The following is a 72,089-nucleotide window of genomic DNA, read 5'->3' as shown; positions in this document are numbered from 1 at the left end:
CTTTTTTTTCTTCTGATGCATTTGTTCGTGTTTTGATACAGGGATATACACATATGTGTATGGGCAAAAACACATTCTTGATTTTCTTTTGTGGTTGTAGTGGGCTTTGAAATTGGGTCTTCATCCTTTGTAGTCAAGTACCCTAACATCATCAATTTTTTTTTTTTTGGTACTGAGGTTTGAACTCAATACCTACACCTTCAGTCTTTCCAGCAGACCTTTTTCTATGGTGGGTTTTTTTGAGATAGACTATTGAAAACTATTTTCTCAGGCTTGCTTCCAGCAGTGACCCTCCTAATCTGTACCTCCTGAGTAGGATTACAGATGTGAGTCACCATACCACAACTTACATCTTCAAAATTTAAGTAGAGAAAAAATGATTCTATATGAGACTGAAGAAAGATTTTGAATTTAATGGCAAATATTGGTAGAATATCACAAATGGCAGCACTTAACTCATACTTTGTGGGATTCAGTCCACAAATGAAAACATGAGTCTCTGTGTTATGAAACCATAAAAAATGTCAAAACCATGAAAACAGATCATTAAACCAAATTCATGTCATGAGTCTGCCTAGAGGTGTCTTCCTTTTCACTTGCTCCCACTCCCAAACATCTAAAACAAATGAACCCAAACAGTAGAGAAAACTTCAAGTAAATGCGATTCAGTGTCATGCATGAACCATGGTACAAATTAAATGTCTCAAAGAAGGAGGTTTCCACAAAGTGTCTTTCCTTGCATTCTTCCAGAAGTCTTCATTCCAAAGGCTTTGGTCATACCAATAACCCGTGATTTTCCATCTGACTATTCTTAATTAGCTCAAAAATCATTCATGAAAATAAAAGCATCATGTTTTCACTCACATAGTCAGAAGCTATAGGTAGATAAGGGATGCCACACTGAATGACACTTTTAAGATCAAATCCTAAGAGCTTAGTACACATGGAAGCTCCTCTTATTTTATCATTGGGTATCTCAGAAGTTAAATTACTCAAGTACCTCTCTAAGAACTGGCTTAAAACATGGGCCCACTTTTCAGGGATATAAGCTCTGCTAAAACTCCAATAGTCAAGAATCCAGCAAATTTCAAATTTGGAAAGTAGCTTGCAAGATTTTAGGACAAATGATTTTAAAATAATGTACACAAATATTTACACCATGCAGAAATGTCTTAAATCCTCTGTTAGTAATATTTGAGGACAGCACACTATCTTGTTCTGTACCCTCTTGCCATGTACATGTGAAACTTAATATACTCATTAAAAACCAAAGACTCATCATTAAACTCAACACAAGTGTATAGCATGATTAACAGGTCTACAAGTGTTGACAATTTCAAACTGTAAAATGTGTTAAGAGACATTAAAGAAATAATACTCATTCTGAAAGCACATATAATAGTTCTAAGTGTAAAATAAGGCAGGTTGATTGTCCCAACAAGAAAATCAAGGTAGCAATCTAACCTGGCATTAGTCACAAATTTTACAGAATACTAATATAAATATTAAAATAAACCTGGCTTTTAGACAAACTTGGATCTTTCAGGTTAATTTGAAGTGTCATTTACCTCTGAATCATTTCCGTTCTGAAGGTGAATCCCTTGCTCCTTTTTCTACAGCAAACACAAAACCACAACTTTCATTTTCTAAGGTTTACAAGCCTTCAGACCCACTTTCTTAAGGCCACCTGACCTTGACATTCCTATAAAAAAAAAGAGAAACAATCTGATAACAGTAATAGCTGTGTGTCGGGGGGGGATATAACTCTCCATTCCACTGCAAGAGGAATTATGTATGCATGTGGATGTCTATTTCTAATGGTTCTGGTATGTGGGAGATACTTGGAAATTGAGAGATTTAGTGGCAGCACTAAGAATCAGAGGCCTCAGAAGACACATTGTTAATTTCATTCCTGATTGCTCTCATCTTATAGGAAAACCAGAACTCACCTGAGAGAAATGGGAGAGTGGGTGCACTGTGCTGGAATGCTCCTTCCATACACAAATTTCATAAATAAGCCTATAAGATCCAATGAATACCGTGCACCACCACACAGATGAGGAGTATCAGGTTTGGGTGTGGATCATTCCAGAGAGGACTGTGGGCCAGGATGAAGTCACTTCTCACAGGGACAAGACAGGATAGGACAGTGTTCCTGACTCCCTGCCTGGCCCCCTCCCCTGCAGGATTACCAAAGAGTGAGTGGCATCAAAAGTGCAACAAATTCACACATTGACAAGATGATTGTGGCCCTCTTTGCCCAACTGCAAATGCTGTCACCATTTCCTACTGGTAATGCAACCAATTGTCCTATAAGGTTCTGCACTCAGTGTAAATCACTCAGCTGCCTAACCGATGTGCCTGAGAAGACTCATCAGTGGAAAGTAGGCAATGTGGCAGATAGCTTCCTGGCCCATTGTGCATCACAGAACATTTACAGTGGCACTCACTATTAGTACATAAAGGCTTGAAACAGCCTCTCTGACAGGCTAATCACTCAGGAAAAGAACCTCAAGGCATTTGTGACAGGAAAAGGATGATTTTCCTGGCCATGAGGATCTATAGGACAGTACCCAGCAGCAGCCAATGCTCAGGCTTCTCATTTCTCAAAACTTGTCCTGGCTGCTCACCCCATCCCTCCCTATTCATGAAGTATGAATCTAGGATAGCTATGCCTATCAAAATCAAAACACGGTATAAAAATAGTCCTATTATAACCTACAGTTCTACTTCTGTAGGTGTAGAGTTACATCTACAGAAAAGAGGGAACACCCACCAGCCTTTACCTGTGAATCACTTGACTTCAAGTACTACAGATGGTCACACTGGCAACTCCCCTACTCAGTGAATACAAGACATTCTTGAGTTCTATAAATTGACATTATTTAAAGTGCATGTTCTAACTTAGAATGTGACAAATCTGTGGGAATATTCACTACATTCATAAACATTTTTCTTTCCCTCTGTTGACTAATGAATTCTTTAACAATTGCATCCAGTTGGCTGATGACCATGTTGAGTTATGTATCATTGTATTTGCACATTTTTTTCTTTTTGTGGGACTAGGCTTTGAATTTCAGGCTTCATGTTTGTAAATGAGGTTCTTTCCTGCATGAACCACATTTCCATCCCATTTTGCTGTGATTATTTTTGGAGACGGGGTCTCATGAACTATGTGTACTTAACCAAAAACACTGAAATATGATAAGAGGTGAATCCTTGAGAAAAGAAATGAACATTCAGTGGTAGGTCTGTTGCCTAACTTTGTGGTTCATCATTTGACCAAAATTTAATATCCAGAATCCAAGAATTATGATGAATGGACAATGCATTGTGTCTGAACTTAAGGCAAAAGGGGCACTCCAGAGAAGAATTAACTTCCGTTACCAGAAATCCATGAAAACAAAGGTGAGATAACTAATGAGTCAGTGAAGGCTTTAGCAGAATCTACAAATTTGTTATTTTCACCTACAAAAACCCTACCAGGATGTCCCAATGACATTCAGAGAAAAATCCTTCCAAAGTTTGATACTGGATGTTTGAAATATTAAATTTTTACACAAGTTCTGTCTTGAAGAAAAATCTACTTCCCAATGTCTTCACTGTGGAAATTTTACAACCAAAACTTCAAGGTGAAGTGGCAAATGTCCTCAATATCACTACCTCAACACTAGATAAAGAGAACCACTTGTGATATGTCTCAACATAGTGATAGGCGTTGTCCTGGGATAGGCAGGGAGGGGACTGACGAAGCACAGAAAAAAGGCTAGCTAGAATCGGGCATCACAACTACTGAGTCCTGCTCAATAGCCACTTTAATGAAGCATACTACTGTTTTTATAAACTCCTTTTGCACAGACAGCATTTGGTCAGACAAAGCATGTCAACTATTACGTGTCAAGGTTACATTAGTACAGGGAAGCACAGTCAAATTTAACTCTTTTAAGTTTTTTTTAAAAATGGGAACAGAGAAGCTGGAGAAGCACATGATCAGCATTACCTTCTTATTTACATCTGAAGTACACGAAGCCATCTGAGGATCCTGGAGCACTGTTGTTTTTCTGGTTGTTTTGTTCTGAGACCTTTGCCTCAGTTCCTTAGAGCTTCCTCACAAGGCCAGATGCCAAATCACACAGGCACAGTCCCACTGCTGGCTCCGATAATTCCCCCTTGTTTTATTTTTTAAATGTGGCACTCCCAGCATGACCATGGCTTCAGAAGTTTTGTAAGATTTTAATTGTCATTGGAGACAGGAGTATCCTATACAAAAAAATGACAAGACAAACAATGAAATTAATGCTGGCTCCTAATAAACTATGATCCATACTTTATAAAGCATCTGTAATGCCTTTTGCTAAGCCTTCATAAGAAATACCAGGCAATTTATTTTTGAATGTGTTAAAAATGTCCCTTTTTAATTCTTCTACATCTAAGCTGTTATTACCTCTAAGAACTTGTAAGTGATATTTTATTTGTTCCCAACTATATCAGGAAACATTATATTTTGCTGGACTAACACAATGCATAGTAACATTCCAATCACAAGAAAGCATTAGTTGGTGTTGTATGCTAATTTTCTGATCCCCCACCCATGATACAGCTTGTTGTAGGTCTCCTATTTTGCTTTCTATCTCTTCATTGATTTTTACATTGGGTAGTCCATAACATATGTGATTGATTTTGCCATTAGCAACAAACTCATGTGTTTGAACTGAAGTCTGTAACGCTACTCCTGCCACAGCAGCCATAGCGGCAATGGCAATCAGACCAACTATAGCAAGAATAACCCATTCGATAAATTTTTTTATCGTGTCAATAATTCAGACACTACTTTAGTCTTTAAACATTCTAAGGGAGAGTGTTGACATTCTCTTGTTAAGTTTACAGGCAACCAAACATCCTTTCTTGTCCTTAATATAAACAATGCTTTAGAGGACCAATTAATAGACAAAGAATTGTTAACAGAGGTATAATTTGCAATCAAAGCAGCCAAAACTTTTTAGAGTAAAATTAAAATTAAAAGTTCCAAGAGCTAAGACATATGGTAAACTGACACATGCTTGCACATAAAAGGATGAGTAGAATCAAAGACATAGACCAGGAGTATTTGCTTCTGGAAAAGTTTCCTTTCCAATAGGTCATTGGTGCAGAGGCAGCAACCAATTTCCAGATCTCAGGTTGCTCTGGAAAAGTAATATTTTCTATTAGCACGCGGGGTCTTGGGGGAGACATTCCCATCATGCCATGCCATTAGTCCTTTCTTATGATGTTCTCTATGTAATGAACTATTTTGCCAAACAATTTTATTAATATAATCAAAAACTGCCCTATTCCAATCTTCAGGACAATTGTGTACAAAGCATCCACGTGGGCCTCAATGAATAAAAGAGAAATTATGAATGGATACAAGTAACTCTCCAGCGCTGGCACGGCAATCGCTCCAATGAGGGGGAGAATTTCCAATGTTTGTGAGATATAGTTTTGCATATTGGGAGATTGGGTTTTCCCATGTTAGTATTATTAATTTCTGTAAAATTTAAAGAAAATGTCTCAAGTAGTCCAATTCCTGTATGGCTTTCCTGAGTAGGAGGCAGTATGTTAAACCATGTTTGAATGCTTACAGGAAGACAAGGAGTTGGATGGCCAATACACAAAGGTAGAATTTCATATCCTAAGGATATATTCAAGGCAGTCCCTTCCTCTGAAGGGTGATTTGGTCCAGTACTTTTCCAAGGAGGAGGGACAACATTTGTAAAAACAATAGGTCCCCTTTCAGACCATTCCACTAATCTCAATAGAGGAGGATGTGGTATAAAGGCCCAATACACTTGTGCACTTACCGCAGATGCACAGGTAAGGATAGGAACCATAGCCAAGAAAAGATTCTCTGGAGTAATGGGGCTCTGAGTGGATCATAAGATGTTTTCACGTTTTGCTGATAATGCTTTAATTTGTCACCAAGTAGGGATGGAACTTTTCACATGATAGGGACAAAAACATTTCTTTTTAAAAGCAAGGGCAGACACTTTGTGCATGGTCTGTTCCATTTTTCATCCTCAAAATCCTCCCTCTGGGAGGTGGTCATCACTCTGTTGGACACATTCATTGGTTTTCCTGGGCCTGATGCTCTGAAGAGGAACCCATAAAGTTTCAGGGGATCCATAGACATCTGTAGAAACACAAGCATAACATTTGCCCTTTTTAAGTAAGAGCCTAGGCAGCCAAGAATTAAAAGATTTGTACCCAATTGGGATTTGTATGTCTGGCAAAGAAGGAGGTTCACCAAAATGTTTATCTGCTGCAGTCAAAATACCACCCTGAGGTAAATTTTAAAAACTTAAAGTAAAACGTTAAAGCTAAGGTATCTCGGGGAGGTCCCCCTTTTTTATTTTTTAACAATTGTGTTTTTAAAGTTCTATGTGCCCTTTCAATGATAGCTTGTCTTTGTGGATTATAAGGGAGGCCAGTGACATGAACAATGTTCCATTCCTTACAAAATTGTTTAAATCGACGACCTGTATATGCAGGTCCATTGTCTGTTTTAAGCTTAGAGGACACTCCATAACTGCAAAGCCCTGTAAAAGAGAGGCAATTATGGCACAAACAGTTTCATTGTGTTGAGGAACAGCCCAAAAGAATTTAGAGTAGGTATCAATAACAACATGTAAATATGGCTGCTGTGGAAAAAATGTTATGTGAGTCACATCCATTTGCCATAATTCATTAGTACGTAGACCTCGAGGATTAGCATCAGACGGGTGAGATCTGCAATGTAAAGGAGCACATACAGGACAAGATTTGATGACATCATGAGCAGTATGAAGAGGAATTTTATAATGCACATGTAATCTGTTGGCATTAGTATGTAAATGCTGATGTTCTTTTTCAGGGGATGAAAATATTGCACATGTAAGTTTATCTGCAACATCATCTCCTTGCACTAGAGGGCCAGGCAGATTAGAATGAGACCTAATGTGAGTAACATATAAGGGATAAGTGCGGGTTTGTATTAGATGTTGTAATGTGGATAATAATGTTTTTATAACTTCATCAGTAGTAGAAATAAGGGAAGTTTCAATAGCAGGAAACAGTCCTATTACATAAGCTGAATCTGAGACAATATCTAATGTTTTATCTGTAATATTTTGCAATAAATAAATCAGAACTGCTAATTCTACCTGTTGTGCAGAAGAACAATTAGTTTGAATAGTTTCATGTAAATCAGGTCCATGTATGCCTCCTTTACCAGATAATGATCCATCTATATAATAAACTGAAGCATGAGATATAGGATTTAATTTTACTATAGTGTTAATAAATGGAGTTCACTTTTTTTGTAGATTTGGAAAGTTTATTTTTGTCTTTAGTTAATTAATTAATTAATTTTTATTTGTTTATTTATTCTTTTGTTCATTTATTCTCATATGCATACATTGTTTGGGTCATTTCTCCACCCTACCCACCTACCCCACCCTTCCCTTCCTCCCTCCTCAGTTTCAGGCAGGTCCCGTTCTGCCCTTATCACCAATTTTGTTGAAGAAAAGACATAGCCATAATAAGAAAGACAAAGCATTTTTGCTAGTTGAGTTAAGGATAGCTATACAGAAAGATTCCTACAATTGCTTTCATGTACCCATGTGTTACAACCTATGTTGATTCAACTCTAACTTATCTTTACATTTGTTCCTGATCCCCTGCTCAGGATAACTTGTCATTTTAAGGTTTCTGTATTAGTTCCTTTGGAGTGGGGACATCAAATGCTTTCATGTTTTGGGTTTTCTATCTATTCCTGTATCTCCTGTATGTGCTCTCCCCTTGTCATGTGATCCAATACCAACCACACTGCTGCATTTGCCGTAGACCTAATGTCCGCATATGAGGGAGAACATACGATTTTTGGTCTTCTGAGCCTGGCTCACCTTGCTCAGAATGATGTTCCAGTTCCATCCATTTACCTGCAAATGATAAGATTTCATTTTTCTTCATGGCTGAGTAAAATTCCACTGTGTGCAGGTACCACATTTTCTTGATCCATTCATCAGTAGTGGGGCATCTTGGTTACTTCCATAACTTGGCTGTTGTGAATAGTGCTGCAATAAACATGGGTGTGCAGGTGCCTCTGGAGTAACCTGTGTTGCAATCCTTTGGGTATATCCCCAGGAGTGGGATTGCTGGATCATATGGCAGGTCTATGTTTAGATTTTTAAAAAGTCTCCAAATTTTTATCCAGAGTGGTTGCAACAGCTTGCATTCCCACCAGCAGTGTAAGAGGGTTCCTTCTTCCCCACATCCTTGCCAACACTTGTTGGTGGTGGTGTTTTTGATGATGGCATTTTGATGACAGGGTTGAGGTGGAATCTTAGTGTGCTTTTGATTTCCATTTCCTTTATGGCCAGAGATGGTGAGCATTTTTTCATGTGTTTTTTGGTCATTTGAATTTCTTCTTTAGAAAAATTTCTGTTTAGTTCAGTTGCCCATTTCTTAATTGTTTCATTGATTTTAGGAGAGTTTAGTTTCTCAAGTTCCTGGTATATTCTGGTTATCAGTCCCTTGTCTGATGTGTAGCTGGCAAATACTTTCTCCCGCTCTATGGATGGTCTTTTCAGTTTACAGACCATTTCTTTTGTTGTGCAGAAGCTTTTTAATTTTATGAAGTCCCGTTTAATCATCGTTTCTCTTAGTTGCTGGGCTGCTGGGGTTCTAGGGAGGTAGTCTTTGCCTATACCTATTTGTTCCAGAGTGTTTCCTGCTCCTTCCTGTAGTAACTTCAGAGTTTCAGGTCTGATATTTAGGTCCTTGATCCATTTTGAGTTGTTACTAGTACAGGGGGATAGACATGGATCTAGTTTCAATTTCTTGCAGATGGGTAACCACTTTTCCCAGCAACATTTGTTGAAGAGGCTGTCTTTTCTCCATCATATATTTTTGGTAACTTTGTCAAAAATGAGGTAGGTATAGTTGTGTAGATTCATATCTGGCTTGTGTATTCTGTTCCACTGGTCTTCATGTCTGTTTTTGTGCCAGTACCATGCTGTTTTTATTGCTATTGCTTTGTAATATAGTTTGAAATCAGGTATTGTGATACCTCCAGCATTGCTCTTTTTGCTGAGTATTGCCTTGGCTATTTGCGGTCTCTTGTGTTTCCAAATGAACTCTTGGGTAGATTTTTCATCTCTGTGATGAAACTCCTTGGGATTTTGATGGGAATTGCATTAAACATGTAGATTGCTTATGGTAGTATAGCCATTTTTACTATGTTGATTCTACCAATCCATAAGCATGGGAGATCTTTCCATCTTCTGTAGTCTTCTTCAATCTCTTTCTTCAGGAGTTTGTAGCTCTCCTTTTTGAGGTCATTCACATCCTTAGTTAAATTTACTCCTAGGTATTTGATTTTTTTGAGGCTATTGTAAATGGAATTGTTTCCATGTATTCTTTCTCAGTTTGTTCATTGTTGGTGTATAGAAAAGCTAATGATTTTTGTAGGTTGATTTTGTATCCTGCCACCTTACTGTAGCTGTTTATGGTGTCTAAGAGTTTTGGGGTAGAATTTTTTGGGGTCTTTAATGTATAGGATCATATTATCTGCAAATAAGTATGTTTTGACAGTTTCTTTACCTATTTGTATTCCTTTTATTCCTTCTTCTTGCCTAATTGCTCTGGCTAGGAATTCCAGTACCATGTTGAATAGGAGTGGAGATAGTGGGCATCCTTGTCTGGTTCCTGATTTTAGAGGGAATGGTTTTAATTTTTCTCCGTTAAGTATAATGCTGGCTGTAGGTTTGTCATATATAGCTTTTATAATGTTGAGGAACTTTCCTTCTATTCCTAGTTTTCTTAGAGCTTTTAACATGAAGTGGTGTTGGATATTGTCGAAGGCTTTTTATTCATCTATTGAGATGATCAAGTGGTTTCTGTCTTTGCTTCTATTGATATGTTGTATTACATTTATAGATTTTTGTATATTGAACCACCCCTGCATCCCTGGGATGAAGCCTACTTGGTCATGGTGAATGATCTTTCTGATGTGTTGTTGGATTTGGTTTGCCATTATTTTATTGAAGATTTTTGCATTGATGTTCATGAGGGAAATTGCACTGTAGTTCTTTTTGGAGGTGTCTTTGGTTTGGAGATGAGAGTAATATTGGCTTCATAAAATGAGTTAGGCAGTGTTCCTTCCCGTTCTATGTCATGGAACACTTTAAGGAGAGTTGGTATGAGTTCTTCTTTAAATGTCTGATAGAATTCAGCAGAGAATCCATCAGGTCCTGGACTTTTCTTTTGGGGGAGGCTGATGGCAGCTTCAATTTCTTTTTGTGTTATAGATCTATTCAAGTGATTAATTTCCTCTTGGTTCAATTTTGGGTGGTTGTTAAGTTTCAAAAAATCTGTCCATTTCTTTGAGATTTTCAAATTTATTAGAGTATAGGCTCTCAAAGTAATCTCTGATGATTTCCTGGATTTCTGTGGTGTTTGTTGTTATCTCTCCTTTTGAATACCTGATTTTACTGATCTGGGTTTGTTTTCTTCCTCTCCTCATTTTGTCAAGTCTGTCAATCTTATTTACTTTTTCAAAGAACCAGCTTTTTATTTCATTCATTCTTTGTATGGCTTTTTTGTTTCTATTTCATTGATTTCAGCCCTTATCTTAATTATTTGTTTCCTTCTGCTTCTCTTGGGATTTATTTGTTCTTGTTATTCTAGAAGTTTCAGTTGCAGTGTTAGGTCATTGATTTGAGATCTTTCTGTCCTTTTGATATATATACTCAGGGCTGTAAAATTTCCTCTTAGGATTGCATTTGCTGTGTCCCATAGGTTCTGGTAGGCCGTGTTTTCATTTTCATTAACTTCCAGGAACCTTTTAAAATTTTTTTTTATTTTATTCATATGTGCATACATTGTTTGGGTCGTTTCTCTCCCCTTCCCCCCTCCCTTCGTTACCCACCCAGTCCTTCCCTTAACCCCCCATTACCCCTTGCTACCAGGCAGAAACTAATCTCTAATTTTGTTGAAGAGAGAATGTAAGCAATAATAGGAAGGACCAAGGGTTTATGCTAGTTGAGATAAGAATAGCTATACAGGGAGTTGACATGCATTGATTTCCTATACATGTATGTTACCTTCTAAATTAATACTTCTCGAACTAACCTTTCCTCTAGTTCCTGGTCCCCTTCTCCTACTGGCCTCAGTTGCTTTAAAGTATCTTCTTTAGTTTCTCTGTGTTGAAGGCAACAAATGCTATGTAGTTTTTTGGGTGTCTTACCTACATTCACACCTTCCTTGTATGTTCTCCCTTTACCATGTAATAAAAGTCCAATCCCCTTGTTATGTTTGCCCTTGATCTAATGTCCACATATGAGGGAGAACATTCAATTTTTGGTCTTTTGGGCCAGGCTAACCTCACTCAGAATTATGTTCTCCAATTCCATCCATTTACCAGCAAATGATAACATTTCATTCTTCTTCATGGCTGCATAAAATTCCATTGTGTATAAATACCACATTTTCTTAATCCACTGTCAGTAGTGGGGCATCTTGGCTGTTTCCATAACTTGGCTATTGTGAATAGTGCTGCAATAAACATGGGAGTGCAGGTGCCTCTGGAGTAACCTGTGTCACAGTCTTTTGGGTATATCCCCAAGAGTGGTATTTCTGGATCATATGGGATCAATGTTTAGATTTTTAAGTAGCCTCCAAATGTTTTTCCAGAGTGGTTGTACTAGTTTACATTCCCACCAGCAGTGTAAGAGGGTTCATTTTTCCGTGCATCCTTGCCAACACCTGTTGCTAGTGGTGTTGCTAATGATGGCTATTCTAACAGGGGTGAGGTGGAATCTTAGTGTGGTTTTAATTTGCATTTCCTTTATTGCTAGGGATGGTGAGCATTTTTCATGTGTTTTTTGGCCATTTGAATTTCTTCTTTTGAGAAAGTTCTGTTTAGTTCACTTGCCCATTTCTTTATTGGTTCATTAATTTTGAGGAAGTTTAGTTTTTTAAGTTCCCTATATATTCTGGTTATCAGTCCTTTGTCTGACGTGTAGCTGGCAAATATTTTCTCCCACTCTGTGAGTGGTCTCTTCAGTTTAGAGACCATTTCTATTGTTGAGCAGAAGCTTTTTAGTTTTATGAAGTCCTATTTATCTATACTATCTGCTAGTTGGTGAGCTGCTGGGGATCCAATGAGAAAGTTCTTGCCTATACCTATTAATTCCAGAGTATTTCCTACTGTTTTCTGTACAACTTCAGAGTTTGGGGTCTGATATTAGGTCCTTGATGCATTTTGAGTTAATACTGGTATAGCATGATATACATGGATCTAGTTTCAGTTTTTGCAGACTGCTAACCAGTTTTCCCAGAAGTTTTTGTTGAAGAGTCTGTCTTTTCTCCATCATATATTTTTAGCGCCTTTGTCAAAGACAAGTTGGTTATAGTTGTTTGGCTTCGTATCCAGGTCCTCTATTCTGTTCCACTGGACTTCATGTCTGTTTTTGTGCCAGTACTATGCTGTTTTTATTGTTATTGCTTTGTAATATAGTTTGAATTTGGGTATCATGATACCTCCAGCATTGTTCTTTTCACTGAGTATTGCATTGGCTATTCGTGGCCTCTTGCGTTTCCATATAAATTGAACAGTAGATTTTTCAATCTCTTTGATGAATGTCATTGGGATTTTGATGAGAATGGCATTAAACATGTAGATTACTTTTGGGAATATAGACATTTTTACTATGTTGATTCTACCAATCCATGAGCATGGGAGATCTCTCCACTTTCTATAGTCTTCCTCAATCTCTTTCTTCAGAAGTTCATAGTTTTCCTTGTAGAAGTCATTCACATCCTTTGTTAAGTTTACACCTAGGTATTCGATTTTTTTGAGGCTATTGTAAGTGGACTTGTTTTCATATATTCTTTCTCATATTCTTTCTCAGTTTGTTCATTATTAGTGTATAGAAATGGTGTAATTAAGTATTTTCTAGCTTGTAATAATAACAATGGTAATATTGAGAATGGAAGAGTGAGCTGAGATGGAAAGCAAGAAGTTAAAGAAAAGGGGAAAACAAATATACAGACAAGAGGGAGAAAGCAGAACAAGGTATCAGACAAGAGAGTTTCAAAGGTATAAACAGGGAGTGTTAGTGTACTAATCGACAGTAAGCTGGTCCGTGTCTTCCCAAGCCGTATGGGCGCCGGCCACTGGCGGCCCGGGGGCCTCCTCGGTTCTCCGTTTAACGTGAAGTGGAGATGCTCTGCGCCGGCTGGAGATGTGGAGGAGTCAAAGTTATGCCTTTTCTCGGTGATTATGCCTGCAAAGTGTCTCCAGCGTCTCTCCAAGATTTCACTATAGGAGGGTCGCTTTCTGCTTCCTACCTCTAGCCGCCATCTTGGAATTCCCTCCTAGTGTATAGAAATGGTAATGATTTTTCTGTGTTGACTTTATATCCTGATACCTTGCTATAGCTGTTGATGGTGTCTAGGAGATTTTGAGTTCATTTTTTGGGTCTTTAAGGTATAGGATCATATCATCTGCAAATCGGGATATTTTGACTGTTTCTTTACCTATTTGTATTCCTTTTATTCCTTCTTCTTGCCTAATTGCTCTGGCTAGGAATTCCAGTACTATGTTGAATAGGAGTGGAGATAGTGGGCATCCTTGTCTGGTTCCTGATTTTAGAGGGAATGGTTTCAGTTTTTCACCATTAAGTATAATGCTGGCTGTAGGTTTGTCATATATAGCTTTTATAATGTTGAGGAACTTTCCTTCTATTCCTAGTTTTCTTAGAGCTTTTATCATGAAGTGGTGTTGGATCTTATCAAAGACTTTTCTACATCTATTGAGATGATCAAGTGGTTTTTGTCTTTGCTTCTGTTAATGTGGTTTATTACATTTATTGATTTTTGTATGTTGAAACACCCGTGCATCCCTGGGATGAAGCCTACTTGGTGGTTGTGAATGATCTTTTTGATGTGTTGTTGAATTTGGTTTGCCATAATTTTATCGAGGATTTTTGCATCAATGATCATTAAGGAGATTGGCCTATAGTTCTCCTTTTTGGAGGTGTCTTTGCCTGGTTTTGTGATAAGTGTAATACTGGCTTCATAAAATGTGTTAGGTGGTTTTCCTTCCCTTTTTATTTCATGGAACAGTTGAAGGAGGGTTGGTATTAATTCTTTAAAAGTCTGATAGAATTCAGCAGAGAATCCATCAGGCCCTGGACTTTCTTTTTCTGGAGACTCTTGATTGCTGCTTCAGTTTCATTTCGTGTTATAGATCTATTCAGGTGATTAATATCCTCTTGGTTCATTTTGGATGATCATATATATCTAGAAATCTATCCGCTTCTTTGTGATTTTCAAATTTATTTTAATATAGGTTCTCCAAGTACTCTCTGATGATTTCCTGAACTTCCATGGTGTTTGTTGTTATCTCTCCTTTTGCATTCCTGATTCTACTATTTTGGGTTTTTTCTCTCCTCATTTTAGTCAGGTTGGCCAGGGGTCTGTCAATCTTGTTTATTTTTTCAAAGAGCCAACTTTTTTTTTCATTAATTCTTTGTATTTTTTTTTTTTTGGTTTCTATTGTAGATTTCAGCTCTTATTTTTATTATTTCTCTCCTTGTATTTGTTTTGGGATTTGCTTGTTCTTGTTTTTCTAGGAGTTTGAGATATATAATTAGGTCATTGATTTGAGATCTTTCAGTCTTTTTAATATATGCACTCATGGCTATAAACTTTCCCCTCAAGACTGCCTTTGCTGTGTCCTATAGGTTCCAGTAGGTTGTGTTTTCATTTTCATTGACTTCCAGGAACTTTTTAATTTCCTCTTTTATTTCATCAATGACCCATTGCTCATTAAGCAATGAGTTATTCTGTTTCCAGCTGTTTGCATGTATTTTGTCTTTACTTTTGTTGTTGAGTTCTAATTTTAATTGCATTGTGATCAGATAGAATGCATGGTATAATTTCTATTTTCTTTTATTTGCTGAGGCTTGCCTAGGATATGATCTATTTTGGAGAAGATTCCATGGGCTGCTGAGAAGAATGTATATTGTGTAGAAATTGGATGAAATATTCTGTAGACATCACCTAGGTCCCTATGATCTATGGTATATTTTAGATCTAGGATTTCTTTATTGATTCTTTGTTTGATGACCAATCTATTGATGATAATGGGGTGTTAAAGTCTCCCATGACCACTGTTTTGGAGTTAATATATGCTTTTAGGTCCTTCAGGGTATGTTTGATGAAATTGGATGTGTTGACATTGGATGCATACAGGTTGATAATTGTTATTTCCTTTTGGTCTATTTCCCCTTTTATTAGTATGGAATGTCCTTCTTTATCTCATTTGATCAATGTAGATTTGAAGTCTACTTTGTCAGAGATAAGTATTGCTACTCCTGCCTGTTTTCAGGGGCCATTGGCTTGGTAAATCTTCTTCCACCCTTTCATCCTAAGCCTATGCTTATTTTTGTCAGTGAGATGGGTCTTGTGTAAGCAACAAATTGTTGGATCTTCCTTTTTTATCCAATTCACCAAATGGTGCCTTTTGATGGGGGAATTAAATCCATTAACATTAAGTGTTAGTACTTAATGTGGTGATTCCTGTCATTTAGTTGTCTTAGTTGTTTAAGGTTTGATTGTGTGAACCTAAATTGAGGTTACTCTCTACTTTCTTGCTTTTTCTTTTCCTGTAGTTTGGTACTGCCTGCCCTTTCATGGTTATGTTGGGTTTCACTTGCTGTGTGCAGGATCTTTTGAAGAATCTTTTGTAGTGGTGGCTTTGTGGTCACATATTCTTTTAGTTTCTGCTTATCATGGAAGTCTTTTATTGCTCCATCTATTTTGAATGATAGTTTTGCTCGGTAGAGTATCCTGGGGTTGAAGTTATTTTCATTCAGTTCTTGGAAGACCTCACTCCATGCTCTTCTTGCTTTTAATGTTTCTGTTGAGAAGTCTGCTGTGATGTTGATGGGTTTACCTTTGTATGTTATTTGTTTTTTCTCTCTTACAGCCTTCTTTCTCTAGTGTCTGTACTTGCTGTTTTAATGATAATACGTTGTAGGGTAGTTCTATTTTGGTCAGGTCTGTTCAGTGTTCTGGAGGCTTCCTGTACATGAATGGGCATAGTTTTCTCTAGATCTGGAAAGGTTTCTGTTATTATTTTGTTGAGTATATTACACATTCCCTTTGCTTGCACCTCTTCTCCTTCTTCAATGCCCATGAGTCTCGGGTTTGGTCTTTTGATGGAGTCAGTGAGTTCTTGCATTTTCTTTTAACAGGTCTTGGGTTTTTTAACTAATAATTCTTCAGGTTTTCCTTTAATTGCCATTTCATCTTCAAGTTCTGAGATTCTGTCTTCTGTTTTTTCTATTCTTCTGGAATGACCTTCCATTTTGTTTTGTATTTCTGTTTCATTCTTTTTTCTGAGGTTTTCTATATCATGGGTTACTTCTTCTTTAATATTATCAATTTTTGACCTTAATTCTTTTATCTCTCTGTTTATGGTGGTCTCAGTTTCAGTTTGGCATTTATTTGTGACTTCTATGATTTCTTTTACTTGTTTTTGTGTTTTCACATATTCTTTATTTTGTTCTTAGAATTTTTTGAGTGCTTCCTGTACATTTTGGTTGACCATGTTAGGAACATGTCTATGAAATTCTTATTGGTTACTTGTAGGATTTCTTCTTTCAGTGTGTTCTTGTGGGCTTCATTAGGTTCCTTGGTATAGTTTATCTTTGTTTTGTTGGGGTCTGAATCTGGGTATACGTTTCCTTTATTTTGCTGTCAATCCTGTAATACTTTATTTTGGGGGGGGGGAGTGATTTGTTCCCTTTTTCTTCTTCCCATATTTCCACTAGGTAATGTGTCTATCACTGAACTATTTGTAATTTAGTATTAGCTGGGTAACAATATTAGTACTCAATCAAGCATGTCTCCTGCTTCTTATCAAAGTCCCTGAATCACAGAGGTCAGAAGATCTGTGGCTGTGTTCCGGTCACCATCTTGGATCTCTGGAGTTCGTTTTTAAAAATCCCACATCTTACCTGCTGGGTAATGATTACCTATATATCCATAATACTTGCTTATACTATTACTTAAATTATCATTAAGGGGTAACAGATTTTCAAACTGTTTGTTAGTAAGGGGTAAAATAATGAGTTGTGGACCAAATCCCAGAATCTGTAGGCATCTTGTTCCTCCCTGTATAAGTATAGAGGTTATTAGATCAATATATGAAGTTAACATGCTAGTTTCTTTTTGTTTTAAATATAACCATTCTAAAGGAGAGTTCTCTTGGGCTAAAATTCTTGTAGGAGAATGTGGAGAAGAAAATATTAGCATAGAAATAGGTTTTAAAGGATCAAATCTTGTTAGAAAGGTGGTCTGTAAGCATGACTCAAAAAATTGTAATGCGTTTTCAGCAGCAGGTGTTAAAGTCTGAGGGCTGTCCAGGGCAGTATCACCTTGTAAGATAGAAAGCAAATTAGTAAGTTTATAATTTGGTATACCTAAAGAAGGACAAAGCTAATTAATGTCTCCTAGTAACTTTTGAAAGTCATTTAGAGTTCTTAATGAGTCTCTTCATAGGCAGATTTTTGGGAGACGAACAGTGAGTCACTCGACTGCATGACCTAAATATTAAAAAGGAGTAGTAGTTTGTATTTTTTCAGGAGCTATTACCAGTCCCCCTACTTGTAAAGGTTTTTGTGTGGTTTCAAAAAGTTTATGTAATTGTTCAGAAATTACATAAGAAATTAAAATGTCATCCATATAGTGGATGATATAAGCATCAGGAAATGTTACTCTAATAAGTTGTAATATTTTTCCTACAAAATACTGACACATAGAGGGGAATTAGTCATACCGTGTGTCAGCACTGTACATTGATATCTCTGTAAAGTTTCTTGTTGATTTAACCTAGGGACAGAAAAATGCAAACCTTTCCCTGTCTTTGGGGGTCTATAGATATAGTATAAAAACAATCTTGTAAATCTAAAACAGTCAAAGGCCATTGTTGAGGAATACATTCAGGATAGGTAATCCAAGTTGTAAAGCTCCCATAGCTACCATAGATGCATTTACATTTCTTAAATGTATAAGAAGTCTCCATTTTCCTGATTTTCTTCTTAATAACAATCATGGGAATTCCAGGGAGAAAAGGAAGGTTCTATATGTTTGTGCTCTCATTGTTTTTGAACCAATTGTTTTAAAACCTTTAATTTTTTTTATTTATTTTTTCTTTTATTATTCATATGGGCATACAAGGCTTGGGTCATTTCTCCCCCCTGCCCCCACCCCCTCCCTTACCACGCACTCCACCCCCTCCCTCTCCCCCTAACCCCCTCAATACCCAGCAGAAACTATTTCACCCTTATTTCTAATTTTGTTGTAGAGAGAGTATAAGCAATAATAGGAAAGAACAAGGGTTTTTGTTGGTTGAGACAAGGATAGCTATACAGGGCATTGACTCACATGGATTTACTGTGCATGGGTATTACCTTCTAGGTTAATTCTTTTTGATCTCACCTTTTCTCTAGTTCCTGCTCCCCTTTTCCTATTGGCCTCAGTTGCTTTTAAGGTATCTGCTTTAGTTGCTCTGCGTTAAGGGCAACAAATGCTAGCTAGTTTTTTAGGTGTCTTACCTATCCTCACCCCTCCCTTGTGTGCTCTCGCTTTTATCATGTGCTCAAAGTCCAATCCCATTGTTGTGTTTGCCCTTGATCTAATGTCCACATATGAGGGAAAACATACGATTTTTGGTCTTTTGGGCCAGGCTAACCTCACTCAGAATGATGTTCTCCAATTCCATCCATTTATCAGTGAATGATAACATTTCGTTCTACTTCATGGCTGCATAAAATTCCATTGTGTATAGATACCACATTTTCTTAATCCATTCGTCAGTGGTGGGGCATCTTGGCTGTTTCCATAACTTGGCTATTGTGAATAGTGCTGCAATAAACATGGGTGTGCAGGTGCCTCTGGAGTAACCTGTGTCACAGTCTTTTGGGTATATCCCCAAGAGTGGTATTGCTGGATCAAATGGTAGATCGATGTCTAACTTTTTAAGTAGCCTCCAAATTTTTTCCAGAGTGGTTGTACTAGTTTACATTCCCACCAACAGTGTAAGAGGGTTCCTTTTTCCCCGAATCCTCACCAACACCTGTTGTTGGTGGTGTTGCTGATGATGGCTATTCTAACAGGGGTGAGGTGGAATCTTAGTGTGGTTTTAATTTGCATTTCCTTTATTGCTAGAGATGGTGAGCATTTTGTCATGTGTTTTTTGGCCATTTGAATTTCTTCTTTTGAGAAAGTTCTGTTTAGTTCACTTGCCCATTTCTTTATTGGTTCATTAGTTTTGGGAGAATTTAGTTTTTTAAGTTCCCTATATATTCTGGTTATCAGTCCTTTGTCTGATGTGTAGCTGGCAAATATTTTCTCCCACTCTGTGGGTGTTCTCTTCAGTTTAGAGGCCATTTCTTTTTTTTTTCTTTTATTTTTCATATGTGCATACAAGTCTTGGTTCATTTCTCCCCCATGCCCCCACCCCCTCCCTTACCACCCACTCTGCCCCCTCCCCTCCCCCCTTCAATACCCAGCTGAAACTATTTTGCCCTTATTTCTAATTTTGTTGTAGAGAGAGTATAAGCAATAACAGGAAGGGACAAGGGTTTTTGCTGGTTGAGATAAGGATAGCTATACAGGGCATTGACTCACATTGATTTCCTGTGTGTGGGTGTTACCTTCTAGATTAATTCGTTTTGATCTAACCTTTTCTCTAGTACCTGTTCCCCTTTTCCTATTGGCCTCAGTTGCTCTTAAGGTATCTGCTTTAGTTTCTCTGCATTAAGGGCAACAAATGCTAGCTAGTTTTTAGGTGTCTTACCTATCCTCACCCCTTTCTGTGTGCTCTCGCTAGAGACCATTTCTTTTGATGAACAGAAGCTTTTTAGCTTTATGAGGTCCCATTTATCTATGCTATCTCTTAGTTGCTGTGCTTCTGGGGTTTCATTGAGAAAGTTCTTACCTATACCTACTAACTCCAGAAAAACCTGTAATTTTTCATTATTCAGGGGCCACTGAGGAGTCCAAATGGGAGAATCTGTTTTCCATTGAATGGGAATAGGGTCAGCCTTTATAAACTCAATGATCCCTAATAAAAACACAGTTCTGTAGATCGTGTTTAATACTTGGTGTAATGATATCAGATTGTCCTTGTAAATTTTTTCCTAAAGCTTTCCCAGGAACTTATCCCATTCTATTCATAAGTTGTAAAGATTTTTGAGAATATGTAGTGGGAATATAAATTTTAGCATTCCATTGTTGTAAGAGATCTTGGCCCCATAAATTAGTAGGAACTGGGGCAATATATGGTTGAAGAATGGTCTGTAATCCTTCAGGAGCTTTACATTTAAGTTTTTCTGCACTTTGTTGTAATTGTGATGATGTCATAGTGCCTACTCCTTGTATAGAAAAATCATCATCTTTAGTGGGCTGGGTATGAGGCCACTGGTCTGAAGAAATAATAGAAATATCAGCTCCAGAATCTAAGAAACCAGTAAAGGTTTTTCCATTACTTTTTAAAGTACACAAAGGTCGATTTTGTTCTTGTAATAAGGTTGAATAATTAATTTGTTTATTAGTACTGCCAAATCCCCCGTGCCTCACATTAGATTTAGAAATACCAATGTAAGGCAACACCAATTGAGCAATGTTCTCCCTTTTTAAAAGACCAAGGAGTAGAGACAGAAACCATAAGTTTATATTCCTCTTTATAATCAGAGCCAATAACTCCAGTATGTATAGTCACCCCTTTCATAGTTAAACTACTTTGGCCCAAAAAAATCCAACTGTCCCTTCAGGAATAGGGCCATATATATTAGTTGAAAGTGTAAATGGACACTGGTTGGGATAAATGTCAATATCATTTGGACAAGGAATATCAAGGGCGGCACTCCTGGCAGTAGCAGGCTTCAGATTTGAAATTGTTAATTGAGATCCATCTTAACTGGGAGCAAAGTAGCCCTCATACTTGTTGGGGGCTGAGGGTGAACCCGTCGCTTGTCTCCCAACTGAACATATTTTATTGGTAACAGATTGCCTTCTCTATCTGTTTTTGAGCAACATTCTTTGACACAATGCCATCCCTTTTTACATCTTGGACATATCCCAGGAAAAGAAGAGTTACAAGGTTTGTTATAATTATTAGTTTATGCCGGTAATTTGCATTGTTTTTTCATATGTCCTGATTTACTACAATTAAAACACTTGGCTGCTTTTTGTTTTTGTATTGCTATTGTTTATAAAGCAACAACTCTGGCTTTATATTTAAAAGTACCTATATTATGACAAGCCTTTAAATAGTACATAATATCACCAGTCTCCTTAATTGATTGAATAAGTCTTTGGCAGTTCTCATTAGCATTATGAAAAGCCAATTGATGCAGTAAAATTTTTTACATTTGATCTCCTCTCACCTGTTTTTCTATGGACTCCTCCAATCTTCCTATAAAATGAGAATAAGGTTCTGTTGGTCCCTGTTGTATTTTTGTATAGCTGCCTTGATATTCTGCCCCTCTATTAATTTTGTCTCTGGCAGCCAAGGCAACCTTAGGCACATGAGGAAAGGCAACAGGGGGTATATTTTTAACCTGATGAGCCTGTGACAGCCAAGAATCTGTACCAGTGAACATCTCATATGAAACAGTCCCAACATTGCCTTGCTACCCTAAAGCTCTAACTCTTTCATGGGCTTCATCAGATTACCACATTTTCCATCGCAAAAACTCTGCAGATGATAATGTCATTTTTGCCACAATATGAAAATCATAAGGAATCCACCCAACATTATTGCTCCATCCTGCCAAATATTCTCTACAAAAAGGAGAAGCAGGACCATAAGTTGCACAAGCCTTCTTAAAGTCTTTTATAATATTCACATCCAATCCATTATAAGTGTTATTGCTATTCATATTAAACATACCAGGAAACAGCAGTCTCTATTCAAGTGGCCATGGGGGGATGGGAATGCAAGCTGCTAATGGAGGGTCATTCTTTCTTCCCAAGCCCTTGTTGGGGTGAATATGTAAATAATGCATTTCCTCTTCAATGTTTCCCCTTTCAGAGTGTTCATTCCAATTCTTGCCCTCTGGAGGAGGAGGATAAAGATCATCAGTTTCTCTCCAAGGAGCTGTTGCAATTGCCAGTGCTGCAATCAGCAGTGGTTTACTTTCCATTTCCTCTGGCATAGTAAAGCCATGAATAAAACACCTACTTTCCTTAGTGATTTTTTCCACATCTCCTGTTTACAATTCATATGCATGAAGGGAGCCTACAGTATCTTTTTCTAAATTTTCTTCCATTCCCTCTCCCTCAAATATAAGAATTACAGATGAAAATAGAGCCCATGTTATCCAAAAATGAACAGGTATCTTTTCTCCCTGTCTGTATGCCTTTTCAACATTTTTACGTGCTCACTCCCAAACTTCTTCATCTAAAGTACTTTCCTCAGGAAACCAAGGATTATACTCACAAATTACTTCTAAGCAGTCTGTTAACTGCTGTTTGGAGACTCCAGCTCCTCCTCATAATAAAAAATGATGTTCAAGTGAAAGAAAAGGCTGGACTCTGCACTGATTTTGCCCCACCTTATCTCAATTACCTTCTTCTGTGAGGGTCTCCATGTCACTTTCAAAATTATCCTTCAGGTCCCTGTTTCAATGTAGCAAATGTTACCATTTACCAGTGGGTCCAGGGTGACTGAAACCATAAAAGAACAGGGGGACTATTGAGTCCTTCTCAATAGCCACTTTAATGAAGCATACTACTGTTTTTATAAACTCCTTTTACACGAAGACCATTTGGTCAGAAAAAGCATGCCAAGTATTATGAGTCAAGGTTACATTAGTACAGGGAAGCAAGGTCAAATTTAACTCTTTGTAATGTCTTTTTAAAAATGTGAACAGAGAAGTAAGAGAAGCACACGGTCAGTATAACCTTCATATTTACATCTGAAGGACATGAAGCCATCTGGGGAACCTTGAACACTGTTGTTTTTCTGGATGACTGCTTCTGAGACCTTTGTCTCAATTCCTTAGAGCTTTCTCACAACTTGTCTTTGACAAAGGTGCTAAAAATATACGATGGAGAAATAGCAGCCTCTTCAACAAAAACTGCTGGGAAAACTGGTTAGCAGTCTGCAAAAAACTGAAACTAGATCCATGTATATCACCCTATACCAAGATTAACTCAAAATGGATCAAGGATCTTAATATCAGACCCCAAACTCTAAAGTTGATACAGGAAAGAGTAGGAAATACTCTGGAATTAGTAGGTATAGGTAAGAACTTTCTCAACAAAACCCCAGCAGCACAGCAACTAAGAGATAGCATAGATAAATGGGCCTCATAAAACTAAAAAGCTTCTGTTCATCAAAAGAAATGGTCTCTAAACTGAAGAGAACACCCACAGAGTGGGAGAAAATATTTGCCAGCTACACATCAGATAAAGGACTGATAACCAGAATATATAGGGAACTTAAAAAACTAAATTCTCCCAAAACTAATGAACCAATAAAGAAATGGGCAAGTGAACTAAACAGAACTTTCTCAAAAGAAATTCAAATGGCCAAAAAACACATGACAAAATGCTCACCATCTCTAGCAATAAAGGAAATGCAAATTAAAACCACACTAAGATTCCACCTCACCCCTGTTAGAATAGCCATCATCAGCAACACCACCAACAACAGGTGTTGGTGAGGATGTGGGGAAAAAGGAACCTTCTAACACTGTTAGTGGGAATGTAAACTAGTACAACCACTCTGAAAAAAAATTTGGAGGCTGCTTAAAAAGCTAAACATTGATCTACCATTTGATCCAGCAATACCACTCTTGGGGATATACCCAAAAGACTGTGACACAGCTTACTGCAGAGGCATCTGCACACCCATGTTTATTGCAGTGATTATAGTGATTCACAATAGCCAAGTTATGGAAACAGCCAAGATGCCCCACCACTGACAAATGGATTAAGAAAATGTGGTATCTATACAGAATGGAATTTTAGGCAGCCATGAAGAAGAACGAAATGTTATCATTTGCTGATAAATGGATGGAATTGGAGAACATCATTCTGAGTGAGGTTAGCCTGGCCCAAAAGACCAAAAATCATATGTTATCCCTCATATAAGGACATTAGATCAAGGGCAAACACAACAATGGGATTGGACTTTGAGCACATGATAAAAGCTTTATCACACAAGGGAGGGGTGAGGATAGGTAAGACACCTAAAAAGTTAGCTAGCATTCATTGCCCTTAACGCAGAGAAACTAAAGCAGTTACCTTAAAAGCAACTGAGGCCAATAGGAAAAGAGGACCAGGAACTAGAGAAAAGGTTAGATCAAGAAGAATTAACCTAGAAGGTAACACACACTCACAGGAAATTAATGTTAGTCAACTCCCCATATAGCTATCCTTATCTCAATCAACAAAAACACTTGTTCCTTCCTATTATTGCTTATACTCTCTCTTCAACAAAATTAGAGATAAGGGCAAAATAGTTTCCGCTGGGTATTGAGGGGGTTGGGGGGAGAGGGAGGGGGCAGGGTGGGTGGTAAGGGAGGATTTGGGGGCAGGGGGGAGGAATGACCCAAGCCTTGTATGCACATATGTATAATAAAACAAAACAAAAAAAAAGGCACTTATGGTAAAAAAAAAGAAAAAGAAAAGAAAATGTGGTATCTATACACAATGGAATTTTATGCAGCCATGAAGAAGAACGAAATGTTACCATTCACTGGTAAATGTATGGAATTGGAGAACATCATTCTGAGTGAGATTAGCCTGGCCCAAAAGACCAAAAATCATATGTTATCCCTCATATAAGGACATTAGATCAAGGGCAAACACAACAAGGGGATTGGACCTTGAGCACATGATAAAAGCAAGAGCACACAAGGGAGGGGTGAGGATAGGTAAGACATCTAAAAAATTAGCTAGCATTTGTTGCCCTTAACAGAGAGAAACTAAAGCAGATACCTTAAAAGCAACTGAGGCAAATAGGAGAAGGGGACCAGGAAGTAGAGAAAAGTTTAGATCAAAAAGAATTAACCTAGAAGATAACACACATGCACAGGAAATTAATGTGAGTCAACTCCCTGTATAGCTATCCTTATCTCAACCAGCAAAAAGCCTTGTTCCTTCCTATTATTGCTTATACTCTCTCTACAACAAAACTAGAAATAAGGGCAAAATAGTTTCTGCTGGGTATTGAGGGGGTTAGGGGGAGCGGGAGGGGGTGGAGTGGGTGGTAAGGGAGGGGGTGGGAGCAGGGGGGAGAAATGATCCAAACCTTGTATGCACATATGAATAATAAAACAATTAAAAAATAAATAAATAAATAAAGGAAAAATTTAAAAAATAGGAACAGAGAAGCAGGAGAAGCACATGGTCAGTATAACCTTCATATTTATATCTGAAGGACATGAAGCCATCTGGGAAACCTTGAACACTGTTGTTTTTCTGGATGACTGGTTCTGAGACCTTTGTCTCAATTCCTTAGAGCTTTCTCACAAGGTCAGATGCCAAATCACACAGGCACGGTCCCACTGCTGTCTCTGACAGTATCAATAAGTTAATCAGACAACAGACATTCACAAAATTCACCCAACAATACATAAAACAATTACATTAATTCTGAGTGCACTCAAAGATATTGAAGGCTTTACATTTACCACTTGAGAGTGTTTTTAATAATCTCTAATTAGTTTATCTCGGCTACAGTAGCTTTGTTATTAGGCAAACCTTTAAAGTAAATTTAGGGAGCCCAGTCTTGTGTGTAGAGTTGGCATCCCATATACTTGCATTCACAAAGGATAGAGGATGCACAAATCCACCTTCTTATTTCATAGTAATTTTTTTAAGTTAGAATTTGTATGTCAGGCTGAACAAAGGGGAGACTGTTGTGGTAATGAGGATTGCATCTCCATTGAAAGTGGTAGTAGAAAGCATGGAAAAGGTAGAATGAATTAACTCCTGAAGAGTTAATTTTAGGTAAGGGGCCTGGTGAAAACAAAAATCCCAATGCCTTATTTAGCAGAACTCAGGAAGGCTGTCCTTTTGCCTTTTAGCTAACACCATAACCTAGAAAACTGAGATTTTAAATTTAAATACATGAAGCATTATTAGATAGAATTAAAATTCTGTCTTTGGTCACTCCAGCCTGCATGAAAGATAGTCTGAGGGTTGGGTCCATAATCCCTACAGTATGGTGCCTTGACCACGAGAATGAATGGGCCAGCCCAAGGTCACCACCTGCAGCAACCTGGGTATGGTCTGTTGCTTCTGATCTTGACATATCTGCAATGGGAAAACAGCCTTTCTCAAAGCAAGACTTAAAGAAGAAAAACTGCTAAAGTATTTAGGCACATTTAGAGGTTTATTTTTAGGTAGAAGAACAAGAGATCAGGACAGAAAAGAAGCTCCAATCATCAGCCACATGTCATTTAGATTTGCAATTGATTTCATGTTTGCAGTCCTGGGACCATGTCAGTTGCTAAGGAGGTTGAGAGCACTGACAGTGTGACTTGAGCAGGACTTTTCTTTCCATTTCTCCTTGGCCATTTCTCTCTCTGTTGTCCTCACTCAGATGGCCAGTCTGGGAGAGGAAATGCAAGAAGGCTGAAGAGTAGGAAGGTAAAAGTAACCTCCATCATGGCTGAGACAGATTGAGACAGGAGAGTTTCAAAGTTAGACATTATTTATTTCTTGTGAGATGAGGAAAGTGGAAAGGATGAGGTAAAAATGAGTTGAAGTCAGAGAAGGTGGTCTTCCATGAAAGACAGAAAAACCTGGGGAGGGCAGAGTGCATTTGCTTAGGAGGAAAACAGAGAGAGAGACACTGGAGCATTGATAAACACAGGCCAGGCCATAGGGAAACCTCTGCCCATGCCCTATAGCATTTGAAGTTTTTGAGATTATGATGAATTTGAAAATAGAAAGTGGCCTGTTTGGCCACTTGGGTTTAATGGTCTTTGGGAACTCCAGAATCTTAAGGTTTTGAGGAGACATGCCAATGGACTGCCCCACAGGGCCTTGGATGATTTTGAACCATTTTTGTGGATTAGAAGTACAGGGACAGAAATTGAGATAGTTTCAGTGGGTCCAAAGATCTGAAATTGAGACAATTCTCATAGGACGTAATGTCCAAGTCTGGGACAAATCCTGTGGGAACTAGACTAAATTGAGAGGTGGTGAATAATCCTTGCAGCGGCCCTACTTGGTAGGATAGATGTACCAGAGATCAGGAGCATCCCCACTGCCAACAGCTAGCCTATCTGGGCATGCACTTGGATATTTTCTAGGTGTCCCCAGAAAACAGCAGGTTAATCCACCCAGTTGGTGGATGGAGGGAGTCTCTCCTCCACTAGAGCTTTGTCATGGTCCACATGTTGGAATTAGTAACCCTCCTGTGCCAAAAACAGACACACAAGAGACAGAAAATCAAGGCAATTTTTCTTGACAAAGAGGGTGCAAGCATGTGCTCACTCCAGATAAGCAAGCATGCAAATACAAAATGGCTGACAGTGACTACTCATTATATCCCTGACACAGTTGTACCTGCCCCAAACTAGGATTTGCCCAGGTCAAAGGTTCACAATTTCCCTTGATTGGCTAAAGGCTTGGGGGATGGGTTAGGGCATACAGTTTGCCAGGCAATGGAATTGTACAGGATTCCAGAAGAAGAAGCAAGGACCCTATATATAAGCAAGTCACCTAAGATGGAGAACTAAGAAATTTTTAAGTAATCTAAGAGGGTAACAAGTACTTTGATGGAAAAGATCATTTTTCTTACATTTGCAGAAGGATTTTGATGTGCTCAGGAAATAACCATATATTTGAAAAACACTTGATATCATGTGTAGAGAGAAAACGTGTCAATGTAATTAATTTGTGTAATAAAGGACTGCAGCTGGTAGAGTTTGTCAAATGGTATAAAGCTTGCCTGGTAATTACAAGGCTTTTAGTTCACCCCCACTATACCAAAATAAGTAAATGGATAAATAAATAAATAAAGGATTTCAGCATGACTGTAGAAACACAGCTTAACACACAATACTTCATTTTCTAAACTTATTATTGTTGGAATTACAGCCCCACCAGTGTTGAAAACAGACAGACGAGAGACAGAATATCTTGACAAGGCAATTTCTCTTGATCAAAACTGTGCAATCACATATTCACTGTAGCTGAGGGGACATGTGAATACAAAATAGCTGACAGTGGCTTCTCAATACATTCCTGATGCAGTTGTACCTGCCCCTTACCAGGGATTTATCCAGGTCAAATATTCACAATCTTTCTTGATTGGCTAAAAGGCTTGATTGGGGGATGGGTTAGGGTACACAGTTTGCCAAGAAATTTTCATGGGCAATAGAGCTGTACAAGAATATGGAAGAAACAGGAACCCTTGAAACAATGCAAGTCTCCTAAAATGGCAACCTAAGCAATTTTAAGCAATCTAAGGTGGTGGCATATGCTTTGATAGAAAAGATCATTTTTCTTACAATTCCCCCCTCTTTGAATTTAAATTCATTTCTTCAAATTCATTTGGGAGCCAATGGCTCTCACATTCCTGTGTTTCTAATAGAAACAAATAACTTGGGTAGGGTAGGGGTGACTGTTTGGTGAGGATTATCTCAATGAACCACTTTAATAGTCCTCAGACATGAGGAATTATGCAACATCCTGCTGAAATTAAAACTCCTGACACTATGACCAAAGAGGTTAAGACTGAGCTCATCCAGCCCTCCCATCACCCAAACCATTTTTCCATTAAGTCAGTGAAGGGATCATTTATACGGAAATTTCAGCTAGTTCCTTGGATAGGGTAGTTAATCCCTGTAGGGCCTTAGTAATAGTTCCATTGGGGGCTGTATTATTTGGGATATATGTGCAACACAAAACTCCAATCGTTATGCAAACTCCTCCCTTTTGTGCCAACATCATGTCTAATGCTAGCCTGTTCTTGAAAACCATCTTGCCAGTTGGCCCAATACTTCTGCTATTCTTTTGATAGTGTCCCTGGTATAGTTAACAAACCTTTGTTGGTTATAATAAATATAATTAATCCAACCAACATTTTTATTTATGATGGAGCTCAAAAGAGTACTGATTCAAATCCTGCAGCAATTTGATTTCTGGCTTTAAATTATCAATGTTAGTGTGGGGATCAAAGGAGCCTCTGACGCTGGCTGCAGCATCTATGTCTATGCCTCTCCATTTCCTAGGCATTGTGGCATGGACTACAGATTTGAATGCTAGGGTGAAAGGGCTTTACAATTGCACCAAAGCACAGGCGCCTGTCTACTTACTTGGGAGAGTCTTAAGTAAATGTCCTCCATTGTACCACCAGAGATCAACCTTGCCCACCCAGGGTGTGGACTGGTTTGTGAGACTGTTGAAGGTATAAATTTGATTGTAGTCTGATAAATGACTGTCAATTGTTGTGGATGGTGGAAATTTTATTTTTACCAGTGTCCCAGGGCCAGTCCAACCCTTAAAATTCTCACAAAAAGGGGAAGGATATCCTTTATACTTACTGTTCCACCCACATCTGTCCACTGTGGACAGATAGCAAACTTTCTTGTGGGTCCTGGGAGGGGCTAAATTTAAAAGGATTATCCTTGAAGCTGGAGTTGGGATGTAAGATCTCAACAAGGAAAGATCTGGCATACATCAAATTCAACAGTTAAGGGAAAAGTACTCTGAGTTACACTGATGATAAATACATTTCCCAAATGAAAGAGAAAGAATCTTTTCATTTTAATCTTTTTATGGTCATTCTGGTGCAGCCTGGATGTGTGTTCATGGTCCATTGCTCCTTCTGATCGGGTAGGGGCACCTTCTCTACCCTCATGTGATAAGTTCATTCATTCTTTGTGGTTCAGACAACTGTGTCCATGGCCAGCAGTACCAGGAAAGGTCTTCCCAAGCTGGCTCAAGCTTATTTTCTTTCCAGGTCCTGATCAGCACATAATCACCAGGCTGGTCAGGTGTACAGGAAAGTCAAGTGGAAGAGCCTGTATTAACAATCCCTTTTTCCTAAGAGAAAGCAAGATAGTTGACAATCCAAGTATATAATTTTTGAGGAAATAGTCTTTAGTTTCAAAGTTAGGCACATCAGTAGCAGAGATGAGGTAAGGATGTCCATAAAACATTTCATAAGGGGAGAGGTCAACGTCCTTCTGAGGGACTGTCCTAATCCTGAGTAGTGCCAGGGGAAGGCATTTAATCCAAGGTAATCTGGTCTCTAAGTCTAATTTAGTGAGCTGATATTTAAGTCTGATTCATTCTTTCAACTGTCCCTGAGGAAGCTGGATGCCAGGGAGCATGATATTCCAATTTGACTTCGATAGCCTTCAGAACTCCCTTGAAGAAGTTGGGAGTGAAGTAACTCCCATTGTCTGAGTATATATTTTCTTCAACTTCAAACCTTGGGATGATGTGTTGTAGTAATACCCTAATTACATTCATAGCAGTTGCCGCCAGGTGAGGGATGGGCTTGACCCACTGAGTGAGATGGTGTACAATAACAAGGAGGTATTTAAGATGACCTATTTTGGGCATCTCAGTGTAATCCACCTGAATGCTTTGGAAGGGTCACAACCTGGGGTTTCTATCTCAAGCTGGTCTCTGTCGCAGGACTTGCTTGCTCATTTTTCAACCAGTAAGACACCTTTCCAATACTTGTTTGGGTAGTGTGTAGGATCATATATACCCATAAGCTTGCAAAACTGTATCACTCATGGGCTGGGTTCACCAATGGCTACCCTGATGGAGAGAGGCAAGGAGTTCTCTCACTGGGACTTTGAGATCATTTCCCTTTCATTGGAACAAACCAATTTTCTCTGTTCTGTCCTGATTGACCCAATATTTTTTGTTGTTCATCCTTAGGAGAGGTGAATTTAGTGTTAACAGGAGAAGCAGGAAGGTGTGGAAGACCAAAACCTTGGAGGTGAAAGCAGCCTGTTTTGCTGTCTCATTTGTGAGAGAATTTCTCTGAGCTTCAAAGTTTACCCCTTTTGGTGATCTCACACATGGACTATGCCTATTTCTTCAGGTAGTTTTAGGCTCTCCAGTATTTGTTGAAATAATTCCCCATGGACCAAGTCTTGGCCCTTCTTGTTGATTTAACCCCATTCTATCCAGATTTTCCTGAAGGTGTGGACCACACCCAATGCTTATTTTGAATCAGTGTATATGGTACCTTCTTTGTCCTTTAAGTGTTTAAAGACCTGATTAAGAACAAATAATTTGCAAGTCTGTACTGAAAAATTGTTAGGGAGTCGGACTGATTTTATTATAGTCGTGGCTTCCCCAGCTACAATGGCATATCCGTTATGTCTTTTTCCCTCAATTGCCCAAGAGGATACATCCACAAAGAAATGGAGCCTGGTCTGGAAAGGAGTTTTCCCAAGGTCTGGCCTTTCCTTTGGTATTCTCTAAACATTTGTTTGGGAACTCCTCCCTCCTGCTTTTCAACCAAGAAAGTGGCTGGATTTAGGGCCTCATTAGTAGTTAAAGTCAGGTCATCCTTTTCTAGCAATAGAGATTCATACTTTAGGATTCTGGTATCTATCAGCCATCTAACCACCTTTGCTTTAAGATCATTCTATAACTTGATGGAGACTGCTAATAGTTAGACTTCCCCCAAAGGAGATTTTCCTATTTTCTTTGCCTAGAATGGCTGTAGCGTCTACTGCTTGAATGCACTCAGGTGACAAGATCTATTAATTTATTTATTTATTTTTCATAACATTAATATTTATTGCTTTATATGAATACTGTATTGAAGGCCCAAGCATTCAGTTACAACACAGAAATTATACAATTATATATCACTTCACAAAGGAAGTAAACACATTACATTCTACAAAATCTACTTTACAGAAATTTAAAATTTCTTTTTTTTTTAAAAGTGATGTATTTATTTATTTATTTCATTTTTCTTTTATTATTCATATGTGCATACAAGGCTTGGTTCATTTCTCCCCCCTGCCCCCACCCCCTCCCTTACCACCCACTCCGCCCCCTCCCTCTCCCCCCCAATACCCAGCAGAAACCACCTTGACCCTATTTCTAATTTTGCTGTAGAGAGAGCACAAGCAATAATAGGAAGGAACAAGGGTTTTTGCTGGCCGAGACAAGGACAGCTATACAGGGCATTGACTCACATTGATTTCCTGTGTGTGTGTGTTACCTTCTAGGTTAATTCTTTTTGATCCAACCTTTTCTCTAGTACCTGTTCCCCTTTTCCTATTGGCCTCAGTTGCTTTAAGGTATCTGCTTTAGTTTCTCTGCATTAAGGGCAACAAATGCTAGCTAGTTTTTTAGGTGTCTTACCTATCCTCACCCCTCCCTTGTGTGCTCTCGCTTTTACCATGTGCTCATAGTCCAATCCCCTTGTTGTGTTTGCCCTTGATCTAATGTCCACATATGAGGGAGAACATACGATTTTTGGTTTTTTGAGCCAGGCTAACCTCACTCAGAATGATGTTCTCCAATTCCATCCATTTACCAGCGAATGATAACATTTCGTTCTTCTTCATGGCTGCATAAAATTCCATTGTGTATAGATACCACATTTTCTTGATCCATTCGTCAGTGGTGGGGCATCTTGGCTGTTTCCATAACTTGGCTATTGTGAATAGTGCCACAATAAACATGGGTGTGCAGGTGCCTCTGGAGTAACAGTCTTTTGGGTATATCCCCAAGAGTGGTATTGCTGGATCAAATGGTAGATCGATGTCCAGCTTTTTAAGTAGCCTCCAAATTTTTTCCAGAGTGGTTGTACTAGTCTACATTCCCACCAACAGTGTAAGAGGGTTCCTTTTTCCCCGCATCCTCGCCAACACCTGTTGGTGGTGGTGTTGCTGATGATGGCTATTCTAACAGGGGTGAGGTGGAATCTTAGTGTGGTTTGAATTTGCATTTCCTTTATTGCTAGAGATGGTGAGCATTTTTTCATGTGTTTTCTGGCCATTTGAATTTCTTCTTTTGAGAAAGTTCTGTTTAGTTCACTTGCCCATTTCTTTATTGGTTCATTAGTTTTGGGAGAATTTAGTTTTTTAAGTTCCCTATATATTCTGGTTATCAGTCCTTTGTCTGATGTATAGTTGGCAAATATTTTCTCCCACTCTGTGGGTGTTCTCTTCAGTTTAGAGACCATTTCTTTTGATGAACAAGAGCTTTTTAGTTTTATGAGGTCCCATTTATCTATGCTATCTCTTAGTTGCTGTGCTGCTGGGGTTTTGTTGAGAAAGTTCTTACCTATACCTACTAACTCCAGAGCATTTCCTACTCTTTCTTGTATCAACTTAAGAGTTTGGGGTCTGATATTAAGATCCTTGATCCATTTTGAGTTAATCTTGGTATAGGGTGATATACATGGATCTAGTTTCAGTTTTTTGCAGACTGCTAACCAGTTTTCCCAGCAGTTTTTGTTGAAGAGGCTGCTATTTCTCCATCGTATATTTTTAGCTCCTTTGTCAAAGATAAGTTGCTTATAGTTGTGTGGCTTCATATCTGGGTCCTCTATTCTGTTCCACTGGTCTTCCTGTCTGTTTTTGTGCCTGTACCATGCTGTTTTTATTGTTGTTGCTTTGTAATATAGTTTGAAGTCAGGTATTGTGATACCTCCAGCATTGTTCTTTTGACTGAGTATTGCCTTGGCTATTCGTGGCCTCTTGTGTTTCCATATAAATTTCACAGTAGATTTTTCAATCTCTTTAATGAATGTCATTGGAATTTTGATGGGAATTGCATTAAACATGTAGATTACTTTGGGGAGTATCGACATTTTTACTATGTTGATTCTACCAATCCATGAGCATGGGAGATCTCTCCACTTTCTATAGTCTTCCTCAATCTCTTTCTTCAGAAGTGTAGTTTTCCTTGTAGAGGTCTTTCACATCTTTTGTTAGGTTTACACCTAGGTATTTGATTTTGTTTGAGGCTATTGTAAATGGAATTGTTTTCATACATTCTTTTTCCGTTTGCTCATTGTTAGTGTATAGAAATGCTAATGATTTTTCTATGTTGATTTTATATCCTGCTACCTTGCTATAGCTATTGATGATGTCTAGAAGCTTCTGAGTAGAGTTTTTTGGGTCTTTAAGGTATAGGATCATGTCGTCTGCAAATAGGGATATTTTGACAGTTTCTTTACCTATTTGTATTCCTTTTATTCCTTCTTCTTGCCTAATTGCTCTGGCTAGGAATTCCATTACTATGTTGAATAGGAGTGGAGATAGTGGGCATCCTTGTCTGGTTCCTGATTTTAGAGGGAATGGTTTTAATTTTTCTCCATTAAGTATAATGCTGGCTGTAGGTTTGTCATATATAGCTTTTATAATGTTGAGGAACTTTCCTTCTATTCCTAGTTTTCTTAGAGCTTTTAGCATGAAATGATGTTGGATCTTATCAAAGGCTTTTTCTGCATCTATTGAGATGATCAAGTGGTTTTTGACTTTGCTTCTGTTAATGTGGTTTATTACGTTTATTGATTTTCGTATGTTGAACCACCCCTGCATCCCTGGGATGAAGCCTACTTGGTCATGGTGAATAATCTTTTTGATGTGTTGCTGAATTCGGTTTGTCATTTTTTTGTTGAGGATTTTTGCATCAATGTTCATTAAGGAGATTGGCCTATAGTTCTCCTTTTTGGAGGTGTCTTTGCCTGATTTTGGGATAAGTGTAATACTGGCTTCATAAAATGTGTTTGGCAGTTTTCCTTCCCTTTCTATTTCGTGGACCAGTTTAAGGAGGGTTGGTATCAGTTCTTCTTTAAAGGTCTGATAAAATTCAGCAGAGAATCCATCAGGTCCTGGACTTTTCTTTTTGGGGAGACTCTTGATTGCTGCTTCAATTTCATTTTGTGTTATAGGTCTATTCAGGTGATTAATTTCCTCTTGGTTCAGTTTTGGATGATCATATGTATCTAGAAAACTGTCCATTTCTTTTAGATTTTCAAATTTATTTGAATATAGGTTCTCAAAGTAGTCTCTGATGATTTCCTGGACTTCTATGGTGTTTGTTGTTATCTCCCCTTTTGCATTCCTAATTCTACTAATTTGGGTTTTTTCTCTCCTCATTTTAGTCAGGTTTGCCAGGGGTCTATCGATCTTGTTTATTTTTTCAAAGAACCAACTTTTTGTTTCATTAATTCTTTGTATGGTTTTTTTGGTTTCTATTTTGTTGATTTCAGCTCTTATTTTTATTATTTCTCTCCTTGTATTTGTTTTGGGATTTGCTTGTTCTTGTTTTTCTAGGAGTTTGAGATGTATCATTAGGTCATTGATTTGGGATCTTTCAATCTTTTTAATATATGCACTCATGGCTATAAACTTTCCTCTCAAGACTGCCTTAGCTGTGTCCCATAGGTTCCGGTAGGTTGTGTTTTCATTTTCATTGACTTCCAGGAACTTTTTAATTTCCTCTTTTATTGCATCAATGATCCATTCTTCATTAAGTAATGAGTTATTTAGTTTCCAGCTGTTTGCATGTTTTTTGTCTTTACTTTTGTTGTTGAGTTCTACTTTTACTGCATTGTGGCCAGATAGTATGCACGGTATTATTTCTATTTTCTTATATTTGCTGAGGCTTGCTTTGTGCCCTAGGATATGATCTATTTTGGAGAAGGTTCCATGGGCTGCTGAGAAGAATGTATATTGTGTAGAGGTTGGATGAAATGTTCTGTAGACATCTACTAGGTCCACTTGATCTATTGCATATTTTAGATCTTGGATTTCTTTATTGAGTTTTTGTTTGGATGACCTATCTATTGATGATAATGGAGTGTTAAAGTCTCCCACAACCACTGTGTTGGCATTTATATATGCTTTTAGGTCTTTCAGGGTATGTTTGATGAAATTGGGTGCGTTGACATTGGGTGCGTACAGATTGATGATTATTATTTCCTTTTGGTATATTCCCCCTTTTATTAGTATGGAATGTCCTTCTTTATCTCGTTTGATCAATGTAGGTTTGAAGTCTACCTTGTCAGAGATAAGTATTGCTACTCCTGCTTGTTTTCGGGGGCCATTGGCTTGGTAAATCTTCTTCCAGCCTTTCATCCTAAGCATATGCTTATTTCTGTCAGTGAGATGAGTCTCCTGTAAGCAACAAATTGTTGGATCTTCTTTTTTAATCCATTTTGTCAAATGGTGTCTTTTGATGGGTGAATTAAGTCCATTAACATTAAGCATTAGTACTGATAGGTATGTGGTGATTCCTGCCATTTAGCTGTCTTAGTTGTTTGAAGGTTTGATTGTGTGTACCTAACTTGATGTTACTCTCTACTGTCTTGCTTTTTCTTAGCCTGTGGTTTGGTGCTGCCTGCCTTTTCATGGTTAAGTTGGGTGTCACTTTCTGTGTGCAGGATCCCTTGCAAAATCTTTTGTAATGGTGGCTTTGTGGTCACATATTGTTTTAGTTTCTGCTTATCATGGAAGACTTTTATTGCTCCATCTATTTTGAATGATAGCTTTGCTGGGTAGAGTATCCTGGGGTTGAAGTTATTTTCTTTCAGTGCCCGGAAGATCTCACCCCACGCTCTTCTTGCTTTTAATGTTTCTGTTGAGAAGTCTGCTGTGATTTTGATGGGTTTACTTTTGTATGTTACTTGTTTTTTTCTCTCTTACAGCCTTCAATATTCTTTCCTTAGTGTCTGAACTTGTTGTTTTAATGATGATATGTCGTGGAGTAGTTCTATTTTGATCTGGTCTGTTTGGTGTCCTGGAGGCCTCTTGCATCTGTATGGGAATATCTTTCTCTAGATTTGGGAAATTTTCCATTATTATTTTGTTGAATATATTATGCATTCCCTTCGCTTGCACCTCTTCTCCTTCTTCGATGCCCATGATTCTCAAGTTTGGTCTTTTGATAGAGTCAGTGAGTTTTTGCATTTTCTTTTCATAGGTCTTCAGTTGTTTAATTAATAGTTCTTCGGTTTTTCCTTTAATTACCATTTCATCTTCAAGTTCTGAGATTCTGTCTTCTATTTGTTCTATTCTGCTGGATTGGCCTTCCATTTTGTTTTGCAGTTCTGTTTCGTTCTTTTTTTCTGAGGTTTTCCATATCCTGGCAGTTTTCTTCTTTATTGTTGTCTATTTTTGTCTTGAGTTCATTAATCCATTTATTCATTGTGTTCTCTCTTTCACTTTGGTGTTTATACAGTGCTTCTATGGTTTCCTTTATTTCTTCTTTTGCTTTTTCAAGTTCTCTATTTTTATTGTCTTGGAATTTCTTGAGTGTCTCCTGTACATTTTGGTTGACCCTATCCAGTATCATCTCTATAAAAATCTCATTGATTACTTGTAGTATGTCTTCTTTTAAATTATTCTTGTGGGCTTTATTGGGTCCTTTGGCATAGTTTATCTTCATTTTGTTGGAGTCTGGATCTGAGTTTCTGTTCTCTTCATTCCCCTCTGGTTCCTGTACTAATTTTTTGCTGTAGGCAAACTGGTTTCCCTGTTTTTTCTGTCTTCCCGTCATTGTCCTTGGTGTTGTTAATGTCCCTGTACTGTGTGTGATTAAGTATTTTCTAGCTTGTAATAATAACAATGGTAATATTTAGAATGGAAGAGTGAGCTGAGATGGAAAGCAAGAAGTTAAAGAAAAGGAGAAAACAAATATACAGACAAGAGGGAGAAAGCAGAACAAGGTATCAGACAAGAGAGTTTCAAAGGTATAAACAGGGAGTGTTAGTGTACTAATCAACAGTAAGCTGAACAGACATTAGAGAGACAGAGAGAGGATTGAAAATCAAAGATAAAAAAATAAAAAATAAGTAAATGGAAGTAATATCTATACATAAAAATGAATTAAAATAAAATGGAAAATAGAAAATTAAAAAAAAAAACCAAAAAACTTCCAAGTTTATATGCAATGCAGTTTCAGTCTTAATAATTTGGGTGTCCGTCTCAATCTCCAGTCCTGGAGTTGGTGCCTCAGATGTTGTTCTGTAGTTGTCTCATCAAAGGGGATGCATAAAGTAGAACAAAACTACACACTCACATACACACACACACACAAAAGAAAAAAAAAAAAGCCCCACCAAGTGTCCCCAGTTCAAATGCAATACAGTTTCAGTCAGTTTTTCGGCTTGCAGGTGTAATTCGGTTGTTCTCTCATCAAAGGTAGGGAGAAAAAGAAAAAAAAGCGTCTGGAGACAGTTCTGAGAGTGGTGTCTGCAACTGTGGCTTGCCTGCCTGCTGCTCTCAGCCTGTAGCTGGCTGCGTTATTTATGCAGATCTCTGGGGTGAGCCTAGCACTCAGCTGGTCCCACAGGCTTTGTTTGCTCAGAGTTCTCCTGTGCGGGAGCCTCTGCTACAGGCTTTCCCCTTTCCAAGCACTGGGAAAGGTGACACTGCCCCGTGTTGTCAGGCCTGCGTGTTTATTTACTGTTCATGCGGGAGGTGGGTGTTCCTCCCCTCTCCTCTGAAGTTTTCCTCCCACTGCCACTTTCAGCAGCTTTCCTGCTCCTGCTTACTGGGCAGTGCTGCTGCTCCTGCCGGCCGCCATGTTTGTTTACAGTTCATGTGGGAAGTGGGTCTTTCCTCCTCCACTCTCACAAGCGTCCCCGCTCCTGGTTGCTGGCGCGCCCTGCTCCCGCCAGAGGCTCTCCGGCCCGCCCGGCTCGTTTATTTACAGTCCCGGGAAGGATTCCCTTCCCCCAATCTTCAGCGCTCAGGGCGCCCCACCCTCTTTCCAGCGTGTCTTAACTGTTCTTATTGCTTAGTACTCAGTTTCTCTTTTTTTCCCGGGTGGAGGTCAGTCTGTCCAGGGGGCTATGCTGCTCTGGCCCAGGCTTGTCTGTGGGGTACCGCGGTACCGTGAAGCTCACCTGGTCCGCGTCTTCCCAAGCCGTATGTGCGCCGGCCACTGGCGGCCCCGGGGGCCTCCTCGGTTCTCCGTTTAACGTGAAGTGGAGATTCTCTGCGCCGGCTCTAGCCGCCATCTTGGAATCTCCGAAATTTAAAAATTCTAAATATCAAAAGGTACAGCTGAAGAAACAGGTATAAATTTGGCAGCCAGTAATTTTGACAGGGAAGTTGCAGCTTGCATGACTTTAAATGTGTGAATCTGAAAATATTGAGTTTAAGAGTAATCGTTGTGCTTTGTGTTGATCTGAAAAATAGAACACTGGCTGCCAAGGAAGCACGTTCAAAAATATTTAATTCATTTCAAAATGCCATACAAATTATGGTGGTTTTTATGTACCCCTAAAGCTTCAGTCACCTTAGCTCAGGTACATACATTACTACAGTAATATATTAATTCTTCCAGTACAATGGTGTTTCATACCATTGACATTTGCACACTCTAGAATAATTTAGAAAGAAATGTGATATTTACAATGTTCAGAAACGCAAGCAAAAGGTTAAGGAACCTGCCCAATTCTTTGAGATGGTCTCATGTCAGCAAAATAGCAAGCTAATGCTTGAACACAATTTCCAAGATAAAGCACATTTTCTCATAAATAACGAAGTCTTTTTTTCTCAGGCACCTCGGAAGTATACAAAAGAATTTTAGTTTGAACAGATCTCTTGGAATGTGTTTAACCTGGTATTTCAACAGACAAGATTTCCAGGGTTTCACAAGGGCCAGATCTTATTTGAATTACTCAGAAGAGAAAGAAAATGTCTTCTGAAAGAGGTGAACTCAATCATTACCAATAGAAAAAGTATCCACTGTATTCATCTCTTATAGAAACAGAAAAATATAACATTTCCCCATTAGAATAATATATATATGTATATATGACTTAAAGTTTCATTGTACATAGTCGAACAATAAAATCTGGGAACCAGCATGGAACCCTATAATTCACATGTTAAAATGTTGAAACTATGACCAAAATATGAAAACTGCTAGAGCTGTCAGGAGACAAGACAGAAAGCTTTCTTGCATATGTATGAACTAAATGTAATCATCTTTAAAAGGTTTTCAAAATTATAATTACTTCCAGTTTAAAAACTTTAATTCTAAATTTAAAAAAAAAAATCTATACACAAACCACTGATTTGACCAGATCCCAAAAAAAGGAAAAAAAAAAAAAAAGAGCAGTAAGCAGGACCCAAAGGAGCTGATATTCACAGTTCTTACATGTACAACTCTTTTAGGATTTATTCTTAAAGTACTTTATTTTACAACCTGCTTTTCTTGTAAAACTAAAGGTCCGCTTTATTACATAAAAGTTTTATACAGTGTAAAACCAGAACTGTATGTAAAATACTGTATCTATGTGATTCTACGTAGTTAGTCTTGTTCCATCGGTTCATCTGTGACCTCTGTGGCTTCATCGTCATTTTCCATGGATGATTCTGAAAGAATCTCTCCAGTTTTACTGGAATTGGATCCAACTAATTCTTCTGTCTCGTGGCGGTCAGAGCCACTACTTACAGGGCCTGTGCTTTCACTACCTTCAGAATGTGACTCTCTCAGTTTGAGGCAGCTCAGATTCCTCCATTTGATTATGTTCCTCAGAAGTCTCTTCATTCACAGTTAAGGCATCATCACAGTCTTTGTCTTGATTTTTTCTTTCTGGGATCATTTCTCTTGATGTCATGAGAGACTCTTCTTCCTCCTCTTCCTCTTCGTCCTCCTCTTCTGCACTGTGCTGCCTGGCTCGACTACTTTCTTTGTCTTTTTCCTGAGGTGAGGATGCTTGTCTTCTCCCTTCCACCGTAACTGAAGGAACTTCCCTGGAAGTGGTCTGGCTGGCCATCTCTCTGACTCCACCTTCCTTGTGGAACCTGAGTGTTTTGACCTCATGGCCCTCAGCTTCCACGGCATCTTCATCTGGATGCTTATTTTTCACAGAGGTCACTGAGGAAACTTCTGATTCAGATGCTGGAGAATCACTGTGGCTTTTCTCTTCATTTTGCTGTACATTTGACTCTTTGCTGTCAGTGCTCTCAGGCAAACCATTTGTTGTCAAAGGGGCTGACAAAGAAACCTTTGGTCGATTAAGTGGCCTGGGTGTTCCAGGCCCATTTATATTAGACCTATCCGTATAGCTTGGTGAGTTTCCAGGAAACATAACACCATTCATTCGATTTAAACAATTGGAACTGTTTTTCTCTGAGGAAGGATATACACAGCTAACAACCATCACATTCTTTTCTACTCCTCTGAGAAACTTGTCTGTTCCTGTATAGTTTCTTCTTGGATCTGTTACTAATTCACATAGTCGCTGAATAGTAAAAGGGATACCATTAAATCCAGTGACAATTTTCTGTATCCTTTCCTTCATTTCATCAAAAGGAATATATTCGACATTAGGGTTGGGAGGACCTCTTGGTTCAGGAGCTGAAGTTCTGAAATCATCCATCACTTTCTCCAGTTTGAAAATAAAACAGCCTTTAAATTGAGACCACTGATCCTCGTCCCTGGCATCAATGAGGCCGTGGCGCCTGTGACTGACGAGGAGCAGGGGCTGTACGACTGCATCGACTTTGACATGGAGGAGTACGCCAGGGATGTGGGGGCTAAGACCCTTCTGCACGGCTGCAAGAAAGACATCCTGATGCACTGGTGGCGGTACCCATCCCTCTCCCTCCATGGCATCGAAGGTGCCTCCTCTGGGTCGGGGGCCAAGACTGTGATTCCTAGGAAGGTGATTGGCAAATTCTCCATCAGGCTTGTGCCAGACATGATCCCTGAAGTTGTCAGTGAGCAGGTTACAAGCTACTTGACCGAGAAGTTTGCTGAGCTGCACAGCCCCAACAGCTTTAAGGTGTACATGGGCCATGGTGGGAAGCCCTGGGTGTCTGACTTCAATCACCCTCATTACATGGCTGGGAGAAGAGCGATGAAAGCAGTCTTTGGTGTTGAACCTGACTTGACCAGGGAAGGTAGCAGCATTCCTGTGACCTTGACCTTTCAGGAGGCCACAGGCAGGAATGTCATGCTGTTACCAGTGGGGTCGGCAGATGATGGTGCCACTCTCAGAATGAAAAGCTGAACAGGCGTAACTACATAGAAGGAACCAAGATGCTGGCCGCGTATCTGCATGAGGTGTCTCAGCTGAAGGACTGAGTAGACAGAATTACAGGCATGAGCCACCAGCGCCTGGCTTCAGCTGAAGGACTGAGAAGCCAGCTCCCTGTGGAGGCCTGAGTGTGACCAGAAGGAGTCCTGCCCTCTGCCCTCTTCTGGTTTTCTTGGGAAAAATCAAAGTCCCTCCCCCACTTTTCCTTGTCTGCACGGACTTCCAAGAACAGACACTGCAGGTCCAGCTGTCAGACAGCTAGAATTAGCCTGTACTGAACAGCTGGAAATGTTCAGTGCTGGTGGCTTAGCAGGGCCAGCTGACCAACACCCAGGGAGGTGCTCAGTGGTGGCTAGTGTGACTTCACCTCTAGAAAAGCAGCCAGCATCCCAAAGCACCAGCTCTATAGGGAGTGCTGGCTGTCACACAGGGCTGCTTGTCTTTGCCTTCTGTATCAGGTGATGCACACTTAGGATATTCAGAAAGGAAATGAGAAAATTCAGGGGCTTCTTACTCCATGATACCCTCTTTGTGACCAGTCGCTGTCCTGTGGTCCTGTCCTTTGGCGTCCCCTCCTCTGTTATAACCCCTCAGAGCCTAACCCAACAGTCCCAGTGGAAGAACCATCCCATGTCGGCGTACACTGCTGAATAAAGTGAAAACTGACCTCTGAAAATAAATAAATAAATAAAAATAAATTGAGACCACTGAATCATTGTTTCTCCAGTCTTGGCTATATGACAAAGAAACTGATCCAAAACAGGACAAACTTCCTTTTTCCCCCCTCTTCGCAAAATCTTTCAGCGCCTCCTGCAGCCTCTCCAGAGTCCCTCGCAGCCTCCGCCTCCCTCCGCGGGTCTCCCGAGGACCGGAACACCTCCCCCCACCCCCCACCCCCGACGCCCTCCCCCTCCCTCGCACACCCAAGGGAGCCGGGGGAAGCGAGCGACAGAGCGAGACCGAGAGAGCGAACACCTCCCCGAGCCGCCACCACCAGCCCTCCATCATGGCGCCCGGCACGTCACCGATCTATGAATTTAGATAAGAATGCCACAGGTTGACATTGACCCCTATGTTTTTGGGTTAGTACTGCAAGGGAAACTCCTTTTTTTTTACATTTACAAAGAGGTGAAAGGGCTGTTCAAGGCTAGCACCTGGCCTGTGATAAGGGCTTGTTTTATGTCATCTATTAGTGGCCAAAAATCTTATGTTGTCCCTCATATGTGGATCATAAGCCTAAAACAAATGCAGTAATAGTATTGGATGTGGGTCACACACAAAGGGAAGAACACACACAGGAAGAATAAGGAAAGGGAAGGAAACCTAAAACTTGAAAGTGGTTGACGTGTGCAGTTAGAGGAGTGAATAAAGTAATCTTAAACTGGCAGACGCCACTATGGGAAGGTGACAGAGGAGTAGTGAAGAGGCCTGGTAGAGAAGAACCAATTTGGGTTATAATACACATATGCATGGAAGGAATGCTAGGGATCTCTCTGTATAGCAAACTTTACCTCAACCTAGCAAATATGCTGTTTCCTTCTTCTTATCTCTTAGGTTTTCTCCTCAACAAATTTGGAGAAGAGGTCAGAACAGGTTCTGCTTGGAAGCAAGGGTGGTGAGAGGGATGGGGATGGATGGTGGGGAGGAGGGGGAGAGATGGCTCAAACAATGTATACATATATGAATAAATGTATAAACAGTTTTTTAAAAGATTGTTTTTTAGGTACAGATTTGTTTTCTCCTCAACAAATTTGGAGAAGAGGTCAGAACAGGTTCTGCTTGGAAGCAAGGGTGGTGAGAGGGATGGGGATGGATGGTGGGGAGGAGGGGGAGAGATGGCTCAAACAATGTATACATATATGAATAAATGTATAAACAGTTTTTTAAAAGATTGTTTTTTAGGTACAGATAAAACAACTGTATTTGACCATTCTTTGTTTGTTTTTCCCTTTAGTATGGGGACTATCATCCCAATATTTTAGCATCATTCCTAGAGTGACATCAGAGGGTATTTTATACTGGACCTATGTTTGTTGGCCTCTTTCTTGCTGCCTTTATTTCCCATTTCTCCCTTTGATTGACTGTGCTTTAGCTGTTTGCCAGGAGCTCAAACCACCTCTCCCTTTTGCCTCGGAAGTTTCTTGCACTCTGATTCTCTTTCACTTTGTCTGTCTCCAGATGCATCCCTTGCGGGCATCTCTTGGTAGCTGGCAGGTCAGTATAATCTCCTGACCTGGATTAGATTTCAGAATCTAATTCCACATTAAACAGTATGAGGGTTCCCCAGAACTGTGGATGAGGACTCAACATTTACTCCATGTCTCCCAACATATCTAATTCACACATCATGCAGCCTCAAATATCCCAACTACAAAGATATTACTTGGTCACCCTCATGACATTTCTTGTCTTGGACTGTGCATAAAATAACATGGTCACTGTGGTCCCTGTCTTCAGAGCTCTTTCACCTGAGTTGTCAAAGAATTCTGGGGTCCGTGTTCTTTCAGATATTTGGGAAGTTGTTCCCAACAGCTGAACCTCAGGATGGCTGCAACCAGGCAGCAGGTTGCACCTCCCTGGGGAAAGGCTGGGGGCACCCCCTTTCCAGTCAGAATGTAAAATCCTGGGTGAACTCCCAAATTGTTGTAATTAAAGACCCTCCAGTGCCAAAAACAAATACATGAGAGAAAGAGAAAATCTTGACAAAGCAATTTCTTTTCATCAAAAGGGTGCAAGCACATATTCACTCTGAGCAGACATGTGAGCACAAAATGTCTGACAGTGGCTCCTCCTTACATCTCCCTGATGCAGTTGTACCTACCCCTTATGTGAGATTTCTCAAGGTCAAAGGTTCACAAACTCTCTCAATTGGCTAATAGGCTTGGGTTATGGGTTAAGGCACATGGTTTGGCAGGCAATTTTCAGAGACAATGGATCTGTACAAGAATCTGGAAAAAGAAACAGGAACTCTTTAAACAATGCAAGTCACTTATGATGGCAACCTGAGGAATTAAAGAAATGATCATTTTTCTGACATTATGAGGAAGTAGGCTTCAAATGAAAAGCAGAGCACCAGTTATATAAAACAATGAAACAGCTACAGAAGGATAAGAGGCAGGGCAGGAGAGGTGAGTTGGGGAGTAAGAGAAACAGGGAGGACCAATTTTAAATACCATGAGGAAACAAATAGGAAAAAAACTTCAACATCAGAAGTCATCACTACCATGCAAGTGACAGCATACAAAGAAACTGATTAGTGCTAAAAGGTCAAGTATAATCAATTAGAACATTCCAAGTACTGGCAAAGAACACAATAAGCAAACATCCATAAAAGATCAGATGACAAATCCATACACAATCAAAACTTCCTACTAAATTTAAACTATGCATAATGTACAGAGCAGGGATCCCTTAGTACCCCCTTAAAAGGAAATTCTATTGAGAATGGAATAAGGATAGGTAACTTTATATAATTAAAATGTACAAAATGTTTTGGGTCCACCTCATCATTAGGGATGTGGTTTATGGCCTTGAGTATTTTTTAAGTAAAAATCTATTGCTCCAGGAACTGTTGTCATACACCCACCTTAACATGAGTGGGACACTCAGAATCATTTAGTGGCATCTTGGTACCTTGTTAGGATATTTCAATCTTTGGTGAATGTGAGTTGGGCAGTTTTAATTACAATGTGCATTCTCAGAAGTCCATTATAGGTTTGTTCTGTATAACCACATGGTTACTGCCTAACTGCTACCCATGAAATCTCTCCAAAATGTTTCTTTCCTTAATGAACATTGCTTCACTCTCACTCTACTTTTGTGTCTTCCCTAAGCTCACTTCACACAAGACATAGGTACTAAGAATGGACACACTTGTAACTTTACCAAACATTCAACCAAGAGCCTGAATGGCATAATCTGTGCTGTATTTTTTGCTATCACTTCTGACAACAAATAGATGGTGTTCGTAACAACAACCTCCTCTCAAGCACCAACTGGTGTCATACAATTCAAATACCAACCATACTTAGCACACTCCCTACAATTTCTGGGCATCGGTTCAAAGAAAACACCAGGCCATACCATGTGTTTGTTCTCTGGTCACCAATCACCTTCCTAATGTCATAGATAGGTAGCACCTTGAGACAATTCAGTAGACTAAATTAAACACAGCCTGAATGGGGTTTATCAAACACAACCACATACAATAAAAATTCCCTAGATTCCCTAGAGTTCTCATGAAGAACTCTTAATGGAAAAGAAGGAGGAGTGACAAAGACTGGTAAAGGTACCGCAAGTGGATTGATGTCCAAAACTAGGAATTTGTTAGGAGGCAGAGGACAAAGGGAAGATTGTAGCTCATGTTACAATACAGCTGAAAATCAATAGCAGAAGCATAGTTGCAAAACCTCCAAGAGAGGTTCAATAGAGATGAAAGTGTACATTTTAAATAACATATGTATCTCAAAGGACGTTTAATTATTTTAAAGTACATAAAAACAAATGTACATCATTTTGATTTTGCATGTGAGTTTTTGATTTTGTATACTTTTATTTTTTAATACTTTTGGACACTAATGTCATCACTAGCTACACAGTAAATCCCTCCAAAGCAACAGAAAAGCCTGGAGATACTAAGGAATTTTTGCAATGTTTCAGGACACAAGCTTTAAATGCTAACATTCATCATTTTCTTACATAAAAATCCTAAAAACTAGAATTAATTAAAAAACACAACACCACATCCACAGTACAGACAGAAAGGAAACCATGTCATGTAATATTTAAAACATACAACATCAGAGGTACTAAATATGATCAAGATATTATCAAAAAAAATAAATTAGGTCATTCAAATTTGACAAGCAACACAAAACAAACACAAATCAAAAAAAAGTCTCATGATGAATTCATATGGTAAAAATCTATGTATCTTTGTATCAAGAATTTTTACAGAAATCTGTATGAAATATATGAAACATTAGAACTTGGGGACAAAATCAACAAGATCAGTCAACAACAAAGAGTGAATTTTCACTCACATTTCATAAGGAGATGAGAGAGTGAGTAAACAGGGTAACTGTAGCCTTCCATGCCATCATGTATGCAACAGAATGTAAAGTATACCACATACCAAAACAAACTCTCAAATCAACAAACCTTTCCTTTGAGCAGGCAGATCCCAGGAGTTGCTGGTTTGTTCAGTGTTACAATCTTCAAATGGAAACATCAACCACATCTGCATGTACAGAACTTACTACTCCTTATTGTCACTGTAACTTACTACCTATTTCCAATCCTCTCTCCATTCCTTCCTACCTGGTATGCTTGGGACCAGTATTCACAAATGGCAAGGCTAATATGTGAGGGATTTTGTCTCTTGCTTGGGACTATTGGAAGGTGTTGGCACATGGAATAGGTAGGGATCAGTATGAGTGTCAGATCTTTGGAGATAGGCTTTCAAGGGAGTTCATTGGATCCTACGTTTCTCTGCCTCTGCTCTTTTGCTCCCTGGCATGATGTGAATTGTTTTGCTCCATGACATGCTTCCCACACTAAGTGCTTCCTGGCTCCCTGATTAAAACTAACATAGCTATTTGATCAGATATGGTATTTCAAAACTGTCTAAAACAACTTTAATCTTGTAGTTTCGTTCTTCATGAGTCCGTCATAGTGTGGATAGTCATTGATAAATTCTTTCCTCATCCCCCAGCATCTGGTAACTGATATTCTGAACTTGAGAAGATCAATGTGCAGGTCATTTTCAACACCACTTTTCTTTCTGTGGTCTTCTTTTCCAGTTTTTCAGTCATCACATTCCATCTTCTGAACATCTCACCATTATTAGCAGTAGGGTCATCTTCTCTCACAGGCTTTTCAGCTTTCTGCCTAAGCAGAGTCCCCAACTGTGTAGCCACCACTTCTCCCATTTATGGCTCCTTGTGTAACCTTCCTATAATTTACTCATGGGAATATTCATGATCTTCCTTTCCTATATATTCTTCTCACAACTTACCCTACATTTATACACATTTCTCTCATTTCAGAAACTGGTCTTTTCCTAAGACATATCATCTTTAAAGTCAAAATTTATGAATACCAAAGCATTTTTTGCAGGCAAAATAGTTTTCTTGATAGTTTCTGGATGACACTGATATAATACCCTCTTTATGTGGCACCATTTTTTCTTGTTAGTATCAGAATGTAACTTATTTTTCCTCATATTTTTCAAGGTTCACAGTGAAAGAGATGTATCAGGTGAAGGAATTCTCTGGACAGTTTCTTCTACATATGACTGTACACATAAATTTCTTTTCTATGATATTCCAAAACTACATTAATTTGCTTTCTATATTTCTATATTGTACTTTGTGATTATACAGATATTTTTATGTTTTATATGTTCATAGATATTGCTTTCCTTTTATGCATATCTATACTAAATAAATTTAAATTAGTGTCTTTGAATGTAATATTATCAGTATACTTTTACTTCCTTGTATCTATATATAATGTGTACATAAATCTATGTAGGATGAGTTTTTGTCTATTCTTTGATGACTGTATTTTAAAAAGATATGACAGTGGTGTGAACTATTTAGGAAAAGGATGGGGAGAAGCAGGAAAAAAGTGTAGTGACAGAGTGGATATGAGTAAATTACATTATATACCTGTAAGAAAATATTACACTGAAACTAATTAATTTCAACAATTAGTACATGCTAATCAAATCTCACTGGTTTACTTACATCCTTTGGTTTGCTTTGTATGTCCTCATGGTCACTGCCTAACTACTACCTATGAAGTCTATTTCAAAGTGTACTCTTTCCTTAAGGAACCTTGCTTCATTGTCACTCTACTTTTGTGTCATGCTTGACTTCATCTCACGTAAGACATAAGTACCAAAAATCCTGAAAGACATCAGTACCAAGAATGGATACTCTGGACACATTACCAAATATTCCTCACAGAGAGTCTGAATGTTGCCTGTGCTGTAAATCTTCATCAGAACTTTGTAAACAAATATGTGTTGTTGTTAGTACCAACTTTCAAACAGTGACTGAGTGTCCTAGAATTCAATTAGGCCACCACCCACACTTAGTGCTCCCACTACAATTTTTGCACATCATTTCAAAACAGACAGCAGGTTCTAGTATGTCTTTACTCTCTCTGGTCACCAGTCACTTCCCTGAATATTTAGAAAGGAAGTACCCTGACACAAACCATTAAAATAATCTCAAGCAATGCCTGAATGGGGCTTATGAAGTACAACCACATGCACACCGAAAGCCTCAGAAATTCAAAAGATTTCAGAATGTCTGTGCTAGAAACTGTCAAAAAAAAAAAGAAAACTTTAAACTGAACTACATACCCACAACATATCTTAAATATGGAAACTCTTTGCCCTATAAGAAAGAATATGAAAGTGTCTTTCTTAGAAGTAGAGGTAGTAAATAACATGTTTTGTAGATATCACTTTGTTAAAATTCATAGTATTGTACCTTGGAAATGGAATAATGACTGCTTCTCAGAGCAGTGCACATTATATTTGTGCTGGCTCAGGGAGGGAGGGAGAAAAAATACAAAAGGATTTGTACCAATTTGTGTTTCATGTAGCAAGATTGATTATCCCTTCCATCTATGCATTTTGTTTTATTTTTCTATGTTTATTGTGTAAATACAGGACAGGTGGGTCCCAATATACAACACCTATTCTGATTTCTAGGTGTTAAAGAGGTTGTCAGTGATGCCAAAAGTATAGTTAGAACACTTTTTGTTAACAGTCATAAGAAAAACATTCTTAAACTACTTAGGAAATGAAATTATAGAAACCCCTGGAATATTACAGATACCTAAAGCTGATCACTGGGTTGATAGAGATTGGAAGATTCTAAGCTAGATTTTTCCTTTCAAATTATATGCTACTGTGTGCATAGTGGAAAACATCTAGGTTTCCTAGATGTTTTTTTTTTCCATTTTTCTTTTATTATTCATTTTCTAGATGTTTACAATTACATAATGTAAAAATAGAGGGCTAACTCAGTGCCCTTTAAGTATTTTTGATGACTTCATAGGAATGGATGCATTTGGGGCATGAAATTTTTGAACTTGAAGTCTTGGAGAGCATGCTGATGGCTTACTGTGTGGCAGCAGGTTGGGGTGGGGGAAAGGAAGTATGAGGAGAATATGCTGTGTGCCTGTTAGGTTGGTTCAGGTTGTCTACCCATTATTTTATATGCATTTCAGTTCATATTGTTGGTTATTAAAGGATAGTCCTAATGTCCAAATATGTTAATTCCTACATAAATGTTCCTTTGTTAGGTTTTAGGAGGAGTGACCTTTATTAATCCACCCTTTGGAGCCAGTGTGTTTCTTAAGTTAGCCACTGGTGAGAGAGGGCCCTTCCTAGTGTCTCCAAATGTAGATGAATCTTTATCATACCCAAATCCATATGTGCATTTTTATTAAATACTTGGGTTTATTTACAACAACATGTAATATTTGCACATGTCCTGAGGTGACAGAGTATGATAAAAAGTAGAGCTAATAAATTAGCCAACTGGTAAATACAGAAAAGATGCCTCTTGAACATGGAACTCACATGTGTAGTACTTGTTCATTACAGTGGCAGCAGTGGGGCAGAAAGAAGTCTCCAGGGACAGTTATGTGCAGGTGTGCTCAGATTTACAGTTTGATGAGAGCCATTGATTAAATTCTGGCTGTACTACAGAGATACAGTAAGTCACAGGAACATGCTTTTTTGCTAATATTGGAATAGTATAGTTATGATAATGAGCTGTCTTGGAAACTATGCTTCGTGTACTCTGTTGCTTTATGACTCATGGTAAATGGAGAATGCAATTTTATAGCTCCTGCCATTACTTCTGTCTAGAGAGCGGCCCACTTCCATTTATGTCTTCAGTGAAATTTTTGCCCAAGGAAGGAAGGATTATAATTTTTCTCAAATAGCTTGCACTGGTGTTGTATATACTTGGTTATCAAAATATTCGTGTAGCTTTGGAATTTTGAATTGGTGAGCATTCAGAATGTGTGAACAAGCATGTCAGACCATAGGATCTCAGTTACCTATCATGTGGGTACTTGTAGGATTTAGGATTTTCCAACTGTACTGCTTGTGGCTATGGGTGATGATGTTCTTTTCTTCATGTGTTTGTTTCCTTGAATGCACATGTCAACTAAAAAATAAATATTATTTTAAAACCTGAAAATATAAATATATGAGTGTTTTTCTCTCAGTCTGAGTTTCTCAGGCTTGTCTTCATTGGCACAAATTATACTGTCTACCCAACTCCCTGACGGCAAAAGAAAACTGGTGAAATGATTTATCCTAAATATTGTAATGTTCATAAATAGCTGTGATTAATCCTAACTTCCCAATCTTTTCTGCGCTAAGAAAAGAGCATAGAACCAACCCTCTTTCCCTTATCCTCTTAAAAACATCAGGCATTCCACATGCATATTCTAAATGTCCACTTCTTTCTTCAAAACTGATTATGTGGAAAGGTCAGTTCATATATCTTTAAAGTGATATGAAAACATTTTTGAAGTGAAGTTTGACTAACTTCAAACTAAGTCAGCAGAAAAACCCTTCTTTAGTGTCATCATATATAAAAATGACGCTGGGGACCAGTGGTACAGGCCTGTCTTCCTGGTTACTCTGGAGGGAGCCAGTCTGTGCAAAAAGTTTATGAGACCCTATCTAATAAAACCAAGATGAAAACAATATTGGCAGAGTGGCTTAATTGGTAGAGCAGCTACCAAACTAGAGTGACCTCCTGAGATCAAACCCCAGTTCTTCCAGAAGCAAAAAAATGAACAAACAAAAATCCCAAAGAGATCATGATGAGCCAAGCTCCAGTGGCTCATGCCAGTAACATCAGGTACCTGGTAGAATGGGATCAGGAGGATGACAGTCAAGGTCAGTACAGGTAAATATTTTTGAGACCCCTAGCTCCAAAATTACCAGAGGGAAAGTGACTAAAGATGTGGTTCAAGCAGGTGAGTGAATCCTTTGCAAGTGCAAAGCTCTCGGTTCAAACCTCAGACTCCAAACTAAAACAAGCAAAGAAGGAAACAAGCAAGATCGGGATGATCACAGGAGAACACTGATTATGCTAAACTCTATGTCAGTGCTCTCCTAATTTCTTTCTACTGCTGTCTTCTCCTCTCTTTCTGCTTTAAGACATCTGCACATCTTACCTTTGGGGCTTTCCCCCTAATGTAATACTCTAGAAATCATGGCCTAAGCTAATCAGCACTTCATTCTAGACAATGTCTAGAAACAACCAGTGGACAATTGACAGTTAAGTCAGAAGGGCAAAAAGTGTTCCCTCCACTGAGAAGTCAGCCGCAAGTAGATATGAATCCAAACTTCCAATGACCTGACAATATGCTGGATTTGAGGAAATTCAGAGACTTATAGACAGTGCTGAGAAGCATTTCCTGAAGGGACAGGTCATAGAATTTAGCCCATGTTTCTCTTGAACTTCAAGGATCCCAAAGGAAACAAGGTCCAAGTAAAGAAAAAGGAGACATGAGGACAGCATAGCAGCACCAAAACCCTCTCAAACTGCAAAAATATTCAGGATTTTCCCATGACCACTCCTCTATCAACTCAGTCTTGCAGACATGGGTTTGCCTCACAGCAAGAGCTACAGAGTGCAATGAAGTACCTCACAGGCCATAACGTGATTTCCAGTTCACAGCCCAGCCCTACCCTGCAGGAAACTGGAGACCAAAGAGTCCAATAGTGAAATCAGGTCACAGACTCTAGAGCAAAAGGGACCACAGAGCTACTGTAGCTCAGTAGACTAAGAACTGTCTCAGCAGTAGACAAGAGGTAAATATGGCAAACTGCGATGTAACCATTGTAGAAAGTGGACCTCCTACCACTGGCAGTAGCATTGGATGGTTGCTACAGACATATAACAGGTGTTCTGATTGGATAACGGATACAGGGCTGGATTTCCCAAGGCATGAGTGACTGGAAGACCATCCTATATTTGACAAAGTGAATTCAAAATGACAGAATGCAGGGCAGCCCTTGCCAGATCAGGCTTCCTTCCCTGTAAACTTGGGTCAGTTTGTGAGATAACTGCATTCAGCCAAGCTTGTCCTGGCTCTCCAGACCCGGCACCTGCTTCTGATCATACTCACTGGGACTTTCCTTCCTGCATTTTCCTCTTGAAAATGGTACGACAGGTATACTCAGAATTCCAGACTCAATGACCTATTGAGAAAATTCATCATGTCAGTTAAGCAGGGGAGACACAGAAAGGCTAGGACATAGGAAGTCAATGTAGCGTCAATGTTCAAACACTTCTGATTGGAATGAAGCTCATGGCCAGGTTTTTCTCACAGCTCTTGTTTCAATCTAACCATGTTAAGTCAAGGCAATAAGTACACAATACCAAAAATATAATAGATTTTTCATGCAGGGGGAAAATGGATTGATATGATAATTATATTCCACTAAAGATTCAAGAGGATGAAAAGAAAGATTGACTCAAGCAGTAGTGTGCCTGTTTTGTAAGAAGGAAAAAGAGTTAAAATCTCACTCTTATACCCCCATAAATAAAACAGGGCTGGTGGAGTGGCTCAAGTAGTACAAAGCCTGCCTAACAAGCACAAGGCCTTCAGTTGAAGCAACTGTATCGCCTGTAAAAAAAATAAATAAATAAAAAAGGAAAAAAAAGAATGAAATGAAACAAGTATACAACCTCAGGCAAAGATTCTGTGTCACCCAAAATCACAAGTAAAACCCAGTTTCATGAGTTTAAACAGATTTCCCAGCCTGATGACTACAGTGATTCCTGAAAGGGAGCTCTAAAGTGCATCACGGCTTAGTGGTGATCACAGAAACCTAAGGATTTATCTCATGGAATTCAGCAAGCCCTTCTATCTTCCTCCTTATATACAAAAAAAAAGATCAGAGGAAAAATCTCACTGCAGACAATTTAAGATGGTAGGATTAAGTAACTGTAAATGCATAAATTCACTTAATGTTGCTTTACAAATCCCTGACATTCTTTAATTTTTTTCCATGTGTATATAGTTTGGTCTTCCTCCAGAATATCTGTTCACCTCAAACAAAAGCACTGTGGAGAAAACAGTTCCCTGCAACCAGAGTTACAACCTCAGAATGGAGACAACACTCAACATCATGCACATGTCGTCCATCTGTTTTCAATGACTGCGGTTTCACAGTGTCAACACTCCTCAGTTTATCCCAGCCATTGCTTTGCATAATTTACATTAGTTAAGGTGAATGGTACATATAGCTCAGAACATGGTGTATGTTTCTGACTATTCCATTCACTCATGAAAAGATTCTTATTCTACAGTTTGGGGCTGGTAAATTCTATGAAAATACGTGTATCCAGTTGGCTGATGAGGTTTTTGAGTTAAATTTCATCATTACTGTCTGTCTGCTGCTGTGATCTGTCATTTAGTGTTCAAAGAAAACTTTTGTTGGGATTGGGATTTGAAGATACAGTTCATGCTCCTTCATCATTTCCCTTATAAGCTATTGTACATACTGGCATTTGAATAGCACAACATGCCAGTGACATTTGCTCTATTAACAAATGCACAGAATTGGTAATAATAGAGGTCTAAGTAATCCTCCAACATTATGATGGAACACTAAATGGTAGGCGATAAGAAATTACATTTGCACACTGTATACAATGACATACATGTTTGTGAGGAAGTACATAAATGAATAAGTCAAATGGCAATTGTTTCAACAATGTCGGTGGAGGAGATTACAGTACCATAATTGGGGAGATGACAAGTGTGATGTGATAAAAGCAAACACTGGTGGCCTTGAAAGGAAATAGATGCCCACAACCAAACTTTCATCAATATTGAACACAATTTTAGTAAGTAAAACAAAAATTTGGCCAGGTGGGAATGGCTTCTCACCTTCTCATAGTAGAAGATACTAATACCATCTTTTCAGGAGGCAGAGAACAGCAGGATCAGCAGTTCAAGTCACTCCAAGGTGAATTATTCCTGAGCTCTGATCTGAAAAATACCCAACATAAAAACAGGGCTGACAGTGTGGCTCAAGTTGTACAGTGCCTGCATACCAAGCATGAGGCCCTGAGTTCAAACCACAGTATCACAAAAAATTGAATGAATGCTCATATAATTCCATTTGGGTATATTGAAAATACATGTATATGAGGATAGGATTAGGAGAGCAGTGGAACAGCACATGCCTGGTATACACATACCCTGCACTTCACGCATGACATCAAAATACTTCCTTTGCTTTCCATATGACCTCTGGCAATTCTTGAGAAACAGAGGCAGGAAGATCATGAGTTCAAGGACAATAGGACTACATAGTGAATCCCTATCTTAAATATACATGTACATGAGGCTGAGAATATAACTCAGTGACACAGTGCTTGCTTACCCTGACAAAGACCCTGAGTTCTATCCCATGACCAAAAATACACATGTAATCCATACTGTATGGTCTAGTAAGGATGAGCAGAGTCACAGCAGCACAGGCAAATGGACCTGTCAGGATTCTCAACTTCAGCACTAGTAACATTTGAGGCTGGGTATTTCCTTGTTGTTGGGGATGTTCTGAGCACTGCATGATGTTTAGCAATTTCCTTGGCATCCACCCACTGAATGTTACTAAATCTACTGCCTACTTCATGCCATGACATCAGAAGATCTCTCTCAGCACATCCTAATATTCCCTAAACACCAGAATCACCTCCAGGAGAAAAATCAGTGGGAGAGCAGCTGCAGTCAGCCATAGGCAGACCAAATTAGAAAGCACAGAGAATGGGCAAAGGGCCCAAGGAGCCTCCCAAGCTGGAGGACTCTTTTCTCATTAACGCTTCACCCCCACCCCAGGCCATGTGACTCTACACACTATGTCCTTGCATTTTTCTCTCCCATGCTCACTCTCCAGTTTTCTGCCTTCCAAGAAGCAGCCAAAGTGACAGTCTCTGCTACTTGATACTGTCTGATATGCCAAAAGATAGGAGGGATCAGACCAACTTTTGAACTTTAACTCCGTGACTTGTCTTCTTTGTGCTCCATGAATTCTACCCAAGCACACCCTGAAAGAGAAATGGTTCTCTCCACAGTCTGCAGTGGTCATCATGGACTTAGAGTCATTCAGGAATGTGGACTCCACTGCCTCCTCCTGTACACAACAAAAGCTGTCTGCCACTCACTTTCCCCAGGGAGACTTTAGCCACTGGTCATGACGAGATGCCCTCTTTCCAGGAAGAATGCCTTCAGTGCATGGGCTTCAAGGTAGGGGACAGGGAGTACAGAATGTGGAGGAAAGTCAGAAAGGTTCCCTGAATTAACACAATGTACTTTCAGAGTGAAAGATTGTGTATCTTGAGCAATATACACATTCCATGTCTTTACCACAAATTCCACAACCCTGGCTGTCTTCCATCAAATTCTACCCTATCACCCTGTCCTGGTCAGTAAGCCTGATAGTCTGACATGAGTGATATGCCTTTATATTGCAAATAATAAGTAAAAGCTACAAAACCTTCTTATCCAAGGTGGTATATTACAAGGACTCACTAATGAATTCCTGAAAGAGTGGGTCATATTCAACCCTAAAAAACTCTGCTTTCATGCATACATATCTATGATAATATATTTTTTAAATTATGTGCATTGAGAGATTAGAACCAACACACAATGATGAAATATAACTATTATACTAAAACACTTTAAAAGTTTATGAATGGAGTCCCTTTTTCTCAATATATATTAAACTGTATTCACCCTCCATTTTTTTTCATTGGTGCGGTTATGGTGCTTGATCTCAGGGCCTACACTTAGTCACCCCATCAGCCTTTTGTTGTGGTGGGTTTTTTCAAGATATGGTTTTGTGAACTATTTTCTTGGGCTGGATTCCACCTGTGATCCTCCTGATCTCTGCCTCTGGGGTAGCTAGTATTACAGGCATGAGTCACAAGTGCCCATCAACTAAAGATCAAATATAACTATTAGATGATAAAAAAAACTTATACTAATTAAAGATTGTGCATATGTTCTCCACCTCTTTCAATATATCATATTTTACTGTATTTACTCTTCTTCATCTTTGATAATAGAATGAAGAAGGGAAGAGGGCCAGAAAAGAAGCAGGCAAGTCTGTGTGCTGGTAATGTACCAGGGAGGAGGAGACGGCCTAGCAGGGAGATAAAACTTAAAGAATCTGAACATGAAGGTCACTTAGCACTGAGAAAATGCTAGCCAATGAGATAGTATGTAACCACATATAGATTAAACTTTGTTTCTTGCTTCTCTAACCTGCCTAGAATGGTGTATAAGGAAAGGCCCCATTGTTCTCAAGGCTCACCTTTGGATGTGATTCCACTGAGTCACTGCTGGCATGCTAATAAACATTGCTTCCTAAAAAAGCCTCAATGTCCCATTTCCCTGTTCTTCAGTATCCCACAACTGTACCATCAGGCAGCATTTAAGTGATGTAATGAAGTAAGGTAAATGATGGAGTTGATGCCACATTTTGTGACATTATCAGTATAGAACATTCAAAGTTTGGTACTTGGGAATTTTCCATTTACACTCAGACCAATGTAAAGTAAAATAGCAGAATGTAAACCTTTGGATAACAGGTGTTATAATTTCCAGGGAGAGGTAAAAGAAATGTATGCCTCTGAATTGTGATAGCACCAACAGTCTAAGGAAGGACTCCACCAAGGACAGTCTGAGGAGTGATTGTGTTTTTCAGGAGAACATATGCACAATCTTTAATTAGTATAAGTTTTTATCATGTAATAGTTATGTTTGATCTTTAGTTGATGGGCACTCGTGACTCAATGCCTGTAATCCTAGCTATTCCAGAGTCATACATTTGCTAGTCACATGATCTAACACTTAAGCCATGCCTTCTGACTCCAAAATCAATTATTCACATTTGTTATCACATATAAATGGCCAAAATGAAAATTTTCAACATTATACCAGGTCCTTACATTGCCAAAAAGGAAATGATGAATGAAAGCAACTATATTAGAGATGGGAGAGAGAACTCAAGCATTCCAAGATATCTGCATTGACCCTGAACCTGTGTAATGTTATTTGAAAGTGGATATCAGGCCTTTGATGTGCCTGCCTAGGAAGTGCTAGGCCTGAAATTAAATGTCAGAATCACCAATTGATGACAGTCAGGGACATTTAGTGAGATTCTGTCTCAAAGTCTTATGGATGTAGCTCACCACTAGGAAGTCTTTAGTGAGATTCTGTCTCAAAGTCTTATGGATGTAGCTCACCACTAGGAAGTCTTTAGTGAGATTCTGTCTCAAAGTCTTATGGATGTAGCTCACCACTAGGAAGTTTGACTAGCAATTACAAGGCCTTGGGCTAAATCCATAGCAACACACACACACGCACATGCACACGCACACATACACACACACACAGAGGAGACAAGTGAAGCATAGTGCATCAACATAAACTGCAAATATACATTACAAAGTGAAGGAAAAAATATTCAAATGAATAAAAGGGAGGCTATGCTCAAGTGGTACAGAGCCTCTGGTGCCTACTATTAAACCCAGCTGCAGTGGATCGTGAGGCAGGAGGACTGCCTAAGCCCATACATTGTACACTAGCAGCACTCTATTTCAAATGATAACAGGTTAATAAAAGAAAGTATAGGAATTAATGTGACATGACACTGTAAGTTATGTTTGAGTTTGGTGGGTATTGTCTTTTTTGATTTTTAATATGAAGTGCTTACAAATTTGCATGTCATCCTTGTGCAGTGCCATGTTAACCTTCTCGGCATCATTCCATTTTCACTCTAGGTGCTGCTTAAGTGAACATGATACTGTTTTAATCAGATCAGTTGATAAGGTTTTCTACTTTGATTTATATCTGTGTTGGATTCATGAGAGAATTTGAATACATTTTGATTTCTCCACTTTGCTTTAATTTCATGTAGCATTTAAGTATTTGTCTTTAACATGCTTCCTGACCAACAGCCAAAACAGGAAGAGATTTTGTCTGTCCCCTTCATTTCTGACCAGTTTCCCACCACATGGAACTCTGCCCTTGATTTCTCTTGAAGCCTTTCCACTACAGCTAGACCAGTACTCCATGCCAGCACTCACTGGATCAGCAACTGACCCTTGCTGGGAGATCCCAGAGATAGGACAATGTTGGGATCATCAGTGCTGAAGTTCCAGATGCAGGAGTTTATCAAAATGGCCTGTCACTGCTGCACCTTGACTGAATGCCTAGATAAAGTGAGAACTTTCCTATTGACGGAATGTTATGCAGGTGTTATGTACTCTGTACGGAGACTCTACTGAGAGCAGTGTTCTTTGTGGTTCCTGAGTCATTTTTTTCATTCATTTCAGCTCTGGACTGTGCTGCACACAGGCTGTCTTTATCTCACAGTGCATGTGCTCTCATATGCACTAGACATATTTGGATGTTTATATGTTTCTGTTTTCCATGACACTAGACTGCATGTTTTGTGAGGCTCTTGCTTTCTTTTACTTAGGTGTTCCCTCAGACATTATGCATTCCATGTGCTTCTGCTTTTTTCTCTCCCTCTTTCCTGATCTGGAATTTTATTTTTCTAGGGTGCTGTTCACTACTGAACCTTCAGTGCTTTCCCATCAATGCCAGGTTTGAATGAAAATGCCTCACCAGCTTTCTGGCTCTATGCCTCATAGGTGCTAATAATTCACTGCTGTCACTAGTCCAGTCTACCGTCTTCACAATGATGAATGATCTGTGTAGATACTCATCCCTTCCATCTTGCTGACATGTTCTGTATTTTGTGTGTTATTGATAGGATGTGGTTTCATTTGTTTTTCTTGATCATTGTGTCATGATTAGAAATTTTTTTATAGTTACAACAAAAATTAAATAAAATATATTATGGCTATTCAAACTTTAGTAAACAAAAGCTTAGCTATAGTTAAATATGAAGAGAAGTTATTTTTATTTTCTTCCTACTCCACATTCAATATTTTTCATGTCAAACTTTATATCTCTCTGTACTTTATACCCGTTAAGAAATATTATATGTTTATTTGTTTTTAATGATTGTTTCTCATATACTGAAGTTTAAAATTTTTTGGTAGTACTGGGGTTTGAACTGAGGACTTCACATTTGCTAGGCAGGCACCCTCCCACTTGAGCCAATCTGCTGGCCTTGAAGTTGAAAAATTTTCACACTCTGCCTAACACCATTTGAGTATTCTAAATATGACCAAATTTATGTTTACCCAATGGGATTAATACTCTCACTTTTTCATGCCATTTTAAGGTCACTTTGTTTAATTGTAAGAACTGTTGCCCTTTTGTTTAAGTCTGATATCGCAGTGATGAGCTTCTTCCTCTTTTGTGTGCAAGGCCTACTAGCAAATGAGAGAGAGCGTGATGTCACTCTTCAGGTAGTTGGAATGAGAGAGTTGGCTTCATGGCCTAGCCTTTCTGACTCCTTATTACACAATCTACCATTTTCAGCCAAGTAAGTTAAAATGTGACAACACAGGGGATGCAATTAGAAATGGGAGTTACATGCCAGCAGCATTCTACACAAGAATCAAGATGGACTAAAGCCAAACCTTTATCTACCTCAGATTGCTTTATCCAAGGCCAAAATAAAATGTTCTACACCACACAGACCATAAGTCTCTGGGCTGAGTTAAGAGCAGGTAAGGATGTAGCTTTGGGAGTTTGCCATCCTCTGGTCCCTCTCCTTCAATGACTGAAATGATCTCTCCTTTAGCTCCTTTGTATTTGCCAGCAGAATCTCTTACCTGGAGTCTGTTTAAGGTTCTGACCTAAAAAAACCTGCCAAAATCATGAGACTTTTTCTAGGACACTGCCTGAATCTGGCTTGGTCTTAAGCATGTTCTTCACAGATTTTAATTACAGAAACAATACATTGTGATTCCACTACCTTTATGCATGAAAAAAAATACTGTCCAGAAAATAACCCCAAAGCACTGTGAGTTTCAAACTCAGGGAAGAGAGGACCCCACAATGGTGTCCATGTCTGTCCTGCTCTCTGGTGTATGCTCTACAACTCCTCACTGTCCATGCCTCCTACATTGTTTTCAGTAGCTGGAGCCCAGCTGGAAAGGAGAGAAACTGCGCAGAAACAACCTAGTGGATCTTCTTTGCCCTCTGTCTGCAGGCTCAAATCTGACCTCAATGTAGACTCATTGGCCTCATCCCTCTGCTACGTACTGAAGGTTACTTATGGACATCACATCAGCATTCATAATTTAATACAGTCAAAAGTCCCAATCACAGTTTTGAATGAAGAATCAGCTGTCTCTGATGCATCCTTCATGTCTACCTACAGTAGGAAGGAAACTTTGCCAAATACTTCATATTGACTTAAGAAACTTGCAAATAATCATTCCTTTGAGAAGACAGACATGGCAGCATTGTATTGTCTTCAACTTAGCACATTCTTAGGTAAGACAATTAATCAAATAATCAAATATCCTCCTGCTTCTTTGGTTCCTTGACTTCAATGTTCATGACTGTCACCAGATGGTCTGTCACTGGATATTTATATGTCTTCTTTATCCATTTGAAACTCTTATTTTGCTCTCAATACTACTCCCATGAATGAGCCCAGTCATTTCTGTAGCTAATCCTAAACTGTGTATAATGTTTTTCCTTTGGAAAGATATTTCATTTTCCCCTGGCATAATCGCAGGTGTCTCTGTCATGCGTCCAGATTTAAATTCTTATTTTTGCTTTTTTTATTTGGATGGGGTAGGGTTTGAACTCAGGGCTTTGTGCTTGCATAGCAGGCACTCAATCTCTTGAGCCAAAACACCAATTTAAATTCTGCCTTTGACTCTGTCTTTGAGGACATATTGTGATATTTTGGATGAGATTGGTGACCCTATTTTTGCTTTTGCCATCTGTAAGCTCTCACCACTTCTTTAAGGATGACAGACACAGAATATTCTAAACAGATCATCAGGTTTGATAAATGCAGAAGATACAGCACAAGCCTGAGGAATCCATCCTTCGTTAATTACCAGCGGGTTTTAGTGCTGTCCTCATATAAAGTCAGAGTTGCATGGTCTTTCTGTTTGTGCATAATTGCTCAAAGCACAGTTTTGATTGATTTTATTGCCTAGCAATACCACCTCATAAAAGAAGTGCTTACCTGTTCAATTGATTTTCTTATTCAATGATAAAACTCTTAATATACTGGTAAGACAGGAATAAAAATCAGTGAGATTTTATTAGCATATATTAATTAGGCAAATTAATGGATCTCAGGGCTTTGCACTTGCTTGGCAGGTACTGTACTAGTTGAGTCTCACCTCTGGCCTGTCTATTTTGGCTATTATTTTGAGATCAGGTGTTCCCCCACCTTTTTATTTGACCTGTACTAACATGGACCAAATCCTCCTCATCTCAGCCTCCAAGAACCTCAGATTACAGGCAATGGCCATTTTTGCCTGGCTCAGTATGACATTTTCATAAATCTATATTGTGTAGGTTGATCACAAACACTCTTCTCACCCTCCAGCCTGTCCTCTTTCTTTCCTCAAACTTTTCTCACCACTTTCATGTCTTTTAAAATAGTCACAATATATCACATGAAACTCTTCGTACATAGAATTATTTACATATGTCTTTGTATATAGACACTTAAAATATAAAATATTACTACTAATAATAAATACACTGATAGGTATTAATGTAAACTTTATATTATAGATACGTGTAAAAAATACTTAAAGGTAGAGAAATTTTTATGTAAACACATTCTCCATATAAATAGGGAAGATAAATAAATGTTCTCATTTAAAAAATTTACAAGATAAATATCTTTGTATGATACTACATAAGGAAAAAATGGGCAGTAGAAAGTCCTTCCCCTGGTGCATCTCATTGGCCCTCAATCTTGATATTCATGAAAATACTAACTTTGCTAGGGATCTGTGGATCATGCCTATAATCCTAATTACTTGGAAAAATTAAATTAAGAAAATTGTATTGAAGTGTAGCCTGGGCAAAGAAGTGACCCCCATCTTCAAAATAATCAGATCAAAATGGATGGACCACCTGGTTTAGAAGCACAAAGCCATGAGTTCAAACCTAATTCCACAATCCAAAACAAGGCAAAACTAAAATATGTACTTAACTTTGTACCTTTCTCTGACTGGCGTGTTTTACTATTAGCAAAAGAAACTGGTCTAACACAAGCAGTTTCTACTATCAGTTCTGTCCAGAACCTTTTAAGGAAAAGAGTTTGTGCTTGGAAAAAACATGCCTCGGTAGACATTCACTAGGAAGGGCCTTTCTAATGAACTGAGCAATGGGTATATACCTAGGGAAAGGGCTAGAGAGGGACATACAGGAAAAGGAAGAAAATGATAACTCCACATAAGGAATGGATTTTAGAATGTATTTCCAGAACCAAGAAAATGGAAGGAAGGGTAGCTACACCTGATGGACTTGGAGGCTCTTTTTATTTAGAAAATAGAAAAGCAAAGGGAGAAGGTCCTACTGCTGATAATTTTGAGATCTTCAGGGAAAGAGGTAAGAACCCAGAGGCTGGTGAAGAACTCGTGGAATGAAAGAGGTGTTGAAAATTACTTCCAAATTGATCTTATCATGATTGAAATGGCAGATTCCAGGTTCTGAGAGAATAGGAAACAGTATATTACTCAGCTTTCACCCTGCAACAAATTTGTGAGGTTGAAATTATTAGGATTAATGTTGTTTTTTGTTTCCTAGTTATTGAGGTCCCATCCATGGTGAAATGGCTCTGCTGGATTTGGACATGGGGCCTGGAAGCACATAGGATGAGGAGCAAAACCATAAACACCACAGCAGGGAGCAGAAGAGCAGAAGTAGAGTAGGGTCCTTTGAACTCCCTTGATGGCTTGTCTCCAAAGACCTGAAGACTTATACTTGGCCCCAACTAGTTCAGGTTTGAATATCTTCCAATAATTCCAAGCAAGGTTCAAATCCCTCACTCATTTGCCTTTGGATGACATTGGTTCAAACAACTCCAGATAGGAAGGAATAGGGAGTGGTTTGTCAATAAGTAGGAAGTTACAGCAACAATAAGGAGTCATACTTTCTGTACATGCAGATGTGTTTGACAATCTATTCATTCCAAGATTGGACCTTTATCCAGGCATGCAGAGAAGTGGTGGGGTCAGACTGTCATTTCTAAAAGTCTATGAAAGTAAGCTTAGAGAAAAACTTATGGAAGCAGGTGCATGAATGAGTTTATGAATATGTCAGTTTCTTTTTATCAGAATGTTAAAGTATCTCCGTGTGGTTTTTCCCTCTGTTTAAGGTCAACATTGAAGAAGGGGGCATTTTTACCATGTGAGGAAGAGGGGACAGCAGGCATGCTGAGGCCCCAGATTTAAATCCTTAGTTGTCCCTTTTGCAGCACCTGCAAAATTGTTCTGGGGGGCACCAATTCAGCATTTAGTCTGATCTTCAAGCATGGGAATATGCTGTACATTCTGAATGTGGGTCTTCATTGTAACTTGGAGTCAGTCTGCTTGTCTGAACTGTTCCAAGGGTTTTTATTCTTTTTATTGGGTATTTTGGGATTGCTTTTCAATCTTCATTCTTACATCTTTTGTACAGATCTGGTGAGAAAGCTACATGTTCTCCATGTACTTATTTACTGTAGCCCCTTGTTTATATGTTCTTACTTTCTTGGGTAATAAACTTTAGGTTGAGATATCAGGTAAAAGAAATCCTTGTCCATGAAGAGAATTGCATGATCCCAATTCCTGAAATGTGACATCAGTATTTTCCTCCTGGCCCAGCAAGTCCTCATGTGGCCTCTCCTAGAACCACAACCTTTCTGAGATCACAGGATGTCCCCATGGGAAAATGAGTGTGAAATTCTCACAGCATATTCCTGGCTCCATTTCTCAGTTGAAAAAGAAGGGTCCATTCTGAAAAGCAGGTTCCACTTAACTACAGTGAGTCCCCAAGCTGGACAGGGTAGGCACCAGGGAGGAGGCCTGAACTCCTAAGGACTTTTGCTGGATTCAATCATTTGGGTTTTTCACTTTACCTGGTAGGGGATCACTTCTTCTGTTACTCAGATCTCAAGGGGTGGGTTCTGGATCCCTAGCCAGTGAGAAGTGCTTGAGAACTGGGTAATCACAAGCTGGTAAGGAGGACCCTCTGTCATTTTCTGGATCACATTGTGCTGCTGAGAGCAATTCTACATAATTCAGTCTCTCTCCTACTATGACCTGCATGTGGTGCGATTGTAGTGAGCAGAACTTAAGTCATCACAGAAACTTAAGTCACCTCAGAAGCCTGAAATGTTGAGTTTGTAGCTGACATCCCAGACCCTAGGGAGGAAGAGGAAGTTAGAAATGGCTTGAAAAGATTGGTACAGATTTGGGCCTCCCTAGTGCAGTGCTGCAGTTTGTAGCCTGAGTCGCCACTTGTGCAGCTTTGCAGCTGTTCTTCTCCCCCGGGGAAGGACTGGTCAGATTGGCAGACTATTCTCTATGAACAGCGACATGGTCCAGGCCCACAGTCCTGTTAAGACTCCTTGGCTCCTGAGCTCCAGGTTTTCCCAGCCTTCAGTGGGTGGGAGGTTGTTGCTTCCTCCATTATCCTTGGGCAATTGGTGATTACCCTGAATTTGCTAAGTGTTTACAAGCCAGTCTGAGACCAGGCCCAAGTCCCCAGCCCAGTTCTTCTTAGGGCTGTCATAAATTCCCAAACTGAAGCTGTCTTCACACTGCACAACTCACTGGAAGAGCTGTGCATGTGCATGTGGGCTTCATGGCAAAGGGGAGTGTTGGGAAGGTATTGAAGGGTTGAGTTTTTGCAATCTCTGTCAAAATTGGAGTTATCTGGATAGTATGTTCAAAAATTAATTTCAGATAGGGGCAGGAACTGATCATATTGAAGTCGATGTTTCAGGACAGCACCAACTCAGAGGTCTGCATTGTCTGTTGTAAGGGTGAGGTAGAGCAGGGCTGTGCTTCCTAGGGAGGAGCATACTGTAGTGGACAACTATGGGAGAGGAAGGACAATGGAGGGGCACCATTAACTCCTGACCAGAGATCCTTATCCCTGAGCTGAGACTGTCTTTCAGCTGACCATAAAGAAGGGGTTGTTGTGGTGCCTCAGGTTGAGAGTGGTTCATAGACTTCAGGGGAGTAAGAAAGAGACAAAATTCAGGACAGTTTGCTTATTGAATGTTTTTTTTTTCTGACCAATTTAGTTAATATTTTTGAAGCAGAAAGTTGGACTATCAAAAGTGTGAACCTTATCTTGTTTTAGGTTTTCTGAGGAAAGACATCTAAGTGTAATGGGAACACAAAGAATGGTATTCTTTAATCACAAGTGATTTCTAGGATTACTTTGCTTTGGTAATATTTCAGCTGTTTGCATTTTCTTTTCTGTGGTACTATGGTTTAAACTCAGTGTCTCACACTTGCTAGGCAGGCCCTGTACCTCTTGAGCCTCTGCACCAGGAAGTTGTTTGCATTTTCATTAAGGGAGTTGGTCTTGTCAGAATGTACCTTGTGACAATGAGAAAGCCTGTGAATACAGTGGAAAAACAAGACAAATTTGGTTCTGTCTGCTAGAACACAGTTTTCATCACCTCGAGGTTTTATTTGGGTGTATGGAATTGGTATGATAGCTTCAGCTTCTCTTGTACTTAATAATTGTGCTCACTTGTTGGTATGTTCTTACTTTTTCTTTTTTTTTTTTTTAACATTACTGGGCTTGAACTCATAGCATACTCCTTGAGTCACTCTGCCAGCCCTTTTTGTGAAGGGAATTTTTTATGATAGGGTCTCACAAAACATTTGCCCTGGCTAGCTTCAAACCATTATCCTCCTGATCTCTGCCTCCTGAGTAGCTAGGATTATAGGTGTGAGCCACTGGTGCCAAGCTTCTTCTTACTTTCTTGGGTGATAATGGGTAGACTGAGGGACAGGTGTGAGAAATCCTTGTCCATAAAGACAAAATGCCTGACACCAACATAGAGTGACAACACCTGACCTTTTTTCCTATTCTAATGGATCTTACCTGCCCTATCCTAGAAATTGCTGCTTTCTCATGTCTCTCAGGAGTGGGTTGGGAGACCTGATTGGGGGTAATGGGAATGAGAAAAGACAAAGACACAAATAGAGAAAAGCAGGCACCAGATGGACTACACGCTCCTGATGGGAAAACATGAGTGCCAAACTATTCCAGCACATGTCTTTTATGTGTAAGTACAAGGAAGTGAAAGCAGGCAAATCTTCAAGGTATGTCAGCAGTAAAGGTTATCTTCAGGACATGAGAGCAAGGGATGTCAGGAGGTCTCATGAGGACGTCATGGGTTGTTTTTTCATCTTCTTTCACCAGGGAACAAGTATGAGGAAGTGGTTAGCTATTTTCTCAGGCTGCAGGTCAGTATAGAGCTCTGGAACTTTTGTAAGAGTGCTAATGCAAATTCTTCATTTTCCATGCAGGGGTCAAGGACTGTGTCAACTAGGCCCCTCTGCCTGACCTTTAGCTTCCAACACTGCTTCTGTGAAATCAGGGGCTATATCCTTCGATGGTGAGTGTGGAATACTCTGAGCAGACTCCTGGCCCCATTTCCATGAGAAAGAAATAGAGTTCCTTTAGAAAAGCCAAGTGCAGGTTCTGCTTAAATACAACGCATCCCCACACTGGGGAACATAAGGTCCAGGGAGGAGGCCTGGTTCCCTAAGGGCTGTGCTGGAATCACTTATTGGTCCCGGCACTCTACCATGTGGGATATCACTTCTCCTGTCACACGGATCTAACATGACAGGGCCTAGGTTCAATAGCCAATGAAAAATGCTGGAGGGAAAGAACTGTCTAGATTGTCCAACCAGAATCTGGTGGGAGGAGGCACCACCGTCTGATCTTTGGAAGACGACTTTCTGGTTCCAATCATTTCCTGAATGATGCTCTCTTTGGCTTGTGTCTAGATAGCATTTTCCAAAAATGAAATGCAGACTGAGGCAAAACATAAAATTAGGATCTCAGGGGCAGGACAACCCCACTAACACTTTTGCTTGGCTTGTATTGAAGATATTTATCCTCATTGTTTTTCTTTTGCCACTCTAAGATATTAACATTGCACATTCATTTTGTATGTTCCTTGGGTAGTGACTTTCAAAATGCTCTTGTTTTTGTGTTACTTTCAGACTGAGACTTCATCCATGGCTCTTGAACTGGAGATGTATTCTGGGATTACATTGAACATATGCTAGTCCTACCTTGGTTTTGCAAATGGTGGGAAGACAGGCATGTGACACCATGATTTCAAAAGTATTCAGATTTTATCTTTCCTATGTCTCATGCAATTGGATCAAGACACTGGAGAATACAATGTGTGTTTTCAAGGAGAAACAAGGTTCCAGATTTTGTGATTTTAGCTACCACTGTATGATGTGTCTTCTGTCATGAATCAATTTTCTCTTACTTTAAAGCCAAGGGAAGACTGGTTCCCTTTCCTTTGAGGCCTATTTGCTAATCTCTTTCTTGTAGTACAGTGTCCTTGATAATGTAGGTAAACATTGCTTATTAACTTTAAACAATAGGACACTTCGTGTTCTTTCCCTTGTTCTCTCTTTCCCATTTTTCTTCATTATTATTCTTTCTTTTCTGACAGTGGTTCTTGCTATGTAGAAGACCTTTATTGATGTATTTACTTACTTATTTGTTACTCAGCGTCTTGTGATTGCTAAGGCAAGCAGTACACCACTTGAGCCATTACAAAAGGTATCCTTTATTAATTATATTATCGCATTTTCTATTTCCCTTTTTAATACCAAGTACTTTTAAAATGTATTGTTAGTAATTTCCAGAACATGTAAAATTCTTTTCCAAGTAAGTTCAATGCATTTCAAATAAAGATGTGCTGCTTCATGGACAGGGCAGGCATATTGGTATGTTCCCCACTATTGTTCTTCAACTCATCTATAACTGTTCTTGCTAATTGTTCATATTATAAGGCATGATTTCCTAGTCCATGATGCACTTTCAATTTCTTTAAGCAAAGGGTTTTTTGAATACCAGTAGTGAGGAAGAATGTAAAGATTTTTTGTTCATTTCTTAATTTCCTAACAATGTTTTTCTTTATGTGATCTGTGTTCTAAGATTATATGTCTTTGTTTCTCTCTAGAGAACTTTCAACAATTTACAAGGTTCAGATGCTGGTGACACATTTTATGAATCTTAACATGTTTTCTTTCTCTTCTGGCTGCATGATTTTCAATCATTTTCATGTCAACTCTTTGCTCTTCTTATAGTAGTCCATTGTTGAGCACCTATAACAATGGTTTACTGAATGTGTTGTGTAGCTAGGATGACAGGAGTGAGTCACTCACACCCAGATTTGGGATCATTATGTTTTCCAATTATTTTAAATGTTAGCTATTTACTATACCTACCACAGTTTGTAACTAGCTTTTATTCACTGGTCAGTTGCATTGTGGGAATTAGAGAATTGCATATTTCCAAGAACATGTTGTGACTTGTTGAAACTGATTTATTTGTAAGGACATGTACCACATTACCCTGGGTTCATTGTGAACCCATGTTCACGAGATTAAGAAAAGATATTTTTTTCTGAGTTGTCAGAAATGAATATAATTTAGCTTTATATTTGTCTTCATCTGTAAGAAACCATGTGAAGATTCCAAATGATGTTTTTGTACAAAGATTGATGATCAGTTCCCTCAAGAAACAAAATTTTGATCTGAGGTATTTCATATAATCTGTCACACGAACTTTGTGTATAACACAAAGGGAGGGTATTTTGGGTTCTTATCCTATAGGATTCCTCTGATGAACATTGGAATAGTGAACAAATAATTATAGCTATCATAGGATTAAACTGTATGTTTGCAATAGGATAGTGTTCTCATGAATTGCTTCTGGTCACTCCTCTTTTTAAACTTAAATTGTTGATGTTCATCCCAGTAGCAATACTCAAATATCAGTACACATGGATCATTTTCCTATGTATTTATTATATTATTCAGACTTCGGACATCTGATGATATCCTTATGTGAGGTATGTACAAGGAATTACTTAAAGAAGTAGAATTTTTGTATTTTATACTGTCTCATTGTTCATCCTGGTAAATCTTGATTTCACATAATCATGGAAGTTCAAAAAGTACTTAGGAACAGTACCAAGTTCTCTTAGCTTCTGTGTGAATACTAAATATTTCAATTCAAGTGTGATTATAATGCTATCAAAATATATGTTTATTTCAGGATATTTCAATTTTAATTTAAAAGACAATTTTGGAGTGTTTGACAAAATATGGCAAATACTTTGACTGAAATAATTTCTGACTTCATGAAACAAAAGTGGAGAATAATGAGGTATGATATTTGGCAGAAAAAACATCTAAAGAGAGATTGGGTGATACATGGCTTCTCCTGTCATTTTATATAGTAAATATAATCAAATAGGGAAGAATAGGTATAATGAAAAGGAAGCAGAAATTAAATACATAGAAAACACTCATTCCTTCCTTGGGTGGAATCAATGTTTATGATTTGGAAATAATACAAAGTATTTACCACATGAGGTGACTTAAAATTTGGGTTCATGTCTGACAGAGTAGCTGCAGTTGTAAAGTGCCTGCCTAGCATGCCTGAGGCCCTGAATTCAAATACTAGTATCTATCCAAAATTTGGTGGAAGATACAATGAATTTCTACTCATCAGGGACTAGAGGAATGACTATGAAGACAGTGTGACATTAAGAGCTGAGTATCCCATTACAGATCAATGTCCTATGGGGGGAAGTACACCCATAGTATGTTGAGGTTAACTCACCAAGGCTAAGCATTGGTTCACATCCTATTAGTTCTCTAAGTCTACAAAGTGGAAGAGCTGGGAAGTAAGGCATTCTCCCACATCTACTACAAAAACTATCATATGGAATCCCTTGGCCCAGGCAGAAACCTACTGCAGAGGCAGAGCCATCACAGATGGACCTTGGGCAAAGCTCAGGGGATATGCTGGGATGGGGGTTGCTGTAAGTGTCTTTTTCATGACAATGGCTAAGGGGGGGTCCACGGAAATGCAACCACCATTTAGGGACCTAGAACTGTGTATCTACCATGGGCATGTGACATCTCAAGCATGTAAGTTAAGTGCATGAGGTATGAAGCACAAACGTCAGCCAGAAAATCTTTTAGGCAAGGCTACATGGATTTGTGGGCACAAACCTTGCCTCAGTGTGTCCAGGAAGTAGTGTTGGATCAACAATTGTTGCAGTAGGGATCCCAGTCCACTGAATCCTACCAAGAGTAAATCCATTTTTCAGAAAGCCAATATGAGGCTCTTCTGTGTAATGTGGATATATGCCAAACTGAAAAAAACAGAAAACATCCTGGGCTGAGGATGAGGTTCAAGAGGAAGAGTGCCTGCCAAGCCAGTGGGAAGCTCAGAGTTCAAAGACATTCCTGCCAAACAAATAAATTAGTTAAAGCCAATCTTTCCACAGCATGAAAATATTTTCTAAGACCAGTAGCACCCACAAATAATGACAATGATTGGGTGCACATAGCAGATACTTCTGTTAGAAACTAGTTTTATCTACACCTGATTTATCTGAGTCTGTAAAAATTTATTTGGCCACAGGAAGGCAGCATAAAATCAGGGTTGCATTAATTTTATGTTAATTATGCTGTAAACTTAGAGACATGTAACATTAGTGATGTGACTTATAGGTCACTACCTATAAGTTTTTCACTGGTTTCTATGTAACCCCCAATAAACAAAATTACTCATCAGTCTGGACTTGGTGCAGTCCTTCTTTAGACTGTTGGCACCACAACAATTCATAGGCATACATCACTTGTTACTTTTCCTAGAAATTCATATAAAATCCATCAAAGGTTTCCATTCTTCTGTTACAGTTTACCATTGGTCTGGAAGCATTAAATGGAAAATGACTGAAATGAACATTCAGAACACTGAAATGATGAATGCTCTA

At 38.9% G+C, this 72,089-nt stretch overlaps 1 non-coding gene and 1 pseudogene across 1 annotated transcript; both read right to left on the bottom strand.

Annotated features, from left to right (window-relative positions):
- Nucleotides 1–39,024: 39,024 nt before the first annotated feature.
- Nucleotides 39,025–42,639, bottom strand: LOC141416608 (serine/threonine-protein phosphatase 4 regulatory subunit 2 pseudogene; annotated as a pseudogene).
- Nucleotides 42,640–58,825: 16,186 nt separating this feature from the next.
- On the bottom strand, nt 58,826–58,928 carry LOC141417081 (U6 spliceosomal RNA). Its single transcript, XR_012441706.1, has one exon. It is a non-coding gene; the product is annotated as a U6 spliceosomal RNA (small nuclear RNA).
- Between the last annotated feature and the right edge of the window lie 13,161 nt (nt 58,929–72,089).

Source organism: Castor canadensis, chromosome 14 (genome assembly GCF_047511655.1).
Source record: "Castor canadensis chromosome 14, mCasCan1.hap1v2, whole genome shotgun sequence".
Taxonomy (NCBI): Eukaryota; Metazoa; Chordata; class Mammalia; order Rodentia; family Castoridae; genus Castor; species Castor canadensis.
This window is presented reverse-complemented; position numbering and strand designations above follow the sequence as displayed.